This window comes from Equus caballus, chromosome X, assembly GCF_041296265.1.
Source record: "Equus caballus isolate H_3958 breed thoroughbred chromosome X, TB-T2T, whole genome shotgun sequence".
NCBI lineage: Eukaryota > Metazoa > Chordata > Mammalia > Perissodactyla > Equidae > Equus > Equus caballus.
Genome location: NC_091715.1, coordinates 71,713,131 through 71,785,219, shown reverse-complemented (window position 1 = coordinate 71,785,219; position 72,089 = coordinate 71,713,131). Strand labels below are relative to the sequence as shown.

General features: G+C 44.5%; 1 protein-coding gene across 3 annotated transcripts; it reads right to left on the bottom strand.

The window, feature by feature from the left end:
- Positions 1-24,910: 24,910 nt before the first annotated feature.
- Positions 24,911-38,689, bottom strand: PBDC1 (polysaccharide biosynthesis domain containing 1). Of its 3 annotated transcripts, XM_001501735.5 has the most exons (6): positions 34,970-38,689; positions 34,816-34,881; positions 33,498-33,557; positions 32,569-32,709; positions 31,496-31,607; positions 24,911-31,170 (listed from the first exon to the last, which is right to left on the bottom strand). In XM_001501735.5, exons 1-6 carry the CDS (start codon positions 34,997-34,999, stop codon positions 30,977-30,979), a joined length of 603 nt encoding a protein of 200 aa, XP_001501785.1. In that variant the 5' UTR covers positions 35,000-38,689; the 3' UTR covers positions 24,911-30,976. The 3 variants fall into 3 exon arrangements, with proteins under 3 accessions (XP_001501785.1, XP_070113444.1, XP_005614342.1); XM_070257343.1 differs by lacking the exon at positions 31,496-31,607; XM_005614285.4 differs by lacking the exon at positions 34,816-34,881 and having other exon boundaries at positions 34,948-35,093.
- Positions 38,690-72,089: the final 33,400 nt, after the last annotated feature.

Here is a 72,089-nt window from a genome sequence, read left to right as displayed (position 1 = left end):
ATAGAACAATAAACCCTAAAATTTGTATAGAACAACAAAAGACCCCAAATAACCAAAGCAATCTTAAGAAAAAAGAACAAAGCTGGAGGTATCACACTCCCTGATTTCAAAGTATACTGCAAAGCTATAGTAATCAAAACAGCATAGTACCAGCAGAAAAACAGACACAAAGATCACTGGAATGGAATTGAGAGCCCAGAAATAAAACCATACATCTATGGATAGGTAATCTTTGGCCCCAAGATGTACAATGGAGAAAAGACAGTCTCTTCAATAAATGATGCTGGGAAAACTGGACAGCCACATGCAAAAGAATGAAAGTAGACCACTATCTTATACTATATACAAAAATTAACTAGAAATAGAATAAACACTTGAAAGTAAGACCTGAAACCATAAAACTAGAAAACAACATAAGTACATTTTGACATCTGACTTAGCAATATCTTTTTGAATATGTCTCCTCAGGCAAGGGAAACAAAAGAAAAAATAAATGAATGGGACTATATCAAATTAAGAACCTCCACACAGCAAAGGAAACCATCAACAAAACAAAAAGACAATGTTGGGAGACGATACCTGCAAATTATATATCTGATAAGGAGTTAATATCTAAAATATATAAAGAATTTATACAACTCAATAACAAAGAAGCAAACAACCCCATTGAAAAATGGGCAGAGGGTCTGAACAAATGTTTTTCCAAAGAAGATATACATATGGCCAACAGGCACATGAAAAGCTGCTCAATGACATTACGTATTAGGAAAATGTAAATCCAAACCACAATGAAATATCATCTCACAACTCTCAGAATGGCCATAACTAACAAGAGAAGAAACAACAAGTGTTTCAGAGGATGTAGAGCAAAGGGAACCCTCATACACTGCTGGTGGGTATGCAAACTGGTGCAGCCACTATGGAAACAGTATGGAGACTCCTCAAAAAATTAAGAACAGAACTATCATATATCAAGCTATTTCACTTCTGGCTATTTATCTAAAGTATACAAAAACAGTAGTTGAAAAAGATTATATGCATTCCTATGTTCATTTCAGCATTATTTACAATAGCCACAATATGGAAACAACTTAAGTGCCTATTGACAGGAATAGATAAAGATGTAGTACATATATACAATGCAATACTACTGAATCATAAAAAAGATAAAATCTTGCCATTTGGGACAACATGGATGGACCTTCAGGGTATTATGCTAAGTGTGATAAGTGAGGCAGAGAGAGACAAATACCATATGACTTCACTCATATGTGCAAGATACACAAACACATAGATACAGAGAATAGATTGGTGGTTACCAGAGTGAAAGGGGGCTGAGGGTAGGGTAAAAGGGGTAAAGAGAGACATTTGCAAGGTAATGGATGTAAACTAACGTTTTGGTGGTGAAAATGATGTAGTGTATACAGAAGTCAAAATATAATGATGTACACTTGAATTCTATATAATGTTATAAACCAATGTTACCTCAATTTAAAAATAATGTTTTATAGATGAAAGCACTTCAGAATGGTAGAATAAGGATCTCAAAAATTTGCTTCTCTGTGAAATGACAACACTGGATAAAATTGTCAAGATCAACTTTTTCAGAACTCTGAAAATTAAGCAAAAATATTGCAATAATATGAAGAAAACTCCTTGAATAAAAACAGCTAAATCTTGGTCATGAAAGTGAGCTTTGTGGCATTTTTAGCTTTCCATATCCCTATCTCCCTCTCCACAGCTTGACAGTATCCTTGAAAACCAACAGTGTTACAAGTATAATAACTGTGAAAACCAGCAACCTAGCAGCCACAAGAAGAAGCAAAAAGCATTTGGAACTCCCCCAAAGCTTCTTTCCCATAGAATTGTCACTATTTGATCTGGCAGTTCTCTGAAAAGCTGAATTATCAGGAGTAGATGGAGTAGACTTTATTTGAAATTACTATCCTTAGGATGTGTGTCGAAAACAATCAATAAAATTATTCAATATTACAAGTGCCTGAGGTGAGGATTCCAGCTGGGGCTAACAACAGGTTGACCAAAAACCTTAAAATGAAAAGCTGGGAATGAAATATCTACAGGGTGTTCTGAAAAGCTCTGACACATTCCTGGGACTCTAGAGGGCCACATGCATATGCAGGGCTGTGTGTGAGCCAAGGAAAGACTGTAGAAGGCCCTCAGCACTCACCTCTGACTGATCTTGAGACTCTGCATAAACATGAAGTGAAAGTGTGATGGTTAATTTTATATGTCAACTTAACTGGAAGAAGTGTCCAGATTAAACATTATTTCTGGGTGTGCCTATGAGGGTGTTTCCAGATTACATTAGCATTTGAATTGGACTCAGTAAAGTAGATTTTCCTCCCCAGTGTGGGTTTGCATTGTTCAATCCATTGAGGGCCTGAATAGAACAAAAGGAGGAGGAAAAGGGAATTTGTCCCTTTTTCCCTGCCTCAATGCTTGAGCTGAGACATCCAATTTTATCTTCTCCTACCCTAAGACTGCGATTTACATAATTGGCTCCCCTGGTTCTCAGGCCTTCATACTTGGACTAAATTGCTCCACCAACTTTTCTGGATCTCAAGATTCCAGACAGCAGATCATGGGACTTCTCAGCCTCCACTCAGCCTCCATAATCATATAAGCCAACTCCTCATAATAAATATTTCTCTCTCTCTCTCTCTCTATATATATATATATGACATCATATATATATATAAGTTCTCTGGAGAACCCTGACTAATACAGTAGGTTAAGTCAGAGTTGTTGATTACCTGCTGAAGCATTAAAAATATGACTGAACACACACATAGAGCTCTTGAAATATTGACAGACATTTTGGTCCAAGGCATTTAAGTAAATTTCTATCCAAACTTTTACCTACCACAAAGCAAGTCAAACTGCACCAGACAGAAGATAGACTTTACAGAACAAATCCGTGAAATTCACTAAACAAACAAAAACAGCAGCAGTAACAACAATGATAAAGTAACAGCAAACTCTGGAGGTGGGGAGAGAGTCCCAGTTTCCATTGTTGCCACATCATATTATTTAGAATGTTCAGCTTTAAACAAAAAATTACATGTTATGCAAAGGAACTATAAAATATGGCCCTGACAAGAGATTTTCATATATTGAAGTATATGGGGTAACTATTTTGGTTCAAAACTGATTCGGCTTGAATTAAAGAGGATTAAAATGATATTAAAATGATATACTAAATAATATCAAATTAATACAAAAAATGTCAATAATTGAGCAACACAAGAACTTATGAAGATTTAAGACTTAGAAATAATGAGAAAAATTACAGATAGAAATCCTACCTAATAATTAATTACATTAAATGTAAATAAACTAAATACACCAATTAAAAGACTGATATTGGCAGAAGGAATAAAAAGATGATCCAACTATATTCTGTCTATAAATGAGACTCACTTGACATTCAAAGAAACAAATAGGTTGTAAGTAAAAGGTAGTACAATATATACCATCCAAGCAATACCAAAAGAGGTCTGGAGTGGCTATACGTGGCTATAAGAATATCAGACAAAATAAGTTTTCAGACAAAATCCACTACCAGAGACAAAGTAGAAAATTTTATAATGATGAAAGTGTCAATCAATCAGGAAGGCCTAAAGATTTTTTTAAAAGCCTTTTCATTTCATGTTTATTTTCAGTGCTTCAATATAAAACATTTTATGATTACTGATATGTGCAGAAACAGTCTTTTCAAACACCAAATACCAATGTTTTCTGATAATACCAATTTTCAAGAAACAAAATAACCAAATATAACACAATTTTGCAACATTTTTCAACACACCAAAACTTATGATTTGCAGCTAAAGAAGTATTCAGCAGGAAATTTATAGTTGTAAATACCTCTATTAAAAAAGAAAGAAAAATTTCAAACTAATAACCGACTTTTACACCTCAAGAAACTGAAGAAAGAAGAGCAAACGAAACCCAAACAAGCAGGAGGGAAGAGATAGTAAAGATTAGATGGAAGATAAGTAAAATAGAACCAGATACCAAAGCAGAGATCCAGGAAGCTCAGAGAATAGCTAGCAGGATAAATACCAAATAATTGCATCAAAGCATACCATATTTGAACTGCAGCTAAGCAATGAAAAAGAAAATCTTTAAATAAGTCAGAGAACAAAATGCCTTTTCACAGAGAAACAAGGATAAAAATTACAGTGGACTTCTTTTCAGTAACTTTGCAAGCAAGAAGAGAGTAGAGTTTATTGTTTAAGGTGTTGAAAGAAAAAAAGCCTACAACCTAAAATTATATATCTCAGATATTCTCAGACAAAAAAAGAAAAACTGAGGGAATTCTACCCTCAAAGAAACGTTAGAAGAAGTTCTTCAGGGAAAAGGAACATAATATAGGTCAGAAATTTAGTCTCCATAAAGGAAACATGTCAAAGAAGGAATAAATGAAGGTAAAATAAAATCTTTTATTTTTCTTATTCTCACTTAATCTAAAAGATAATTTTTCAAAAGTAATAATAGTAACAATGTATTGGGTGATTATGACATATGGATAAGTGAAATGAATGACAGCAATGTCACAGGAACATAAGGGACAACAAGGAGTAATTAGAAATACTTTATTATAAAGTATTTAGATTATACATTAAGTAGTATAGTCTTATTTGAGGTTACTTAAATTAGTTATAAATATATATTGCAAACTCTGTGAAAACCATAAAATATTTTTTAAAGAAGTGTAACTGATATACTAACAGAGGAGATAAAATGGGATCATAAGAAATACTTAATTAAAACCAGAGAAAGCAGAAAAGGAGCAGAAGGAAAAAAAAAACCAAGTGTAACAAATAGAAAATAGTTAAAAACATGGTAGATATTAATACAACTATATCAATAATAATTTTAATAATGAATGATCTAAATGCACTATTTTAAAGACAGAGTGCCAGAGTTGGTTAAAAAAAAAACAAAATCTAACTATATGTTGTCCACAAGAACCCAAATTTAAATATAAAGACAAAAGTAGGGTAAAAGTAGAACAATGATGAAGAATCTACCATGCTAGTACTAATTAAAGAAAATTGTAGTAGCCATATTAATTTTGCACAAAGCAGATTTCAAAAAAATAAAAATTACTGGGGATAAAGAGGGTTATTATAATGACAAAATGGTCAATTCTCCAAGAATACAAAACAATCTTCAACATGAATGCACCTAACAAGAGAGCATCACAATACATGAGCCAAAAAATGATAGAACTGCAAGGAGAAATAGACAAATCCACTATTATAGTTGGATACTTCTAAACCCATCTTTCAGTAGTTGGTTGATTGCTCAAGCCAGCAGAATATCGGTAAAGATATAGTTGACCTAGATAGCACTATCAATCAATATAGTCTAATTGAAATTTGCAGAATACTTCATCCAACAATAGCAGAATACTTTCTACTTAAACTCACATAGAATATACACCAAAGTATACCACACTCTTGGCCATAAAACACACCTCAAGAAATTCAAAATAATAGAAACCATACAATGTATGTTGACAGATACCAACGGAATTCAACTACAAATCAATAGCCAAATAATAACTGGAAAATCCCCAATTCTTTGGAGATTAAACAAAACACTTAAATAACACATTGGCCAAAGAGACTCAAAAGAAATTTAAAAATGATTTGAAACATAAAAATGAAAATATAAATTATAAAATACAATGAAAGCAGTGCTTAGAGGGAAATTTTTAGCGTTAAATGTATGTATTGAAAAGAAGAAAGGTCTCAAATCAATGACTTCATCTTCTACCTTGAAAAAGTAGATATTTCAACAAATCATGTTGGGAAAATTGGATATTTGTATACAAAAAGAAATGAATGTGGACCTTATACCACACACACAAAATGTGAGAGCTAAAGCTACAAATTTCTTAGAAGAAAACTTATGGGAGAGGCTGGCCCAGTGGCATAGTGGTTGGGTTCCTGCACTCCACTTCGGCAGCTCAGGGTTTGCCAGTTCAGGTCCTGGGCATGGACCTACACACTGCTTATCAAGCCATGCTGTGGCAAGCGTTCCACGTGTAAAGTAGAGGAAGATGGGCAGAGATGTTAGGTTAGGCCCAATCTTCCTCAAAAAAAAATAGACGAAAGCTTCACAAGATTGGATTTGGCAGTTCTTTTTTGGATATTACACCAAAAGCACAGGCAACAACAAAAAATAGGTAAATTAGACTTCATTGAAATTAAAAACTTTTGTTCATGAAAGGACACGATCAGCAGAGTCAAAAGGTAACACATGGAATGAGAGAAAATATTTGCAAATCATATATCCAATAAGGGATTAATGTCCAGAATACATAAAGAACTCCTACAATTCAGCAACAAAAAATAAACAACTTGATTTAAAAATGGGCAAAACACTTGAATAGATATTTCTCCAAAGATTTATAAATGGTCAATAAACACAATAAAAGATACTCAACATCACTTATCATTAGGGAAATGCAAATAAAAATGGCAATTAGATAGCACATCACACTCATTAAGATGCTTAGCATCAAAAAATCAGAAAATAACAGGTGCTGGCCCGGTGGCATAGCAGTTAAGTTCACATGCTCTGCTTCAGTGGTCCAGGGTTCACCAGTTCAGATCCCGGGCACGGACATACTCATGGCTTGTCAAGCCATGCTGTGGCAGGTGTCCCACATATAAAATAGAGGAAGATGGACACGGATGTCAGCTCAGGGCCAATCTTCCCCAGCAAAAAGAGGAGGATTGGTGACAGATGTTAGCTCAGGGCTAATCTTCCTCAAAAAAAATCAATGAAATCGATCAATCTCTATCCAGGTTAACAAAAAAATAGAGAGACAGACAGAGAATGTATACATTACCAATATAAAAAATGAATTATGAGTCATCACTACTAATTCCATAGACATTAAAAGGACAACAAAAGAAAACTATGAACAATTCTATGCCCACAAATTTGATAATTCATACTAAATAAAACAATTCCATGAAAGACACAAACTACAAAACTCACACTAGGGAAATAGATAATCTGAATAGGCCTATATCTATTAAAGAAATTGATTAAATCCTTCCAAAAAAAATGCATCATGCCCAGATGGTTTCACTTCCAAACATTTAAAGAATTTTTACAAACATCTAAGGAAGAAATGATACCAAGACCATACACTCACTTTCAGTAAATAGAAGGAAAGGAACTACTTCCTAACTCGTTATGTTATGTCCACACTACCCTAATACCAAAACTAGATAAAGACATTACAAGAAAGGAAACTACAGACAATTATCTCTCACAAACAAAGATGAAGATGCTCAGTGGAGTATTAGCAAATTATATCCAAAATTTACAAAAATTATACACCATAACCAAGTGGGGTTTATTCCAAGAATGTGAAGCTAGTTCCACATTTGAAAATCAATTCATCCACCACATCAACAGGCTAAAGAAGAAAAATCATGTGATTATAACAATTGATTCAGGGAAAGCATTTGACAAAACCCAAAGCCTATTCATGATAAAAACTCTCATCAAATTAAGAATAGAGGGGAACTTCAACTTAATAAAAAAACATTTACTGCAAAAAAAAAAGACAGCTAACCTCATACACAATGGTAAGAAAATAAATGCTTTCTTCCTAAGATTGGGAACAAGGCAGGATTGTCAACTCTCACCAATACTATTCAACATCATATTGGGAGTCCTAGGTAGCGCAATTAGAGAAAAAAAGGAAATAAAAGATTTTGTGCCCAGATTGGGAATTAAAAAATAAAACTGTCTGTTCAAAGAAGGCATAGTTATCTATGTAAAAAATCCCAATTGACAAAATCTCCTGGAACCAATAAGCCAGTATAACATAGTTGCAGGATACAAGGTTAACATTAAAAATTTCTTCTTATACACCAATGATTAACAATTGGAATTTGAAATTGAAAGTACAATACCATTTAGAACGGCACACAAAAATTAAATACTTAGCTATATATGTAAGAAAATATGCACAGAATCTATATGTGGAGAACCACAAAACTCTGATGAAAAAATATCAAAGAAGTTTCAAAAAAATGGAGGGATATTCCTTGTTCATGGATTGGAAAACTCAATATTGTTAGCATGTCAATTCTTCCCAATTTGATCCATAGATTCAATGCAATTCCAATAAAAATCCCAGCAAACAATTTTGCAGATATTGACAAATGGACTCTAATGTCTTTATGGAGCAGCAAAAGAGCAAGACTAACCAACATAAAACCAAAGAAAAAGAACAAAGTTGGAAGACTTACACTACCCAATTTCAAGACTTATTCTAAAGCTATCGTAATCATGATAGTGTGGTTTTGGAGAAATAATAGACACACAGATCAATGGAATAGGACAGAGTACCCAGAAATAGAGCTACACAAATAGAGTTAACTGATATTTAAGAGTGGGACAAAGTAAATTCAATGAAGAAAAATATTCTTTTTAACAAATATTTCTAGCACAATTGGAGATTCTTATTTCAAAAAATGAACCTAGGTGCAAAAATTAACTCAAAATGAATCACATACCTAAAAGTAAAAAACAATGTTATAAAATTTCTAGAATAAAACAAAGGAAAAAATCTTGGTGACCTTGGAGTTGGATGAGTACTCAGATACAATGCTAAAAGCACAATTGAGGACACAAAAAAATTGTTTCTAGACTTCATTGATATTAAAAACTTCTGCTTTGTGAAAGATACTGTTAAATGAATGAAAAGAAAAGCCACAGACTTGGTGAACATATTTTCAAAACACATATCTGATAAAGGATTTTATCCAAAGTATACAAAGAACTTTAAAACTCAAAAGTAAGAAAATAAACAACCCAACTAAAAAATGGACAAAAGATCTGAACAAATACCTCACTAAACAAGTTATATAGATGGAAAATATGGTCAACATTATTTTTCATTAGAGAATTGCAAATTAAAACGACAATGAGATATGATTGCATACCTATTAGAATGATAAAATCCAAAAATCTGATAATATCAAATGATGATGAAGATGCAGATTAATAGGAATTCTCATTCATTGCTGGTGGGAATGCAAAATGGTATGGTCATTTTGCAAGATGGTTTGGAAATTTCTTCCAAGATAAATGTACTATTATCATATGATCCAGTAATAATGCTCCTATTTATTTATCCAAGTGATTTAAAAATATGTCTACACAAAAACCTACACAAGAATGTTAAAAGTGCTTTAAAAGATAAGTACCGTATGATATCACTTATACGTGGAATCTAAAAAAGTTAAACCTATAAAAAACAGTAACAAGCTGTACACCTTAATCTTACACAATGTTACAGGTAAAATTTGTTTCATAAACAAAGTCTAGTTTGTCTGATGTAAGTATAGCTACCCCAACTTTCTTTTGGTTTCTATTTGTGTGGAATACTTTTTCTATCCATTCACTTTTAGTCTACATGTGTACTTACATCTGAAGTGAGTCTCTTATAAGCAACCTATAGGTGAGTCTTGTTATTTTATCTATTCATTCACTCTGTCTTTGGATTGGAGAACTTAATTCACTTACATTTAAAATAGTTATTCATAGGTATGTACTTTTTGCTATTTTGTTAATTATTTTCTGGCTGTTTTGTAGTTCCTCTGTTCCTTTCTTCTTCTCTTGCTCTCCTCCTTTTTTGATTTTATGATTCTCTGTAGTGGTATGCTTAGATTTCCTTCTCTTTATCTTTTGTGTATCTATTATAGGTTTTTGTTTTGTGCTTACCATTAGGTTTATATATAACAATCTATTTTAAGCTGATAACGACTTTAGTTTGAATATATTGTGAAGTTCTATACTTTTACTAACTTCCCCAAACTTTTATGTCTTATGTTATATTTTACATCTCTTATCTTCGTCTCTCTTAACTAATTATTGCAGTTATAGTTATTTTTGCTAATTTTGTCTTTTAACCTTCATAGTAGGTATATAAGTGATTAATTGACCACCTTTGCAACATTGGATTATTCCGAATTTTACTATATATTTACCTTTATCAGAGAGATTTATACTTTCATATCTTTTCCTGTTACTAATTAACAGCCTTTCATTTCAGCTTAAAGAAATTCCTTTAACATTTCTTGTAAGGCAGGTCTAGTGGTGATAAACTCCTTTAACTTTTGTTTGGAAAACTCTTTATCTTTGCTTCAATTCTGAATGACAACTTTGCTGAGTGGAGTATTCTTGGTTGGGAGTTTCTTTCTTTCAGCACTTTGACTATATCTTGCCACTCCCTTCTGGCCTGCAAATTTTCTGCTGAAAAATTCTGCTGATAGTCCTATAGGGGTTCCCTGTGTTTAACAAGTTGCTTTTCTCTTGCTGCTTTTAACATTCTCTCCTTGTCTTTTTCTTCTTCGACATTTTAATTATAACATGTCTTGGTGTGCATATCTTTGGGTTCACCTTATTAGAAACTCTCTGGGCTTCCTGTATCTGGATGTCTATTTCCTTGTCCAAATTAGGGAAATTTTCAACCATTACTTCTTCAAAGAAGTTTTTTGTCTCTTTCTCTCTCTCTTCTCATTCTGGTACCCCTATAATGCAAATATTGGTTCACTTAATGTTGTCCCATTAGTCCCTTGAGCTATCTTAACTCTTTTTTATTCTTTTTTCTTTTTACTGCTCTGATTGGGTGGTTCCACTGCCCTGTCTTTGAGTTCACTTATCCTTTCTTCTGCTTCATCTACTCTGATGTTGAAATCTGCTAGTGTATTTTTCAACTGAGTTATTATATTATTCAGCTCTGTGACTCATATTTGGTTCTTGCTTATATTTTTTATCTCTTTGTTTAAGTTCCCATTGTGTTCATCCATTTGTTTCCCCAAGTTCAGTGAGCATCTTTATGACCACTATTTTGAACTCTTGATCAGGTAAATCATTCTTTTCTGTCTCATTAAGGACTTTTTCTGAGGTTTTATCTTGTTCTTTCATTTGGAACATATTCCTTTATTTCCTAATTTTGCTTCACTCTCTATGTTGGTTTCTATGCATTAGATAAAACAGCCATCTCTCCTAGTCTTGAGGGAATGGCCAGGTGTAGGAGATGAACCTTATCTTTCAACCATGCACCACCTCTTGGTTGTCTCTCAAACCTTTGTAATTGTCTAAACAGCCTATTTTATTTTTAGTGTCTGCCAGTAGTTGAAGGTGTGCCAAAACTAGTCAGTATCCTAAACTGAAGGATCTCAGTTAGCACCTAGATTAAGGGTAATTGGAACCCATACCCTCAGGCAGTAGTTTTTAAAGTATGCAAATATATACAATCCTGTGGCACCACAAGCATTAGTCCTGGTGGCCAGCAGAGCCACGTGATTTAGAAGTGTTCCCTGGGTGACAATCACAAAAATTGCAGCACCAGACAAGTGTATAACTGCCTTTCTGGGAGATATCAGCTACCTTGGGCAAGATAGAGGGAGATATATAGATGACATCCACCTGCCTCTGTCCCTCAGTAGGCCCCTAGATGTGTGCCAAACCAGAAGATTGCCCCTCAGGCTGAGGCTCCAAGACAAGCAAATAGGCCTCTTTCACAGAAATACTGGGGATGTGTTTCAGTTTGCTGTCTGTGCATTCCCTTGGGGTTGGCAGCCAGCAAAAGACTGACTCTGCATTTGTTATAGTCCGTGGAACCAAGAAATTCAAGCCCTGCTGGCCACCAGTGCTAGGCAATCAAAGGGAATCCATGGGCAGCAGCCACAAAAACTGGGGTACCAGATGTAAAAATCAGGGCACCAGATAAGTGTACATGCTCCTCTCCAGGAGATACTTGCACTCCAGAGCACAGTAGAGGTAGAGCTTGAAGATAGCACCAACCCTGAGGTCTCTGGGGAGGATTAGAGTGGGTCCTTAGATATGTGTTTAATTAGAATCATACCCCTCAGGTTGCAGCTATATTTCTCAGTCACCCATTTTGTAAATTGTTCTTGCTAAGCTTAAAGCCTTGCAATAATGTTGCTATGCTCTCCTGCAACAGGTAGGTTGTATGTCTCTAGTAATTTATACCTTTCTTCTAGGTTATCTAATTTGTTTGCACATAATCGTTCATAGTGGTCTCTAACGATCTTATGTATTTCTGTAGTTTCAGTTGTAATGTCTCCTTTTTCATTTATGATTTTATTTGAGACTTTTCTCTTTTCTCAGTTAGTCTAGCCAAAGGTTTGCCAATTTTGCTTATCTTTTTGAAAAGCCAGCTGTTAGTTTTGTTGATTTGTTTCTATTGTTTTTCTGGTCTCCATTTCATTTCTTTCTGCTCTGATTTTTCTTATTTCCTTCCTTCTGCTAACTTTGAGCTTAGTTTGTTTTTCTTTTTCTAGTTCCTAAAGTGTAAAGTGAGCTTGTTTAATTAAGATCTATTTTCTCAATATATGCATTTATCACAATAAACATTCCTCTCAGAACTGCTTTTGCAGCATCCTATAGGTTTTGGTGTGTTGTGTTTCTATTTTCATTTGTTTTGAGATTTTTAAAATTTTCCTTTTGATTTCTTCTTTGATCCATTGGTTGAACAGTAGTGTGTTGTTTAGTTTCCACATGCTTGTAAGTTTTCTAGTTTTCCTCACATTGCTGATTTCTAGTTTCATAACATTGTGGTTGGAAGAGAAACTTATGATTTCAATCTTAAATTTTCTAAGACTTGTTTTGTGGCCTATCATATGATCCATCCTGAAGAATGTTCCATGTGCACTTGAGAAGAATGTGTATTCTGCTGTTGTTGGGTGAAATATTCTATACATGTCTATTAGGTCCATTTGATCTAAGGTATGGTTGAAGTCCAATGTCATCTTGCTGACTTTCTCTCTGGAAGATCTATCCATTGATAAAAGTGGGGTATTGAAATCTCCTACTATTATTGTATTTTTGTCTACTTAGCCTTTCAGATCTGTTAGTATTTGCTTAAATTTAGGTGCTCTAATGTTGGGTGTATATATATATTTACAATTGCTATATCTTCTTGATTAAATGACTCCTTTATCATTATATAGTGACTTTCTTTGTTTCTTTTTACCATTTTTGGCTTAAAGTATATTTTATCTGATGTAAGTATAGCACCCCATTTCATTTTGGTTTCCACTTACATAGAATATCTTTTTCCATCTCTTCACTTTGAGCCTTTGTGTGTCCTCTAAGCTGAAGTGAGTCACATGTAGGCAGCATAAAGTTGAGTCTTCATTTTTTTATCCATCCAGCCACTCTGTGACTTTTGATCAGTGCATTCAATCCATTTAAATTTAGAGTAATTATTGATATGTAAGGACTTACTAATGCTTTTTTGTTAATTTTCTCTGGTTGTTTTGTATTTTCATTTGTTCTTCTTCCCTCTGTTTCTTCCTACCTTTGTAAATCGGTGGTTATCATCTGGTATACTCTGTTTCCCCTTTCTTTGTCTTTGCGAATCTACTCTAGGTTTTTGCTTTGGGGTTACCTTGAAACTTACATAAAACATATTAGAGATACAGCAGTCCATTTTAAGGTAGTAGCAACTTAACTTCTATCACCTACAAAAGCTCTACCTTTTTACTCTCACTTTTATATGTTTTATTTCACAGTTAAACTCTTTTTATATTGTGTATTTGTTTAAAAATTATAGTAGTTGTAGTTAATTTGAATACTTTTTTACTTTAACCTTTATAGTAAAGTTAAGTATATAACACATCATCTTATTATAGAATTAGAGTTTTCTAAATCTGGCTTTATATTTACCTCTACCAGTGTGTTGTGTGTTTGCTATGTTCCCATGTTACTAATTACTGTCTTTTCATTTCTACTTGAAGAACTTCCTTCAGCATTTCTTACAAGGCAGGTCTAGCGGTGAAGTACTCCCTCAGCTTTTGTGTGGCAGGAAAAGTCTTTATTTCTCCTTCATATCTGAAGAATAACTTTGTCTGATAGAGTATTCTTGACTGGCATTTTGTTTGTCTTTCAGCACTTTGAATATGTCATTCCACTCTCTACCAGCTTGTAGGGTTTCTGCTCAGAAACATGCTGATAGCCTAATAGGGGTTCCTTTGTATATTGCAAACTTTTTTTCTCTTGTTGCTTTTAGGATTTTCTTTTTGTCTTTGATTTTTGACAGTTTCATTATAATGTGTCTTGGAGAAGGTTGTTTTTCATTGAGATAATGAAGTGATCTATTAGCATTGTAAATTTGGATATCCAAGTCTCTCCTCAAGTTGAAAAGGTCTCAGCTATTATTTTTTAAATAAATTCTCTGCCCTCTTTTCCCCCTCTTCTTCTTGAACACTGATTATTCTAATATTTGATTGCTTGATGGTGTTTCATAGATGACATATGTTTTCTTTGTTCTTTTTCATTCTTTTTTCTTTGTTCTCCTCTGATTGGTTTATTTCAAAGTTACTATCCTCTAACTCCTTGATTCTATCTTCTGTTTGGTCTATTCTGATTAGAGGCTCTCTATTGCATTTTCATTTCATTCATTGAATTTTTCAATTCTAAAATTTCTCTTTGGTTCTTTTTTATGATTTCTGTATCTTTCCTAATTTTCTCTTTTTTCATGTGTTATTTTCCCTATTTTTTAAATTTGTCTTTCTGTGTTGTCTTGTAGCTCATTGAGGTCTTTATCACTAGATCACAAAATTCCATGGCTTTGAGTTTTATTTCTGGAGGATTATTGTTATCTTTTGGTGATGACATATTTGCTTTATTCTTCATGTTCCTTGCAGTTTGCATTGCTGCTTTCACACTTCAGGTAGCAATCATCTCCTCAAATCTTTGCTAGTAGCCTTTAGGTGGGATATACTGTTTGTTGGTCCTTTTATATCTGGGACTTTTTCCAACCTTGTATGGATACACCTGCTCCACGCCTCTTGCTCCCTCTTGTGGCAGAATTCTTAAGCTTTTATTTCTTCTCTGGTTTTTACAACTCACCATGGTAGCAACTGGAAATTCCTCTTGTTTTCTAGAAAGTGATACTACAATTCAAGTTTGTGGTTTCTTCCTTGCCTACACACACTGGTCTGATTTTCTGAGCATACTCCATGTATTGGACCTCACCCTCACTGTCACACTCAGGAATGCACATAAGGAGCTGACTACAGAGTGGGTAGAGGTATGGATTTAACAATCAGGGCATTGGAGTGCCCACAGTTCAGGTAGAGGGAGCCTCAGGTGAGGTTCTCCCAGTGGCTCATGGGCAGGCTTCCTGCTGGAGTCCCAAATGCAGTCAGCTTGAAGCACATCCCTTTAATGGCCTCTGATATTCTTATCTGACTCTTTCCTAACCTCCTCCCTCCCCCCGATCATGGAGGTCAAGCTGCTGTGGACTCCCTGAAGATTTCACTGACTTTTGCCCCACAGGTTTTCACATTCACTGATTCCAGCCACCTGAGTCCATCCCTGGGCCCTGCTGCCCCACACCCCCAGTGGAGGTCAGGAACCACACCAACAGTTGGCCAGACCTCTGTGGCTGCATGAGTGCAAGATGCAAGCCTAGACCCATATTGTTGCTCATCACTGCTGTGTGTATGCTCAGGGCTAGCCCCTCCAGCTGTGCATTTGCATGCTGTCAGTCTGATATACATCACCAGACTCCACCACCATGCAAAGACCTGGGAAGAGACTGCAGCCACAGGGGAGCACACTGATAGCAAGGGCTCCTATAGCTGCTTATGGGCCTGGATTAGGTCCTGTCTTCTGTCACTGGCCTGCACAATTGTGCTTGCATGCAGCTAGCCCTTCCAGTTCTGTACCTGTATGCACCTGGCTTAACCCTTACAAAAGGTCTCCACTGCCATGCACCCATGGTGAGAATCAGCAGCCACAAAGAGCACACTGAGAGCCAGGGCCCCTAAACTGCTAGTGCACTTACAGTTTGCCATGGCCCTTGCTGCCTCCTCTGGCTCCCACTACTACATGTGTGTCTGCAACTGTTTCCTGCCACTACACAGGCACCTACAGCTGACCTCTGCAACTGAGTGTGTGCACAGACTGGCTCCAGCCACCACCACTACATGCCTTGGCCCATAGCCACAGGACCTAGAGGCACTGCTAAGGACCTCAATAGCCCTGTGTCCATTACAGACTCCCTGAAGCAGTCGCCAAAGACCACACAGTTATTGATACTCTAGACCACAGAGACTTGAGCCAAAGAGACATCATGTCCCCCCAGGCCAGGTGACCCCACACACTACTCCACTTGGTGACCTGTACCACTTGAGTCAGGGTCACAGCATGCTTAATCACGCTGCCACCTGCAAGTGAATGTCTTTATTTACTGAATTCAGTCCGTAAAGCCTAGAAGAGGTGACTATTTCTTTAAATGTGCAGACATTTAGGCAAGCCTACAGAGATCATGAAGAATCAGGGAAGCATGACTCTACTAAGGGAATACAGTAACAGTCCCCAAAGAAATGGAGATCCAGAAATTGCCTGACAAAGAATTCAAACTAATTGTCCTAAAGATGTTCAAAGAGCTACAAGGGAGCACAAAAAATATTTTACCACTATCAAGAAAACAATGAAAGAGCAAAATGAGAAGATCAACAAAGAGATAAGAAACACTAAAGAGAAACAGGAAATTTGGAACTGAAGAATACAATGACTGAATTGAAGAATTCAATAGAGAGCTTCAAGATCAGAATTGACCAAGAAGAAGAAAGAATCTAAGCTAAAAGACAGAGCAAGTGAAATTATCCAATCAGAGAAGCAAAAAAGAAAGAAGGGAAAAGAATAAAGAAAGCCTATGGAACTAATGGAACAACATTAACAAAAGATAAAGAGAACGTAATCCAAGCATACCACTACAGAAAACTATCAATTCACAAAAGAAGGCAGAAACAGAGAAAGAATGAAACAGGAAAACTACAGAAGAGTCAGAAAATAATAAATAAGATGGGATTGGAGTCTGACGCCGTGGCCAAGTGGTTAAGTTTGTGCATGCCGCTTTGGCAGCCCAGGGTTCACTGGTTCAGATCCTAGGTGTGGAGCTATGCATTGTTCATCAAGCCATGCTGTGGTGGCATCACACATAGAAGAACTAGAATTACCTACAACTAGGATATACAACTATGTACTGGGGCTTTGGGGAGGAAAAAGAAAAAAAAGAGGAAGTTTGGTAACAGATGTTAGCTCAGGGCCAATCTTCCTCACCAAAGAAGTAAAAAAATAAAAAATGTGGGATTAGTAAGTCCTCATTAAAAATAATTACACTAATGTAAATGGATCAAATGCACCAAACAAAAGGCATAGAGTGGTAGGATGGATATAAAAAAGAAGACCCAACTCTATGCTGCCTACAAGAGACTCACTTTGGCAATAAGGTCACACACAGGCTCAAAGTAAAAGGATGTAAAAAGATATTCTATGCGAGTGGAAATCAAAATAAAGTGGGGTAGCTATACTTATAGCAGATAAAATACACTTTAAACAAAAAACGGTATTGTGAGACAAAGGAGGTCATTATATAATGATAAAGGGGTCAAATCATCAGGAAGATACAACAATCATAAATATATAGGCACCCAATATTGGAGCATCTAAATTTATTAAGCAAATACTAACAGATCTGAAGGGTGAAATAGACAACAATACAATAATAGTAGGGGAATTCAATACCCCACTTTCAGCAATGGATAGATCATCCAGACAGAAAGTCAAGCAGGTAATGTTGGATTTCAACCATACCTTAGATCAAGTGGACCTAACAGATATTTATAGAACATTCCACCCAAAAATAGCAGAATACACACTCTTCTCAAGTACACGTGGAACATTCTCCAGGATAGATCATATGATAGGACACAAAACAAGTCTTAGCAAATTCAAGAAGTTTGAAATTATAACAAGTATCTCTTCCAACCACGATAATATGAAATTAGAGATCAACAATGAGAGGAAAGCTGGAAAATCAACAATTATGAGGAAATTAACGTGCTCCTGAACAACCAATGGGTCAAAGAAGAAATCAAAAGGGAAATTAAAAATTATTTCAAGATTGGGGCTGGCCCCGTGGCCGAGTGGTTAAGTTCGCGCGCTCCGCTGCAGGCGGCCCAGTGTTTCGTTGGTTCGAATCCTGGGCGCGGACATGGCACTGCTCATCAGACCACGCTGAGGCAGCGTCCCGCATGCCACAACTAGAAGAACCCACAATGAAGAATACACAACTATGTACCGGGGGGTGTTGGGGAGAAAAAGGAAAAAAAATAAAATCTTTAAAAAAAAAATTATTTCAAGATAAATTAAAATGAATACACAACATTCTAAACCTATTGGATGCTGCAAAAGTAGGTCTGAGAGGAAACTGTACAGCAATAAGTGCATATATCAAGAAAATGGAAAGGTCTCAAATAAGCAACCTCACTTTACACCTCAAGTAATCAGAAATAAAATAGTGACCAGAGGGGCTGGCCCAGTGGCATAGTGGTTAAGTTCATGGACTCCACTTTGGTGGACCAGAGTTCACGGGTCTGGATCCCAGGAACAGACCTACACCACTCATCAAGCTATGCTGTGGTGGTGTCCCATATACAAAATAGAGGAAGATTGGCACAGATGTTGGCGCAGGGACAATCTTCCTCAAACAAAAGAGGAAGATTGGCAATGGATGTTAGCTCAGGGCCAATCTTCCTCACAAAAACACAAACCCAAAACATTTGGGTCCAGCCCCATGGCCAAGTGGTTAAAGCTCTGTGTGCTCTGCTTCAGCAGCCTGTGTTCATGGGTTCAGATCCCGGGTACAGACCTACTCCATTTATCACCCATGCTGTGGAGGCATCCCACATACAAAGTAGAGGAGGATTGGCACAGATGTTAGCTCAGGGAAAATCTTCCTCTCTCTCTCTCTCTCTCTCTCTCACACACACACACACACACACACACACAAATCAGAGATTCTCTATTACTAAGGAAAAAGAGGAGAATGGATATTGTGCAATAATTAGCAATCTCTGACAAAATTACTGTCATCTACATCTTTATGGATAATTCCCCATTCCAGTTGTTCCCCTTAAATTATTCCTCCCCGCACTAGATTAGAATGGCAGAAGCATGTCATCAAAGGAAATAAACTGAGGCCAGAAACTCTAAGTACATTGTGTTTTTGGTTGAAAATAGATTTTCTGTGCTAAGTTTTCCCTGTCATTTCTTCTGAGATTCTTTTTGGGACATCATCAAATATATATATATGCACAGGCAATGGCCTAGGATCAAGAAGACCTAGCTTTTTTTTTTTTTTTGCCAAGGAAGATTTGCTCTGAGCTAACATCTGTACCAATCTTCCTCTATTTTTTTTTTTTATATATGGGTTGCCACCACAGCATGGCTGATAAGTGGTGTAGGTCCGTGCCTGGGATCCAAATCCGCGAACCTGGGCCACCAAAGCAGAGCATACTGAACCTAACCACTAGGCCATGGGGCCAGCCACAAGATCTGGCTGTTTTTACTTGCTTTTCTAACTATCTGTGTGACCTGTGTGATGTTAGGAAAGTGAACTATTTTGAGCCTCATATTTCTCACATACAAAATTGGAGGTGTGTCTTGTGCTCTCCTTATTTCAATCCACTTCATGGATGTTGTGAAGATTAAATGAAATAAAGAATGCAAAAGTCTTTGAGCTATAGAGTCCAAGTGTAAGAGATTAGAATAAGTACTTTTGGTCGCTATTAAACAGTATTCTACTTGTTTCTTTTGCAAAAGCTCCTGCATCAGTAAGATTATAGAGCTATACATGACACAAGAAGTACCTTGAAATGAATAAAGTCATCTTCACTTTGCAATTATTTCTAGCATCTTCAAGCAACCAAGGGCAAAGTGGTCATCTAAGTGAAATTTCCTGGTGCAGGATGGCCCTAAGAAGCATGTCTCTGCCATTAGCAATATTTCTTAAGAGTCTTGGCATTCTCAGTGTGGATGGACTGTCTAGGTGACAACTTGGATTGGAAATATTTATAACTAAACCATAAGATCATCTGAAAATCACAAGACATTTGTTGAAGTTGGCCACTGCAATTCCCTCTAATTTATCAAATACACAAACAGACATTGATTGCTATTGACAAAACATTTTGCAATTCAAGGTTTCTTAAACAGTCATATTTTGTATAGAATTAGAGGATAGTTTCAAAAATATGCCATTAGATTTGCCATGTTATGTCTTAACTGTGGTAAATGTAGTCATGTGTAATAAACGGTCTTCAGCTCAGCCTTTTGGCACAGAGTGCTATTCACATGACAATATCCTTTAGGCCCTGTGGATGCTGGTGACCTAGCACATCTTCATTAGTCTGGACTGGAAATGTATTGAACAGGTGTTTTCTCTGCAGATTTTCATCTGTCTCATTATAATCTGCTTCATTGATTTCATCAGCCACCAAAATAACAGTGCACAGTAAGCTTTCGGCTCAAATTTGAAAATTGTTGAAATTTGTATTTGTAGTTTCCATATGCTGTGTGTACTCAAGATGCCATATGATTAAGTTTGCTTCTGCTCAACTCAGGTCAATCTTTGCCTGAATGATCTAGTCTAGCCTATCAAAACTGCCAGTTGGTTGTTTCAGTTAATTTCAATATTATAAAACAAGCTCTTTAAACTAATTCATACTAGGTTCGAACGACTTTTAAGATATCCTTTATCTTCATAGATAATGCTTGCTAATTTGAGAAATGGCCTGACAACTGAACCATGGCCTAACATAGGTTATTCTACTGTGGATCTTATTCAAAGTATGGATTTACTTCATTTCTATCACTTACTCTACCTTCCCCAAAATGCAAGGCTTTACTGGTAAAGATTCTATTGATGAATACATCTGAAGTCAAGAGCCCAAAGACTTCTACTTTCTTATCTCTTTCCCTTGCATTTAAGAGTTCACTTTCTTGGGGCCGCCCTGTGGCCCAGTGGCTAAGTTCGCGCGCTCCGCTTCAGCAGCCCAGGGTTTCACTGGTTCAGATCCTGGGTGTGGACATGGCACTGCTCATCAGGCCACAATGAGGTGGCGTCCCACAAAGCACAACCAGAAGGACCTACAACTAGAGTATACAACTATGGACTTGGGGGCTTTGGGGAGAGGAATGAAAAAAAAAAAAAGATTGGCAATAGTTGTTAGCTCAGGTGCCAATCTTTAAAAGAAGAAAAAAAAGAGTTCACTTTCTTAAAAGGCCATAATGATGAGGGTGGATGCTAAGAGAAAGAATGTCAAGCCTTCTCCACCATCCAATCTCTAAAGGAATAGAAATGCATCTCTTTTTTATGCAGTGACTGCACATTGTTAAATTTGGTCCAATTAAATTACTCTAGTCCAGGATTATATAGCTGGTGTTTAAAATTTATGACTGATGATTTCAAATCTCACATTCTTTCGACTAAAGTATGGCCTAAACCCTAAGACTACTGGAAGAAAAAGTGGAAAGGGAGAGAACGAAGGAGAGAGGGAAAGGGAGGGAGAAAGAACAAGAGTCAATCAGACCATGAGGATTCCACATTATTCATACAGATTTCGTAAATCAACATTTTCAATTAGAGCAAAATGGTATGTTGCAATTCCAATGGAATCTTTATATTATTGAAAAACTATTGTCACTTGAGTTTAAACATTATACATATTTATATCTTTTAATGGAGATTTCTCTCAAGTGTTTTAAAATTACTCTTCTTAAAGCCTTATTGTATCTTACTGAAATGCTTAGTTTGATTTTGCACTGTAAATATAACTTATTCTATTTTTCAACTTATGCCATTTATTTGTATGAGGAAAGAAGTGGGGAAAAAAACCCAAGATACTTGTTTTTATTTCTTGATGAACAGATATATGTGATGTAGATAGGTAACATTGAATCTAAGCTCATTGCTTATATGACTAGCCAATCCCTTTCCAAAAAGAAAAAGTTTAAGGAGAGGAAGAGATGCTTTTAAGAATCTGAGAGGAACTTGAACCAGGATTTAAATACGGGTTCTGGCCTAGGTGTTTGCAGCATGTCACCTCAGATAAGTCATATAACCTCTCTGATCTCTAGTTTCTTCATATGTTTTTTTCTTTTCCTAGCTCAGAAGGTTATTTGTAAATTTAACTTATTATGGGCACATATGACCATGCTTCAAAAACTATAAAGAATCTTACAAGGAAAAGCAAAGTAATATTACTATTGAGGTTAGAGGTGAGAAGGTAAAAAATGAGCTTGGACTAAGAAAATAAAAACCTGCACCGCCATTCATCACGCTGGCATAACCACACACGGATAAAGCCAGCTGAACAGTTGACAGGAAACAATTATTTCTCCCAAGGACACACTGCAGCTGAAAAGTTTCATAACAACTCCCTTCTTGAGTAACTACAGCTTTCTTATTCACTGACAACTTTGTCCTCTAAAAATCACAGACTATCAGAAAATTTTCTGTTGGAAATTGTACCAGAAAGAATAAAACATTCAGCTTTTGCCTGGGGAATATAAGTCACTTTGACCCAGAGAAGCAGCTTTGAAATACAAACGAAGTGCAGAGATTCAGATAAGGAGTTTCTGGACAAAATATTACACATCTATCTTACCTTAGTAGTTTCCAAGAAAACAAAACTATTGGTCAACTTCTGCATTCCAGGATCTGATGTTGACCCCTTTACACACACCCTACTTTGCTTTAAAGCTAACAAGACATGGCTTCATTTAAATTTAATTTAAATTTCAACTAAACTTCTTCTTTCCCCCAAATCTTATAATAACTCCATCTTTTCCTTTGGAGAGATGCGCCATGATTCTCCTGACGTGCAATCTCCCTCACGGCAATGGTTCAATGATCTTAACTTTGTCAGACTACAGGTTTGTCCCTGATGCTCTTATGGTGATTGGGCTGAGGCAGAGGGAAAACAGATGATGACACAAGTAGAGAAACAAATGACCCTGTACTTGTCAAACAAATGACTGCTTACATCCTCAAGATCTCCTTATAGTCCAAGATGTACTCCAAGCTGAAGCTTTAGTCTTCACATTATTGTTGCAGGCCATAAAAAGGCGGAATGACAGAGAGGAGAAGAGGAGCAGAAGGGACCTCCAGCAGATGAATTAGCTTCCTTTAAGCAACTTTCCTATAAGATCCACAAAACAAACTTCAGATTACATCCTATTAGACAGAACTTAGTCATACGGCTAAACCTAGCTCAAAGACGGGTTAGCAACTATGACCTTTTAACCCAATCATCAATATGTTCAGCTACAATTTGGAGTTATTTAAAAGAAGGGGAAAGTCGATGTTGGGTAGGCAACTAGCAGTCTCAGCCATATGCAGGACCACTGTAGATAGTTGTGCAGGTTTATTCAGTGCATGACTCCATTAACATAAACCAAAATGTGAACGGCATCCTTTGGAGTTAGTTGTTCGATGTGGTGGCCTCAGCTACAGAGCAGTATACTACTTGAAAGCCATATGAATGAGAAGTAAGTGAAAGGAGAAGAGGAAGACGCGAGACATTGCCAAGATTTTAAGCCAGAATGATGGAAAAAATTATGATAAAAAAATGTGTATACAGAAGGAGGCGCAGGTTAGGGAAGAGAGAAGAGTAATATGATTGGTTTGAGATAGCATATATACAAGTCAAATGCCTCATGTGCTGCAGGCCTTTAAAAAAACCTGGAGCCTTAATGATAGCCATATTCCACTTTATAAAGGTGATCTCATATACCTAGTGTTATGACTGCAAACGCCTGTAGAAAAGTAGGCATTTGCCCAGTGGATCTTGTTCGTGAATTAGCTTAACTCCTACTACCCAGTGTGGAAAGGCCTTCAAAATGTAAAATTATTTGGACCATCATTTTTCTTTTCTAACATATCCCTGTCTGGATGGAGAGAACAACAACGGAAAACTTTTGGATCTTACTTCAACCTGATTGTTCAGTGTCTCGATTGTGATCCCAGTGTATTGGAATTATGCCTGATATATAGTAGGTATTTCCTTTGCTCATCTATTAAAAAATATTAAGACTCCACTATATGCCAGCCAGACATTGATCTAGGTGCTAGGCATACAACAGCAAACAAAACAGACAATGTTCCTGCCCTCCAGGGTGAGGGTGGAGGGGACAGTGATGAGTTATAATGAAAAATACAAGGTAAGGGGATAGAGAGTGCCAAGGGAGGTGTTATTTTAAATAAAGAGGTCAGGTAAGACCTCTCTATTAAGGTGATATTTGAGTAGATATCTTTGAGAAATGAATTAGTATCATATGGATATCTGTGGGAAAAGCTTACCGAGCAGAGGGAATATCAAGTCTAAAGGCCCTGAGGCTGAAGGCAGGAGCAACAGAGTAATGAGTCACAGAAAAAGGTGGCAGGGATCTTGAAGAGAATGATTACCCTTTAAGTCATGGTAAAGACAATATGTAAAGGTGTTTAGGAAAAGAATGAATACAGAAACAAATGAATGAACGAATGATAAAGTGAACTCCAGGATCAGATGAAATATTTCAAACTTGTTTGAGTAAATTATAACTTTGTTGGTAATGGCATTGCTAGAACATTTCCTTGAAGAAAAACAGCTATTTTCTTTTATTATATACATAATCCAAATAATTCTATAATGATTCCATGTTAATCCATTCTCTCTCTTACACTGTGCTGGACTAATTTAGAATAAATTTAAGACTATCAAGTTTCAGAGCTGAGGTCCAAGTCCATTCTATGTGAATCTGTAAGGTTTACTGTGTGGCATATAACACTTCCCCACCTAAAGGCTGAACCAACCTGTCACTTGTACAGTTTCTCATCTAACCTAGAGCAAGTTTAATGTCCTAAACTCATTGCAGATTATAAAGAAATGAATAGCCTTTCTGTGTCCAGAATAGATGGATTTCTTTTTAACTAACAATAAATAATGCATAGATTATATTGTCTAAATGAAGAACACAATAGTAAGTGACATGTTTTTATTCCAACACAATGCATTTTAATCACTTAAAAGAAGTAATGAAGAGTCCAAAGGAGAAGCTTGTTATTTCAGACCATATTGACACAGTGTCCAAGAACATGAATTCAAGAAGTCAACTGTACAGTTAGGAATTCACTGAGCACCAGGGTCACAGAATGGAAATCTCCTTCTAGAATTTGAGAAATGAATAAACTGAAGTTAATGAATATGTGCAGGAGACACCAATAACTATTTACCTGCTGTGACAGAGACTGGCTGGGTAGTCCAATAAAAGCTTTGGCTCCTCATCTTCCTGGGCACACACATAGATTAAATTTTCCACCCTCTTTTGCAATTCGGTGTAAGAGCACTGAGTTCTATTTGACGGGCTATCAGTAGAAGATGTGTATCAGTTCTAGGACAGGCCAATGAAAATCAATAAACAATCTTTCATGGGCTTCCCCTTCCCTGGCAACGTAGTTGGCAGTAAGTAATAAGTAATTAAAAATTTCTCTGTGGGTTCTGATTTCCATATTTTTAAAAGATGAGCATAGATTTGTTTTTTAATCACAAAAAGGCACTAAAAGTTCTACCATAAATTTCCTTAGCAAACTTTATCAATGTCCTTGTATATGTTTAAGTTCTGTCTTCCCCACTAGATTGTTAACATACACGGTGTGTAGTATCCACTCCATAAATATATTTAAGTAAATGAATGAATGCAAGAATCAGGTCGAAACAATCCATCCAGAATAAATGCTTAATATTGAATTTACTCAATATGGCACATCGTTTAATCTTCCTTAAACAGTTTTCACTATATCACTAGCCAGAAATTAAAATAAACTTCCAGTATCTTGCCACTACCAACTAAATTAGATCTAAAATCCTTAGCCTGGGATTCAAAGCCTCTCCAAGCCTAAATTTCCTAATGTGTAAAATGGGATTAATAATGCCTACATGTTAGGGATAAGATGGACGTAGGGCATCTAACTCAGCATCTAGGGCTCATTATTGGTGCCCACACTGTGAATCAAATACATATTTTCAACCTCATCCAATTCTCCTGTATACATACATCCTATTACTCATACTTCAGTCAACCTACACTAATCACTATTCCTTAAATATACTCTAAAGGACTATTTCCTGAGTCTCTATCATTTGAATATACAGTCGCGAAGTCTGCTACAATTGAACATCAGCTGAAAATATTATTTGTGATTATTTACTATTGTGATTATATAAGAAAATTCCCATTTTTTAGAGATGCACACTGAAATAAATAAAAGTGAAATGATATGATGTTTGAGATTTGTTTTAAAATGCTTCAATAAAGAAAGGATAAATGAAGCAAATGCGTCAAAATCTTGATAGCTATTTAATCTGGGTAACAGGTATATAGGGGTTCATTATTATTTCTACCTTTGTCTATGTTTAAAGTTTTCATAATAAAAAAAGACAATTTAAAATAAATGTACCATTGGTGAGTGTGAGCTCGGCAGGTGAGCAAGTGTCCTTAGAGTTCATGATCTCATCCAGGATTAAGAGGCAATAAACTTATTCCGATGGGTGGCGGGGCACGAGGGAGAATTCCCTTGTTTATCTTCCCTAAACCAAAGGATGGCAGGTAAGCCTCAGTGACTTTGGGGGAGAAAAATGACCTTAAGATTGACAAACTTTTTAGAAGTCTTAGTTTTTTTAGTAAAAAGCCAAGAACATGTGCATTTTAAATTATTGTGATTTCAATTTTTAAACATTATCTAAATTTTCAAAATTGTGTAAGTTTGGCAAGATATACTTCAATGTAAATAGAAAGGATGTCATAAGAATCCTAAATCAAAGGTCCATCCTCTCTAAGTTAAGGCAGTTTTATTTCCTTTATTCTCTTTACAATGTAAAGATCAATTAGTAATAGATATTAGAGCTTTCAATGATTTAGCCTAAAAAAACTTTTATGCAAGTTTCAGGAAGATAGAGTAAAGCCTTAAAAATAAAAAATAAATAATAAAAAACACTTGAGGAAAATGTGTCAGCCAAATCTCAGTTCATAAGAAAGGTTAAGAAACTAAAATATAACTTTAAAACTCAAGACAGTGATATCCTATAGTGATTATACTGCAATGCTTTTTAAACAAGTATCAGTCGCATATGCAACAAGGAATCTCTTGCAGACACAGAAGGAAAAAGACAAAGAAAAATTGAAAATATTCTGAGGAGCTTAAACTAGCTCAGTGCATCACTCCACAATAGAATGCTCTTACTTACGATTATTAAATACTTTGATTCCTCATCCAAATTATTTGTCTCTATTCTAGCAAGAAGCTGATTCTACAGTAGGAATGTGGATTTTGGAAAAACAATGAGATTCATAATCAAAAGATGTGGATCTCCATCCCAATACCACCATGTATGTGATGGAGGGCAAACTACTTTATGACTTAAGTCTCTGTTTTTCAATTTATAATATGATAACATAAATACTGACTTCAAGAAAGTGGAATTTATGTTGAGGAATTCAGAGAAACCCTGAGTAGAGCAGGGAAAATCTAAAGCTAGCCAGTTATATATGGTCATTATGAGAGCAGTACAATTCAGGAGACCAACAACATGTAGATATTTATAATGTTTCCATAATTCTAGAGATAAAAACATGTAGGCATGGAGAAATGACCATTCACATAACATACATTCATGCCTTAATTCTGAATGATCAGTTAAGATATCGACTATCTGAATAAAGAATATATGAGAGCAACTGTGGTGTACCAATGTGGGGTAGTGAGAATCGCCCATACTGAGTGCAAGCAAAAAATGTTGTATTATCTGTAGAAAACCCAAAAACAGTAATGAAACCAAAAAACACCTGGTCTGCTTTAATTATCACCATGCTGCGGCAATTTTAAACAATGTCAGTGATAAAATATGCCTCTCCAGAAAAACCTTTTCTTGGTCTAAGGTCTAGTCAATTGATAAAGTTACTGTTAAGTTTTATTAATATATATGTAAGCTTCAAATGAGCACATATTCATTAATAAGCACTGTATTGTACATATAGAGAACTCTCCGTTATATGAATGACACCTGACACACACAGACCCAGCTAACAAGCTCCTTCGAAGAGTAAGTTCAAAATGGTTTAGAATCACTGAAGCCCATTTTAGGTGCAATTCATGTCTCCAATCATCTGGTACAATATATCCTTGTTTAAACTATAGTTTCAAAATAAATCATGACAGTGCAGTGAATGTCTCCACTTTTGGAGCAGGGCTCAGTATGCTTTCTTCTTTAGTTTCCTATTGCTGCTGTAACAAACTAACACAAACTTAGTGGCTTAAAACTTCAGAATGGCGGCAGTTTGCCTTTATGTAAATGCAAAAATTAGTCTGTGCCCTTTCCCTGCCTCCAAAAGATGTCATGGAGATCAACAACTGGAATGGTACCATATTCTGAATAAATCATACATGTTTACATACTATGTCAAGCCTGGCCTGATATCATCCCCCAAATAATTCAGAGCAAGGGCCCAAATCTCAAACTTCCTGGCCTCTAACTAACTACAATGTTACCACCTATCAATAGGATCACCCCCACCTTCCAGTTTCCAATAATATGTTCCTTACTTCCTTTTGAGCCCTCAGGAGCAGCATCCTTAAAGTCCATATTTCCACTGACAGTTTGTTCAAGGCAATTTAGGCTTTCTCTATCATGCTCCTCAAAGTCCTTCCAGTCTCCACTCACTGCCTGATTCCAAAGCCACTCCCACATTTTAGGTACTTGTTACAGCAGCATTCCACTTCCAGTACCAAAGTCTGTAGCAGTTTTCTACTGCTCTGTAACAAATTACCACATATTTAGTGGCTTAAGACAACACCCATTATTATCTCAGTCCTCCGGGTCAGGAGTCCAAATATGGCTTAACCGGGTCCTCTGCTCACGGTCTCACAAGGCTAAAATCACAGTATTAGCCAGGACTGCAATCTTATCTGAGGCTTGAGGCCTCTTGCAAGCTCACTGGTTATTGGCAAAATTCAGTTCCTTCTAATTGCAGGAGCGAAATCTCCATTTTCTTGCTGGCTGTCAGCCTGGGAGTACTCTCAGCTCCCACAGGCCACCCTCAGGTCTTTGCCACATGGCCCCCTTCTCTCTCAACATGGATGTTTACTTCTTCAAAGCCATCAGGAAAACATCTGCTGCTGCTTCTTGCCTCGTTTAAGGATTCACCTGATTAGGCCAGACCCACTCAGGATAATCTCCTTTTTGATTAACTCAAAATCAAATGGTTAGTAACTTAAACACAGGAATGAAATCCCCTCATATTCACAAGTCTTTACCACACTAACATGAGAGAATTATACAGAGCATGTATGCTAGGAGTGGGAATCTCGGGGCCATCTTAAGAATTCTGCCCATTCTTTCCCCTTTAACCTTGGATGATGCCATGGATTCCTGGCCTTACAGTGCATCTGTGTTATTATTCCCCTTCCTTTTCTGTTTTTATCCCCCAGTCCTTGGACAGATGCCTCTTGCTTTAAAGCAGTCTGACTTTCAAAGGTATGTTTCTTATTCTCTGTAAAATCAGAGAGAAGTCTTAAGTCAGTTTTCTTGCTGAGAAACCTGGAAAAGGCCACCACAAGCACAACTGCACGTGGCCAGCAATCTTTCTTCTTCCCCAGTCCCTCTAGCAATGTGTATGGACATGTTTGCAGATATTTAAGAATGGGTGAACTAGAGAAAATTAATACAGTAAAGGAAGTTCTTAATTTTAAAAAGTCTGCCTAGTATGAAGTATTTAACACTCTCTTATCCCTTTAAACATACATTTTTATAAAATGAAAACTCTTACAAATGTTTTAAATATTTTTAAGAACTGGCAAAGGAGAATTCAGAGAAACCTACTGTCTTTTGTGCACAATTGTTGCTGCTAGCTGTGTGCATCTCTAGTTCAGCACTTGCCTAGGAGACAACTCATCAATTAAGTTTCATTTTTATTTTTCTCCTATGTCCACTGGGGAAAAAAAGCCTCATTTCCCCCTCCTTCTCTGCTCTGCTAAATTCTTTCTTGCATGATCCTACTGTAGTTAGACATTTAAGAGTACTTACTGTATGCACTATCAATACTGTGACTTCTAACTAGTTTTAGCAATCAAGGTCAGTATGTCTACGGGGACATGCACAAACTTTTATAGATATGTGAAGATAACTGAAACATGCACTCTTAAAAGTCATTAGATGAAAAGGAACTCCCCCTCAACCATATAAAATCAACTGGCCTATTTTTGGGGTATGACAAAATATCATTTAAAAATATGTTCATTTTCTGTTAATGTATAAATGTATGCTATTGTTCATAGCATTATAAAAGGGAAGCCAGCCTACCAGGCTTTATATTTAATTATTAATTCCTGCTAGCTTGGCTACCAGAAGAGATGCAGGTACTGAAGCAGGTCCAGTCTCCGGCTCCTCTAATGTAAACTGGGCTGTGTTCACTAGTCTGACAGGTTCAGGCTGCTGCTATTATCCCCACAGAGCATTTATCAAATCTTTTGCCAGATATATCACAGAAAATCAGAAAGCTATAGTCACTCAAATGGCAAGAGTCAACTCTTAAACCATGTACAACTTAACAGGTTTGAGGGAAATTCACTACAGGAAACAGTGAGAAGCATTAAGAAACAGGCATAAATCATTTTATATAAGACATGGTGAAAAGATTATATACCTGAAAAAAAAAGTAAAGTGTCAAATAATTTTAAATACTTTTTCAAAGTCAATCACAGATATCTAGCCATAAGAACCACGAGAAATTTATTTACAAAATCTCTTACTCAACTGGTGGTGAGAACCAAGAAACTATATACCAGGAAATAATTAACTAAGACACCATTAATAGTCTTCAAGCTAGTTCATGCAAGAGAACAACCAGAGCAACTCCTGATTATGAGGCTAGAAAGATGTCCTTCAATTGCACAAGGACATACATTTAACCACAAGGGGTCTTTGCAAGTAGCATCATGGTACTTGTAGGCTCAGTTGAGTCACGGCTTCTAGTATGTTGTTCCCTGTCTACCTTACATAGCTGTTTCCCCACTTTTGTTGATTTCTTTGTTGGCTTCTTTCTCTGTTTCTCCTCCACTGTCAGCTCCTTTCTCTCCTCCATTATTGGCTCCCTTCTCTTCTTTGTCCTTAACACTGGTATAAACTGCTTTGTTACAGCCTTCCCGGTTTCGAGCAATTTCAATGGCAAAAAATTGTATCCTGGGAGCTGAAAGGTGAATAGAATTGATTATTGTCCTAGTCACAGTTACTTCGCTAAACCTACTGAAAATCTATTGACAAAGCAGAACTAACATGCAGAGCACTCCAGTCTAGTCACAAGCTTCAGAGACGTGGAATTCTCATCCGATATTAAATGAGACTGAAAATACGGAGCTATCTTATCTCAGTTACTCAAGAAACAGTAACATAATTTGTAAAGATATAACAAATAAGATGATCCTCAAACTAACTATCCATGTTACTGATTCATTAATAAAACCACATCCCTCACTCTCCTTATAAAGAAACAATTCCAGAGGCAAGAAACTCACCAAAGATAGTGTTTTCCTCAGTGTAGCCCTGAGAACAATCCAGTCTCAGCAAAGTACCATAGTTGAAGTCTTCTACAATCCCGTCAAACTTCAAGCAGAATGGTCTCCACTTCTACAAAGGCAAAAAAGATGCCTTAGCTGACAAATGCAGGAAGCTGGTACAGTCAGGCCAGGAGAGGGGCTTCCACTCTCCCAGTAAGGAAAACCACCATAGTAAAAGAGACTAGGATTGAGCTGATTGCTAGTGTCACTAGCAGCAAGTTTTTGTGCTATCAATTGCGTCCTCAGACTGGTATTTCCCAACATAAATAATATTTTAACCTGACAAGATACTTAAATCCTTGGCTACAGAATTAAAATTTGATTTCTTGAAAAAATTCGGTTTTATTTTTAAGTTATTGGCTAGCTCAGACCAAAATGGTTATTCATCCCCGCTGACACACAAATGCGACAAAGAAGGCAGGAACTAGGCCCAAAGTCAAAGCTAAGTTTTAAGAAAGAAGTCCATCAGTAGAGGCAATTTTCCAAAGATCAGTAACAGACTGCTAAGAGTTACAAGTTTACATTCTTCATAAGCCAAGGCCTACTCTCAGGGAGAAACTGTGCCCAACTCTAAGAGTTTTAGTTCTCTGTAAAAGCACAAGACAATCAAGCAAGAAATGCGAAACTCAAGTTTTCCAGTTATCTATGGCCTGTGATAACGTGAACCTAAATCCAGAGAATGCAAACACCTCCCTGTACCTTATTCACCAATCCTCCATCCAAGACTTCTGGCTAAACTACTCATGCAAGTAAATGTATTCCTCCTGGCCTGAAAGGGCTGGGTGGGCAGGGATAAATGTCCAAGGCAAAAAGGAGAAAAAAATAGATTTAATGGACATGAAAAATCCATAAACCAGAAAAACATTTATTTCATAACTTACTTATTAGTTGATTATAACTACATAAAAGCCCTGGTTCTTTATGTATTTTCCTTACAGCAAAGCAAAAAGAGTTTAAATGTATAAAAATGTATTCACAATCACTAATTGTTCGTCAGATACTAGGAAATATTTAAGAGAGAGAATTCTTACCTCTTTAGCTGATTCTGATTTGAGCTCTTCTGGGTCCAATACATCTATCCTGAGTTTCTCAAAATTTTCCCGAAACTCAGAATAGATTTGGTCATCCACTTTGGTGAGTTTCAGGAACTGTGGGTCAACTGATGAAATCAGCTGCCAGACAATAAGACAACATACAGATGTTAGTGTCTAATTTACTACACTCCTATCCTCTCTTCTCCAGAAAACCCCTATGGTTCTCAGGGCAGAAGAATTCATTAGGAAGTACAGACAGCCTAGATCTCAGATGAAATCACGACATAGTTTTAAAGGGTCATAGGGGCTAGCCTAGTGGTGCAGTGGTTAAGTTCACACGTTCTGCTTTGGCTGCCTAGGGTTCCCCGGTTTGGATCCCGGGTACGGACATGTCACTGCTTGTCAAGCCATGCTGTGGTAGGCGTCCCACATATAAAGTAGAGGAAGATGGGCACAGATGTTAACTCAGGGCCAGTCTTCCTCAGCAAAAAGAGGACTGGTGGCAGACGGTAGCTCAGGGCTAATCTTCCTCAATAAATAAATAAATAAATAAATAAATAAATAAATAAAATGAAAATAAAGGGCCATAATATACTACAATTCCTTCCACCTATTCAAACTCTTTTGGTCCCAGTACTGCCTGGCTATTGCCCTCTGTGGACTGTTCATTCAGTCAACTATGGGCCAGGCACCTTTTTGCCAGTTAGCAACAGAACACTGGGCAAAGAGGCACAACTCGTCATTGTCAAAACAAAATTCACTTCTACTTCCCTCCTGTGCTGCCCCCACCCCGGGTAAGATCTTACAGTAATAAAAACTACCTCTAAAACACAACTGTCTAACTTGCTAAGAATAGTGATTAGCAGAGCACCATATATTACAATTACATGTTTAATTCTGCTTCATTCTGAAGACAGACAACTCACCTTGTAGTAGACTTCAGCATGCTGCATTGCTCTCATGGCCCAAGCCATCTCAATATCAGGCTGCAAAGGAGTGAAGAAGGCCAGGTCAGCAATCTCCCAATCCCGCTACTAGAGAACAAATTAAGGAAGTCTGTGGATGTCTAGTTAATGCTCAAGAGGGGTACCAAATTTGGTGTTACTGTCAAAGGGTAAAAATTGGACTAATGGATTTGGACAATATAATAATTATTTTGTCCTATGACAACCAAAAGAGGCTCCAGCCTAATAAACAGAATGAGCCACTGGCTATCTTTTCCCAGCAGCTAGCGAAAGCGTGGGAGAGTACATAAAGCAGTAGATAAATTGCCTTCTCAGGACTAAGTTAAATCATTGTCAAACTGAAATAATATACCCACATACACCGAGTTGTTGAAAGGACAAAATAAGATAATGGAAATAAAATTACTCTTCACTTTTAAGAGGGTAGCATATCTTACTCATCTTTTGTTTTTATCAGATAGCCAATTATCCACCCTAAAACACTTAGAAATGAATCAATTCCTTGAAGTAGGCTAGGTTATAAATAAGCTTTACCAAGCCCCCACCACCTGTTCCACTGGAATCTCCCACTCCAAATAAAGAGATCTACTTCACTGATACCAGAAAAAGCCATTTGCATTTGTACCTCCATGCCTTAGGCCACGCCCTTTTCCTCAATGCCAATCCGTGTCCTTTGTCCACCAACACTCTGAGGATCCAGTTTGAGATTCACTTCCTCAGTGAAGTCTTCCTCTACTGTCTTGGTTCTTAGGAATTTCTTCCTCAACTAAAATCCTTTGGATCTTATGTCCTGATCCACTCACCTAGCATACATCACATTCTTATTTGATTTGTTATTACTGTTTTCATGTCCCTGTGTCTTGTATCTCAAAATACATCACGTGCTTTCTAGTTAAGGATCTAAACGAGACACAGTATAAGCCAATGCAACTTTCCTGCACAATGGAATCACTCAGGGACCTTTAAAAAATACTGATTCCTGATTCTCACCTCCCAGATATTCTGATTTAATTGGTATGGATTACGAACTAGGCATCGGGATATTTAAAAGCTTCCCAGGTGATTCTTAAGTGCAGCAAAGTTTGTAAACTACTTCCCCTGGCATTGTTCCCGCCTTTGCGGACCAAAAACGTTAGAATGAACTGAAAGGCGCAGTTTCTGGTGGACGTGGAGAGGATCCACAGAAGATATCAGGAGGGGGGATTACAATTTCATGACAGGCCCTGCAGACATCCCAGGCTAACTGAGTGAGTGGGAGCTGCGGACGAGTCATACTTACATCGTTGCTGTAAGATTCGGCTGGGAGAGAAAGAGCATGTGCCACTGACACCAGCTCCCCGGAAACCTGGAAAAGGAAAAAGAGAGGGGAGGGAGAGTTCAAGGATCAGCCCCGCACAGCTTCCCCACTCACCGACCGCACAACAGCGGCTCACCGGCTCCTCCGTTCCACTAGATGCCTCCATGTTGCAGCCCACAAAGCGTGGCTCCAATTTCCCGGAAATGACTTCTGAGCGCCCGTTCCGCGGATCTTGGCGAGGGACGCGCCCATTCACGTGCGCCTGCGCGCACCCTCCCTTGCCTGTAGGCGCCTGTCGTTGGCCCCTCCTCACTCGCTCTGCGCAGAAGCAAAGGTGTTGCCTAGTTGCATAGCCTGAGCAGCTTCAGGAATCTGGAGTGGTTAAGTGGTCAGTGATATCGGAGGTGATCATAGGAAAAGCCTGAGTTAAAGTAACGCAGCTTTCGCAACAGCGCACTCTCCATTTGTGCACGCGGGCACACACACGCACACACAGACTCCCAATACCCCAAAACAAGTAGTGAATCGCAAACAGGCATGCAGCTAGGCAGGGGAGTGGAGTGATGAAGAATTCAGTCCCTGCCCTAGAAGAACTATTTACAATGAGGGAGCAGACAAAGTGGGGATCACATGGTAGCATATCATATATTGTAGGAACACAAACAGGGGATACCCTAAGGCAGTCACAAAAGGCAAGGAGCCAAAGCAGGCAGGGAAGGACACTCCAGGCAGAGGGAAGCGCGTGTACAAAGGCATTCAAGAATTAGACATCATGGTACCTTGCCAGAAATTTCAAACACACAGCTGGAGCAAGAGTGTACTCATCTATGATTTGGGGACAGCAGAGGCTTTGCAGGCTGACTATTAGGAAGCTGAGACTTTACCCTCAAAGCAATGGTAAGCTACTGAAGGCCTTTATCAAACTTGTTTTAAGAAGATCACTGAAACACAATGTGGAAGATAAATTTGAGGAAGGCAAAACTGGAGGCAGAGAGACCAACTTGAAGACACCAAGCCAAGGCACTGACAGTTGAGATGGACGTTGAGAACTAATAAGGGAAATAGAATCAATAGGACTTTTTGACTATTGCCTATGGAGGATAAAGAAGAATTAGATTCCAGTATGACAACCAGGTTTCAGAATAGGATCGGGGCATGAATGTCGTTGAGCTAGAAAACACAGGAGGAGGGATGATGAGCATAACTTGAGGAATTGAGTTTGGATCGATGACAAAACATCCAGGGCATTATGGGAAGACAGAGAAGGGTCCTAAGCTATCCTTGGCATGGTGGAATCTGCACAACTCCTAAAGTAAACACACCTTAGGCTAAGGTTGGAAGCTTCTGATGCATTAAGTTCCCAGGAAAATACTGGGAATTGTGATGTAATATTGCTCACGAGAAAGAGTAGGGAAATGATCATTCTGTTAACTGCTGAGTCTGGATCACATGGGACTCGGATTGTCCCATACCAATCAGCCAGTCAATGTGTGTGTGTGTGTGTGTGTGTGTCCGTGTGTACGCGCATATATGTTTAAGAGAGAAGATGCCTCCCCAGGCACACCAGGGGCAGTTCAAGGGGTCTGAAGTCAGGCCAGATTTAAAATTGCTTCCTGCTTGGAAATTACCAACCTTACTCTCCTGTTCAGTCTCAGGGCCATGACAGTTTATGGTTAAAGTATGTCATCTTTTTTTTCAGAGGCACCTGAGTTTTATTATCTGTGTGACCTTAGGCAGGTTTCCAAAGTTCACTGAGCCTTGGTTTCCTCACTTCAAAAGTGGAGGTTATAGTCACACTTGCCTCCCCCGCTTGTTTTAGTGATGGAATTATATAACAAGTGAACGAATGAGCTCTTAGCGCAGGGCCTGGAGCCCGGTGAGTGCTCAGTAAATTCCACATCACTCAGAACGCCATGGACTTTCCGGACGCAGCTCACACTGACGCTCTGAGATTATTTTCTGCAGAGGTTCCTTTGTGCCACATCTGCTAAGGGACAGGGAAGCCTGGGGCAAGCGGAGAGGGAAAATAGGCATAAGGTAGCCCTGGTACTTGTGGATCCAGCGGCAACTTCCTGGTGCAGCGGTGAGCTAGGGTTGTCACGTTGGTTGGGCATAGACCCCAGTCGTGCCTGTCTTGCTGCAGTGTGTCATAAGCTTTCCTCAAGGGACGCTCTGAATGCTCCACTAAGCAAGCACCACACCAGGTTATAGCCAAGGCTTTGGGCTGTAGAGGCAGCAGCCCTGGGTTTCAAGAAGAAAAGTGAACTGAGCCCAGGGCTGGTCTCTCTATATAGTCACTCTTCTTCCCTTCTTTCCTTCGTCTGGACTTACTCACTCTCTCTCTCTCCTCTCCCTCTCTTCCTTCCTTCCTGCTTTGCCTTCTTATACTCACCGAGCAATTTTTCATAGAAACATAAAACAGCTTTTAGTGTTATTAACTCTTGATAATCCAAGCCCCATCTGGTGACACAGGGGCATCCTTTCTTCTGCCCACAGGCTCACGAGTTGCACTGATCGCCTGCCGTCAGAGGGAGCCGTTTGGGCTGTGCCGAGTGACTTGCACTGCCTCGTCGCTCTTATGGAAACAGCACGTTCAGTTTTTCCTCTCAGCCCCTCATTGGATTCATAGTTGATCCCATGGGAACTGGGCCGGGGGACAAACCTGAGTGAAGGATGTAGTCTCATCCTCAGAATCACCACTTCCTTCCAACAGCCGCAGTGCTGTGAGTGCGCCAAGCTGGGATTCCTGTCTCTTTCTTCCTTAGGATGTCATTTCTTAGTATTCTTTTCAGTCCCTGAATCAAATAGTCCCGGGATAGGAAAGAAATGGCACGCCCCCGTGACTAAAGTTTTGTATTCCCTAGCTAATATGAGGTTAAAGCATCTTTTTCCATGAAGGATGGGGTATGAGGGTAGGGGGCAGGGGAGCCATTTCTGCAGGTCACCACACATGCTCAGCAATGCCTGGAATGCAGCCAGGGACACCATTTAATCTCATGGTAGTAGGATACATGCTGCATTATCTTACTGCCATAGGAAAGGGACTACTGGCAAGTAAATTAAGAATGAAGAGTCATTATCCATTGGTTGTGGAATTATGGGTGATTTTCTATTCATTCTGGTAACTTTCCCCTTCTTTCCAAGTTTTCTCTGGCAAAGATGTCAGGTCCATATGGTGGGTTAAATACAATACCAAGCTCTGGAATCTGGAAGGAAGGGCTGGCAGTGCTGGTCAGAGAGAGAGAGAGAGAAACCTTCTGGGCCTTGACCCTGAACCATCAAGTAAAAATTCACAACACTCAAACTATTTGTGCCCCATTGGCTTCACTGTGCACCTCCAAACTGATGAAATCTCATATCATGGATACCAGGGACCTGGATTTCCAAGGATCCACTCGTCATAATGTTTTGGCCTGACCAGGGCATTTTTCAGGTGATTCTGAGGGATCAGTCGTCTAGGCAGGACACTTCCAGGTGGAGAAGGCTTGGGGATGCCACAGTGCCCTTGAAAGTCTAGCCTTTCCTGGATTTCACACTCCCCTTCCCCATCCTGGGTTAGCAGTGCAGGCTATGGAAGATAATCCAGTTAGGGTGGAGACAGTCATACTGGACAGTGTGGAGGAGGGAGCCTTGGAAGTTCCGTGGATTCACCTGGGTAGGGAAAACCAGAGATAGATGGCCTCAAGGATGATGACTGTTGATTCCTAGAAAGGCCGCAGTAAATAGGCTCACAGCTGCTTTTGCTGGCAGGCAATATGGATGCACTAGGATGCAAGGCAGCCCTGTCACCGGTGGTATATCGCCAATGTCACAGTGTCAGTGGGGCTGGTGACTGGATTTCTTCTCAGAAGGTGAGCTGTAGAACAAGAGTCTAGCGTCAGTGAGACAGGTACACCAGGGATGTTATTGATAGAAAGTGTAGCAATATACATAATATTTGTGCATGGTCCAGGACTGTGCTGTCAGTGTATGTGGTCCAGAGGGGGGGTGAGGCTTATCAGTGGCAGAAGATTTATGTTTCACAAATAGCCATAAAAAGGATCAGCCCCACCTTCCAAAGCCTGAAACAACTGAGTGCCTCCATGCCAAGGGCTAGCCCTACTCAGCTGCACTCCTAAGAGAACTAACATCAGCCTTGTTGGCCTCAGGCCTATCACAACTGTAAGCCCCTGAGCCTAGCAACCAGCTACACTGGGTACCGACCCAATTAAGAGGACAATTGCAATAAGAGTGTGCTAATAGGTGGGACCAAGATGGCAGAGTGAGTGGTCTTCTTTGTTTCTCCCCCGTCGAATCTACAACTAATTGGACATTCACAGATTAACAAAGAATATCCAGATAGCATCTCAAGACGCCTAAGAGTCTCATGCTACTATACATCGGAAGGTGGACGGACTTCCCTCTGGGAGGAGGTGGAAATAGGTGAAAACTCTTCCACCCCTGACCCCCAACCCCCGGACAGCCTGGTTCCTGCAGGAGGCTCTCTTCCAGCAGACTCCCCCATAGCATCGCCACACACCAAGGGTGGGAGTGTGCACTCACCAGCAGAGCAATGGTGGAAACAGGTGACAAAAGCCCTACTCAAGCCCCCCCACGATTACACCTAAGCCCAGGGGGAATCCCCAGGGTCCCGCACCCACTGGCAGGGAAGGCCTCCGCTCGCAATTAGCAGGGAGGCCCCACCCAGAATCCAGAACAAAGGGACGCTCCCGGTGGGTGGATTCCCCGGCATGGCACCAGACCGCAAGCTGCTGCTGGGCCCATGGTCTCTGGCGCACGGGTCAGTGCAGGGGGTGCCCAGACTTCCTGTGGACGTGCTTGGGGACACAGTTGGAGGTCCAGTGCCCAGCTCTGCAGCCTTGGGGGAGGCTCCGGGGTCCTGCACCTCCCCAGCAGGGAAAGCCTCTGCTCGCCATTAGCAGGGAGACCCGCCTGGAATCCAGAACAAAGGGAAGTTCCCAGCGGGTGGATTCCCCGGCATGGCACCAGACTGCAAGCTGCTGCTGGGCCCACAGTCTCCGGCACACGGGTCGGTGCAGGGGGTGCCCAGACTTCTCATGGACATGCTTGGGGACAGGGTATGAGCTCCAGCGCCTGGCTCTGCGGCTCGGGGGGAGGCTTTGGGGTCCCGCACCCCCCTGGCAGGGAAAGCCTCTGCTTGCCATTAGCTGGGATGCCACGCCCAGAATCCAGGACAAAGGGAAGCTCCCGGCAGGCCGATTCCCCAGCATGGCACCAGACCACAAGCTGCTGCTGGGCCCATGGTCTCCGGTGCACGGGTTGGTGCAGGGGGTGCCCAGACTTCCCGTGGACGTGCTTGGGGACTGGGTGGAGCTCCAACACCCAGCTATGTGGCTTGGGGGGACGCTCCAGGGTCCCGCACCCCCCCAGCAGGTAGGGCCTCTGCTCGCCATTGGCAGGGAGGCCCCGCCCAGCATTCAGAACATCAGGAAGCTCCCTAGAGCAGAATTCCCCACAAGGCAGCAGCTTACAAGCCACCGCCAGGCCCACGGACTCTGGCCGTGTCCCAGACGAGGCAAGGGGCTCGCAGAGATCCCGTGAGAGTGGAGTGGGGCAGAGTGGAGCTCTGGTGAAATGGCTACGTAGCCCAGGGGGGAACTCCAGGTTCCTACAGCAGCCTCAGTGAAAGCCTCTGCACAGCACTAGTGGAGAGGTCCCGAGTGGCAATCGCAAGGCAGGAAGGCCCTGGGGCAAAAGTAGCACAGCTAGGTGAGCTAACGACAGACTGCAGAAGATACCCATAGCTCTGCTGGGACCTATAGTGGACAAGTGTGATCTTGTGGGCTCTGTTAGGGACAAAGCAGCAATTATAGGTGATCCTGCTCCTGGCTGCTGGGAAAGCCCACAACACCACTGCAGACCACAAAGAGGGAGCGCGTCTAAGTGGGCTGCAACAGTAGGCACCAGCAGCCTGAGGCCCCCTTGTGATTGCCCCCACAACTGACAAGGGACCCCACAGGACCACTGTGACTACGAGGAGGGGTCCAGATCCAGTCAGTAACAGCTGACAGGGTTCCTGGTTGGTGCAGTCTAAACAGCTACCCCCCCACACCAGTCACAACAAGTGGAAGCAGCAACTAAACTCTATCTCTATGCAGAGGCACAAATCCATGCCATCAAGCAGTATCAAAAAATATATTAAATCTCCAGAACAGAAGGAAAATAAGCAACCAGAAAACAATCCCAAAGACAATGAAATCTATAACGTCTCCAGAACAGAAGTAAAATGATAAGCAACCAGAAAACAATCCCAAAGACAATGAAATCTACACCACATTAACACCAATGGACAGATCACCCAGACAGAAAATCGACAAGGAAATTATAGAATTAAATGAAAAATTAGATCAGATGGACCTAATAGATATATATAGGACACTTCATCCCAAAACAGCAGGTTACTCATTCTTCTCAAGCGCACATGGAACATTCTCAAGGATAGACCATATCTTGGGAAACAAAACAAGCATCAATAAGTTCAAGAGGGTTGAAATAATATCAAGCATCTTTTCTGATCATAATGCTATGAAACTAGAAATCAACTACAAGAATAAAGCTGGGAAAGGGCCAAAAATGTGGAGACTAAACAACATGCTACTGAACAAACAAGGGATTATTGAAGAAATTAAAGAAGAAATCAAATATTATCTGGAGACAAATGAAAATAAAAACACACCATACCAAATGATTTGGGATGCAGCAAAGGCAGTCCTAAGGGGGAAATTCATTGCAATACAGGCTCACCTCAATAAGCAAGAAAAATCTTACATAAACAACCTCAAACAACACCTAACAGAATTAGAAAAAGGAGAACAAACAAAGCCCAAAGTCAGTAGAAGGAGGGAAATAATAAAAATTAGAGCAGAAATAAATGATATTGAAACAAAAAACACAGTAGAAAGGATCAATGAAACAAAGAGTTGGTTCTTCGAAAAAATTAACAAAATCGACAAACCTTTAGCCAGACTCACTAAAAAAAAAAGAGAGAAGTCTCAAATAAATAAAATTAGAAACAAGAGAGGAGAAATCACAACAGATACTGAAGAAAAACAAAGGATCATAAGAGAATACTATGAAAAAATATATGCCAACAAATTGAAAAACGTAGAAGAAATGGATAAATTCCTAGACTCATACAACCTACCCAAACTGAATCAGGAAGAAATAGAGAATCTGAATAGACCAATCACAAGTAAAGAAATAGAAACAGTAATCAAAAACCTCCCCAAAAATAAGAGTCCAGGACCAGACGGCTTCTCTGGAGAATTCTACCAAACATTCAAAGAAGATTTAATACCTATCCTTCTCAAACTGTTCCAGAAAATAGAGGAAGATGGAGCACTCCCTAATACATTCTATGAAGCCAACATCACCCTGATCCCCAAACCTGACAAGGACAACACAAAGAAGGAAAACTACAGGCCAACATCACTGATGAACATAGATGCAAAAATCCTCAACAAAATTCTGGCAAACCGAATACAGCAATACATCAAAAAGATTATACACCATGATCAAGTGGTATTTATACCAGGGACACAGGGATGGTTCAACATCCACAAGTCAATCAACGTGATTCACTACATTAACAAAATGAGAAACAAAAACCACATGATCATCTCAATAGATGCAAAGAAAGCATTCGACAAGATCCAACATCCATTTATGATAAAAACCCTCAATAAATTAGGTATAGAAGGAAAGTACCTCAACATAATAAAGGCCATATATGACAAACTCACAGCCAACACCATACTCAACGGACAAAAACTGAAAGCAATCCCTCTCAGAACAGGAACAAGACAAGGGTGCCCACTTTCACTACTCTTATTCAATATAGTACTGGATGTTTTGGCCAGAGTAATTCGGCAGGAAAAAGAAATAAAAGGAATCCAAATAGGCAACAAAGAAGTAAAACTCTCACTGTTTGCAGACGACATGATCTTATATATAGAAAACCCCAAAGAATCCGTAGAAAAACTATTAGAAACAATCAACAAGTACAGCAAAGTTGCAGGGTATAAAATCAACATACATAAATCAGTAGCATTTCTATATGCTAACAATGAACTAACAGAAAAAGATCTCAAGAACTCAATCCCATTCACGATCACAACAAAAAGAATAAAATACCTTGGGACAAATTTAACCAAGGAAGTGAAAGATCTATACAACGAAAACTACAAGACCTTCTTGAAAGAAATTAACGACGACATAAAGAGATGGAAAGACATTCCATGCACGTGGATTGGAAGAATAAACATAGTTAAAATGTCCATACTACCTAAAGCAATCTACAGAGTCAACGCTATCCCAATCAGAATTCCAATGTCATTCTTTACAGAAATTGAACAAAGAATCCTAAAATTCATATGGGGCAACAAAAGGCCCCGAATTGCTAAAGCAATCCTGAGAAAGAAGAACAAAGCTGGAGGCATCACAATCCCTGACTTCAAAACATACTACAAAGCTACAGTAATCAAAACAGCATTGTACTGGTACAAAAACAGGTGCACAGATCAATGGAACAGAATTGAAAGCCCAGAAATAAAACCACACATCTATGGACAGCTAATCTTTGACAAAGGAGCTGAGGGCCTACAATGGAGGAAAGAAAGTCTCTTCAACAAATGGTGCTGGGAAAACTGGACAGCCACATGTAAAAGAATGAAAATCAACCATTCTTTTTCACCATTTACTAAAATAAACTCAAAATGGATCAAAGACCTAAAGATTAGGCCTGAAACAATAATCTTCTAGAAGAGAATATCAGCAGTACACTCTTTGACATCAGCTTCAAAAGAATCTTTTCGGACACCATAACCCCTCACATGAGGGAAACAATAGAAAGAATAAACAAATGGGATTTCATCAGACTAAGGAGCTTCTTCAAGGCAAGGGAAAACAGGATAGAAACAAAAAAAACAGCCCACTAATTGGGAAAAAATATTCACAAGTTATTTATCCGACAAAGGGTTAATCTCCATAATATACAAAGAACCCACACAACTCAACAATAAAAAATCAAACAACCCAATTACAAAATGGGCAGGGGACATGAACAGACATTTCTCCAAAGAAGATATATGGATGGCCAATAGACACATGAAAAGATGCTCATCATCACTAACCATCAGGGAAATGCAAATCAAAACTACACTAAGATCTCACCTTACACCTGTTAGAATGGCAAAAATATCCAAAACCAAGAGTGACAAATGTTGGAGAGGCTGTGGAGAAAAGGGAACCCTCATACACTGTTGGTGGGAATGCAAACTGGTGCAGCCACTATCAAAAACAGTATGGAGATTCCTCAGAAAGTTAAGAATAGAAATACCTTATGACCCAGCCATCCCACTACTGGGTAGCTATCATAAGAACCTGAAATCAGCAATTCCAAAAGTTCCATGAACCCCTGTGCTCATCGCAGCATTATTCAGAATAGCCAAGTCATGGAACCAACCTAAGTGCCCAGCAACTGATGTTTGGATAAAGAAGATGTGGTATATATATACAATGGAATACTAATCAGCCATATAAAGGACAAAGTCATCCCATTCACAACACCATGGGTAGACCTTGAGGGTATTATGTTGAGTGAAACAAGCCAGACAGAGAAAGACGAGCTCTGTATGACTCCACTCACAGGTGGTAGTTGACATATGGACAAAGAGAACTTATCGGTGGTTGCCAGAGGAAAGGGGGGTGGGCGGAGGGCACTAGGGGTGAATAGTGTACCTACAACGTGACTAACAAGGATGTACAACTATAATTTCACAAGGATGTTAACTTTCATAACCTTAATTTAAAAATCATTAAAAAAAAAAAAAAAAAGAGCTCCCAGGACTTCCTGACAGGTTGAAAATGATAGGGGAGCCAAAGAGAAGGGTGAAGGATGCCCCTACAGTCTGTGGCACAAACAGCTGGAAGGACAGAGTTGCCCTTCCCCTGCGGTGGGAAATAGTGCCGGTGAAGGGGGTTTGTAGGGGCGCATGGGGGATTTCAGCCTTGGGCTTGTTCATTCGGGCTGACTCTTAGGCAGTTTTCTCGGCGAATGAGAAAGGGAGGTCATCCGCTAAGAGTGAGGATGGGAGAGGCAGTGTTGGAGGCTGCAAGAGAGAAAATAAGTGTTGAAACGGAAGGGTGGGCAGCCGTGGGGGCATGAGAGAAATGAGTCGTTTGAGGATTTGGACTAAGAATCTGGTGGAAAGCTGTTTCCGTTTCAGTGGAGACCCTGGGTGTGCCAAGATCTGACAAGGTTCATTCTTGCCGATCCAGTCCGAAAACGGTAGCTTTTGCTGGCCCTGCAGCCTGCGAATCCAGGTGTGCTCTTGCTGGAGAGGGTGGCATGGATAGGTCTGAGGGAGGATATAAGTCATCTGTGTTGACAGTTACTCACTTCTTCAGTCATGCTGAAGAAGCACAGATAGGCCTAAGACCTGACAGGATAGACCCCAAGTCACCTGGACTTCTGCCGTTTGCAAAACTGCGCTTTGAGTTTGGCTTAGAGAGCAAGAAGTGGCACAATTAGGCAATTTGACCCAAATGTGAAAGTGAGACACACGTCAGAGAGGACATTCGGAGGATGAAAAAGGAAAGCAGGAAGCCCCAGCACCTTCTCCCCAATGGGAGAGAAGTAAGGGCTGGCTTAGGAACAAGTTTCAAAGCCCTGCAGGCCCGCTCGGTCCCGACTGCTGTATGGCTATTTACAGCTGCTACGAGGTGCTTCATTCAAGATCCCGATGCCCGGATCGAGGGACTAAGAGCCACGCTATATCTAGGAGAGGGGAGACATCTCTGAGTATTGCCGGTCTAAGCACGGCCCGGAGTGGGAACTTAATCCTTTCCCTACACTGGGACTGCTTCTTCTTCTAAGCCCGACAAACACAGAAATTCTCGTGTGTGTGTGTGTGTGTGTGTGTTTGTGTGTGTGTGTGTTTGTGTGTGTGTGTGTTTGTGTGTGTGTCTGTGTCTGTCTATATACATCTACATATGCATATGGATCTAAATAGGTAGGGATTTTCCTCGCACATGGGGCCTCCCTCAACTCTTCTTGCCTCTGGGTTCCCTGATAGCAAATGAGATGCAGAGGAGCGTGGAAGTACTGGCCGAAAGAAACTGAAACTTGGGCCTGTGAGCAAACGGCACACACAGCGTATCCAACAAAGGCAAACTCAAGGGAGGCGATAAGGCCTTTTGAGTCACTGGCTACCCGATTTCCCAAGCAATTCGAAGTGGTGGCTGCAAGGTAGCCTGGAAAAGTGCCTCCCCACGCCTCCTCCACCACCCAGCTAAACTGAAGCCAGGCAGCGGGGTCCACGGGTGCAGGGGCAGCCTTCCCCACTCATTCCCCAATGGGTAGGAGATTCTGCGTAGGGTCACATTCCTACTGTCCAGTCTGCCCTCTGCCTCTATGTAGTACACCAGGCAATGTCTTCCTTCATTCCTCCACCAGATGGGGATACTCTGCCTCCCTGTTACCTGAATTCCATTTGCCAGGGAGGCTGGACATCCCCCGACACTTCTGAGTCCTCCCCTTAGAGCTCCTGGCATCGCACGGAGAATTAGTTACACACATGCTCCTGCCTCTCTGCACTGCCTGAGCCCCAGCCGTGGCCCCCGCTGAGTTTCCTGGAGGTTCTCTCTTCCTTGAGCTCCCTACAGCCCCGTCAGCGTTCCCATCAGCCCTCCAGAGATCCATGTCAAAGCAAAGGCCAAACATCCCTCAGCACAGCAGAGATCCAGGTAGCCGCTGAACCTCAGTGAGGATGCTTTTAATGCCTGCAGGTGAGTGGGGGGCATCCTGGTGGTGCTGATTACAAGAGCCTTCGTTTGGGATACTGGTTGCCCCACATAGTCCACAGAGGCCTTCAAGTGCTGGGACGCACGAACTGAAGACTTCAGAAGCCCTTGCGCCTGGAGGGCTGGGGATTTGAGGAGCAGCACCTCACACTCCTGTGCTGTCTGGCTCAAAAGAAGAATATGCTGCAGGTACACCACCTCCTCTGGCTGTCCACGTCCCTCGTCACCTTCTCCATGAAGTTCAGAAAGATCAAACAGGCCCCGGAGATGCCTGGGCACCCTCTCCGTTCAACAAAGCCCCCTAAGCCTGCCCCAGTCCCTGGACAGAGGCGATCTGTTTTCTCCTCACCTTCATTTGCCATCCATGTAAGGAACACACCCCAGACATCTTACCGAGTGCACAGGTAGCTTCCTGGCAAGCAGTCCTACACGTCCAAGAAACCAGCAATGGGTGCTGTTTACGAGTAGCCTCGCCATCGGGCACAGCCGGTATTTGACTAATACACAATTTTTTCTTTAAAGATTGTATTTTTTTTTTCCTTTTCCTCCCCCATGTCCCCCGTTACACAGTTGTATATTCTTCCTTGTGGGTCCTTCTAGTTGTGGTATGTGGGACGCTGCCTCAGCTTGGCTTGATGAGCAGTGCCGTGTCCGCGCCCAGGATTCGAACCAACGAAACACTGGGCCGCCTGCAGCAGAGCAGGCAAACTTAACCACTTGGCCCCGGGACCAGCCCCGACTAATACACATTTTCGAGCCACACACACACCACCCCCCCCCCCCACCACCACCACCACATTGGTAGAGGCACATCAAACTTATGGATTGCTAGTTTGGTAGCATGATCACCCGGGTAAGTCGCGCAGAACGAAGCCATCTCCTCCCACATTTCAGAAAATTGTTTCAAGTTATTGAAGGTGATCATCTGCTGCTGCTCCCCTTGGTCCTGTAGCACGTCTCATTCAGGCAGGAAACACTCTGTGACTGTCCCTCAGCTCTCCTTCCACTCGAGAGAGAGAGAGCCTCCAAGTTCAATCCGTCTAGACGCAGCCTTAGAGGAATGCCGCTCAAGAGGAGGGGATGGGTCTGACCCCTGATTTCTTTCTTCGTCACCGTCATATCCGGGCAAGTAGTTGAGAAGGACGAACGGAACGACGGCAACTGAGAATTCTAGAGCCTGTCAGCTCCCCGAAATTGGGCCTTTAAAGAGACTACAAGGGCACCTAATCGATGGCTCTGCTCACCTAAGACACATAGAAGTGCGGGACAGCCTAGAGCCTTGGTGCTCCCAGTATGGGCCGCGGACCAGCCGTGAAGCCAACTCTGCATGTGGTCTGTGAGCACTCTGAGGTGTGAAAAGGTTGCCTCTGCTGGTTGGTTAAGAGCTAGAGCAACGACTAAAGCAGTGGTTCTCGAACTTGAGTGTGCCTCAGAATGACCTGGAAGGTGTTTTCAACCACAGGTGGCTGGGCGCCGACCCCAGAGTTTTTGAGTCGGTAGGTCTAGGGTAGGGCCCGAGGACTGGCGTTTCCAACAAGGTGCCGGGTTCCCGGGGGATGCTCATGCTGTCGCTCTGGGGACCACACTTTCAGAAAGCCTGGACTAGAGACGAAGCCGGCTTGAAAGCTTGGCTGTACTCGTGTAATCTCAGGTAAGTCGCTTAAACTCAGCCTTAGATTCCTCGTGTGGAAAACGGAAATAGAGGACCGGCGTTCCCATGTTACTGTGAAGATGAAATGAGGGCAGAAGGCCCTTGGCACAGGCCCCGGCACGTGACAACCTCCGAATGGATGTCGGCAATTATTGTGTATTTTTTAATTATCAGTATTACTGAGGATCAAAAGATACCACGGCAGGCGTTTCGTCCTCCTCTAACTTCCCTTGTCCCCTGTCTCTACAGGGATTTCTGTCCCCACAATAGGGTAGCTAAATTCATACGCAGAGTATGCGTAATCCTAAATCTCAGTGCTCAGAACACAGAGGAGGAATCCTGTCACGGCCTGTACTGGGAGAAAAGGCAGGTGCTGATCGTAGAAAGAACTGAAGCTCGTGGTCACCTGCAAGCCACCATCCAACACGCCAGGGCAAAGACTTGCTGCTCCCTGGCCTGGCCTGAACCAGCAGGTGCCCTCCACATTCCCACTCAACACAAGTAGGTGGGTGCCCTCTAACAGGGCGTCAGGCACTCTTTTGAGTATCTGTCTTACACCACAGCCACCAGTGCCATCCTCTCTTGCCCTCCTCTCCCCCTACCCCGACCCCTCACCTCCTCAGGCCGGTCACTTTGCTTTGTCTGGTTCCGGTTCTTTGGCCTCAGATCTGATTTCCTCAGGTCGAGGCCCTCAGGATATCAGTTTGGACAAACTCTGGATCTCATTTCTGAAGGCCTGTTTTTCTAATTTCCCTGCCCCGTGCCCCTCACACCTGCCAAAGGAGAACCGCGGCTAGGGATGGGTCTGTAGCGTTTCCGCTGCCCTCCTTCCTCCAGACCCGGGACAACTGAGGAGATCCTATTGCTGTCCACCACAGAAGATGGCCTCCATTCATTCCATTTCTGATGCCGTTGTCAACATGGCTTCACCTTCCTGCTGAAGCGCAGGATTCCTCAAAATATCACAGTCCTGGTCACTTGTGTCAAGTGGACGAGGCCTCCAGAACTACGGAGGACCTACTGTACCGTGGGCCCAGTCCAAACTCTTCTCTGGAGTTAAAACCCCACTGGCGTTCCACTGAGAGCACGGCAGGTCTGTGACAGCGTCCTCCATCACGGCCAAGCCAAGCCCCGTCGTGACCTCCTCGGGAAGGAGAAAATCCTACGACCCATGGAGAAAGGAGACCAGAAGGCCACGCAGGCAGGCCACAGAGAAGAAGGCAGCCAGGCTTCCCCACCCTCTGGACTCTTTGGGCCTCAGTGGGAATAGGCCTTGAACCTAAGCGCTCAAGGCCCTAAGCTACCAGCTTTGGTCGTCGTGGTCCAAGCTCTAGCGCCAGCACTTCCTGGTCCTGATCCACTAGGCCCCTCTGTCGCCATTTCCTTTTCCCATGCTAGTCTTGAGAGTGTCAGAGCTCCTGCAGGGAATGAGGCAGCAAACCTATCTGTATTTTGTGTTCACCTAAGCCTCTGGATTCACAAGGCAGGGAACCCCGTGAAACCGGGAAGAGGCTTTTACCCTCATCAACGTCCTCCAAGCCTTACAGGACCACTCCGAATGTCCTCACTCGTCCTTTCCTCGAAGGAGCCCGATCTGACGACCCAGTGAAAACGGGCACACATCCGCCGCCTTTCTTTCTGCCCTATCAGCCCGTTTTATGTTCTTACTGTCGGTGATCACGATCTGAAATTACCTCGGTAGTGTATTTGTCCATTTTCTGTCCCCACCCACTAGAAGGAAGGGTCCCTGAGCACAGGGCCCTTGTGTGCCCAAGTGTCCTGGGTCCCCAGGGTCTGAAACCCTGTCTGGTGATGCGGGGACAGCGAGCTGAAGGGTCGAAAGAAAGATTTCTTGGACTCTCAAGGGCTGGCAGTAGCGCTCTTTTGTCTAGAGAATAGTGTGGAATAGTGTCCCATGGGCATGGGACCCATGGGCAGTAAAGAGCTGCTGCTGCTTCTGCTGCTGCGTGGGGACAGGACCCATGGGCAGTCAGAGCTTCAGCTGCAATGTGTTGAGGGTTAGGGCTAAATTTATAAGGCATGGGGACGCGACTTATTCGCACTGGAAAAAGAAAAGGTGATGTAAAATGTCATTAAATGGTTTCAGTGCGGATGGGCTCTGGTTATTGTGTGCTCCTGTAACTTTAGATATGAATCTGGCCATAGAGATCGGCATGTAGGCCAGGATGCCCTGGGCTTCTCTCCCCGGGGCAGCCTTACTCCACACCGTAAAATCCATCAGGTCATAGAGATCGGCATGTAGGACAGGTCACCTTGGGCTTCTCCACCTGGGGCAGCCTTGATCCACATCATCTGCTACCTAATGGGTGCTCAGCGACGGACTGCTTTATGAACGGACGGATGTATGGATGGCTGGATGCAGGACGCCCTTCAAAGGGGTTCCGAGGCTACCGGGCTTCCTCCTTCTCCCACTCAAGCACCCAGGCCCAGATCCCCAACGGACAGGAACCTCAGAAACTTCCCGCCAAATAGCTTGAAGGCACGCAAGACCCAGCGGGCAGGGGATTTCCGGACAGCACGAACGCGCATGTCCGGACAGGCCCCAGCCGGTCCATCTTCGCCTTACTCGTCTGGACGCCATTTAGGATGGGTCCGGGGCCTGAACGGCTTCCTCCTCGCTCTCAGCCGTCCCGGCAGTGTCCGCTAGCACGGAGAACAGGAGAAGCCGTCCACAAGTTAAACTCCGGCCACGGGCCCGAAAGGACCGTCCGAATTCCCTACAACCCTGACGCCCAAGGCCACACTTCCCGTCGGCCCTGGCGCTCCCGCCCCGGGACGGCCGCGCTCCAACAGCCGGAGCCTCCGGCTGCCTGCCGTTGCTCCGGCTTCGGGGCCGGGCCTTCTGGAGGCGCGCTCCCGCCTCGCGAGGGTCAGTCGGCTTCCGGGCCAGCCCCGCCGGCCGCTCGGCGGGCTTCCGGCTCGCGCCGCTGGGGCTTTCCCCTTCGCGTTCATCTCGCTCCGGTCCCCTAGTGGACTCCTCCGGGTCTAAGAGCAGAGACCGGGCCGCCAAGACAGCGTCCTCCCGGCCGCTGTTCGTCGCTCAGGGAAACTCTGGCCGCTTGATGGCAGCATCGCTCCACAGGCCCGCGCCGCTCCGCTCTTCCCCCGCCCTTTGTGCTTGCAAAAACCCAGCGCTCCGCCGACTTCCTCCTCCCCGGAGGCTGGCAGGGCTGTGGAGCGCGGCCTTGTGGCCCCCGCTGCTGCTTCTCTGGAATCTCTCTGCCGATCTGAAGGACAGAGGACAGACACTCAAAGATATTCCGAATCGGAGTTGCTTTGATTTCCAGCCTGCTTAGAAACTTCCTCGCGTGTGTCTTCTTGGTTGCTTGGTGGTTTCTAGCTATGGTGCCAAGTCCCCTGTAGGGCTTATTTTAGCTTTCTCTTTTTCTTGTTCCTTAAGTGAATCTCAAGAGGCTGAGTGTGTAAATGGGGAGAACTCATAAGATAGAAAAACACGAAGGTAAATATGACACCCCCCCCCCCCCCCCCCCCAGTACTCGGAAACCACCACTCCTCTTTGTGTGGCGCTTCCTACCTGTGCTACCTGGTAGCATTTTTATGCAGGAGTTTCCCGTGCATGAATGGGAAGCTGTTCACGAGCCGCCTCTGAAAGAATTTCATCTTCTGCTGCGTTATCCAGCTCCTAGGGTCTAGACCACCTTGGGCCCTGATATTTGTGAAGTCTCCAAAGACAAACGCTTGAAGCTTTCTCCTCTTTCCTCGTGATTTCCTTAGGGGAAAATTCCTAAAAGTGTAAGCCAACTTTGTTTCTTCTCTCCTGTATTTCATCCTCCACTTGCCCATCCTGGGTTAGCAGTGCAGGCTGTGGGAGATAATGCAGGTAGGGTGGGGACAGTCAGACTGGACGGTGTGGAGGAGGGAGCCTTGGAAGTTCCGTGGATTCACCTGGGTAGGGAAAACCAGAGAGAGACGGCCTCAAGGATGATGACTGTTGTTTTCTAGAAAGGCCCCAGTAAATAGGCTCACAGCTGCTTGTGCTGGCAGGCAATAAGGATGCACTAGGATGGAAGGCAGCCCTGTCAGCATTGGCCCATCGCCAATGTCACAGTGTCAGCGGTGGCTGGTGATTGGATTTCTTCTCAGAGGGGGAGCCCTAGAACAAGAGTCTAGCGTCGTCGGTGTCGGTGAGACAGGTACACCAGCGATGCTACTGGTAGAAAGTGTAGCAGTATACATAGTATCTGTGCATATGATTGACAGATATGCTGTATTCAAATGTTGCCAGGCACGAGGGGTAAGCTGACTGAGAGAGCCGTCCTATTTCTCCGTCACAAGCTGGGTTAAAAAAATCTCTGGCTGTGGTCCTGTAGCACGCGGCTGAGGCACCCCAGAAACAGTAGATTTGATTAAAGGGGTGAGCCGATTCCCAGTTTGACTAGGGCAGAGTGAGTGAAGGGGAGTGAGAACGGGGATGGCGTAGGAGAGGAAGCCGGAGACTTCACCGGGAAGTCAATCCAGTAGAGTTTGCACAGGCCATAACTGGCCTTTTACTCTGACTGAGCTCACAAGCCATGAGAGGCCTTGGAGCCGAGGAATCACACAGCTTACCAAATACAAAAGAAAATCAGAGTTTTGAGGAAAACATCGAGTGAGGAAATCAAGGCCAAATTAAAGTGAGGAAGTCTAATCAGACGACGGATTTGGGCGCAAGGCTCATGCCACAGGGTTCTATCCCTTCCCTGCCAGTTGGCCACAGGCGTGGATCTAAGTTTTCCAGCTGCCAAAATGGAAAGAGGGAAAGGTGATCCCCGGCAGCAGTCACAGTAGCCCTGAGATGGAACCTGACTAACTGCACAGAAGGAGCAACCATGCTTTTCCCTGAGGTGAGCCTCTCCCAGGAGTTATCCGAGGGAGGTTAGAGTGTGGCCAGGGAACTTCCTCTTCACCGTTGTCCTAACACCAGCTACGACGTAGATCTTCCTGGAGATGTTATCTGCCACATCCTCTGTGTGAGCACAGTTAAGCAAAAGAAATTTCTTTCCTGACCCTCACCACCACCACCACCACCACCACATGGTTTGTGAGGACTGTTCACGTATTTATGGGTGTCTCAGTGTGTTTTCTTTGTGGGTCTGTCTTGCTGTGTGGTGTGCTATTTACTGTCTGTTCTTGTCCCTTAGGCTTAACACCCTCTGTGTGTTATAGGTGTTGGAAACGTTTTACTTTGTCTAGGGATTTCTTCGATGACGGTACAACCCTAAGGGGAAATTGAGAGAAATATAATTGTGTGGGGGACATGGACGTCTCCCTCTCATTCTTCAACGAATCCAAAGAAAAACCAGAGAAAAGATGGAGGATGTTGGTAACAGATCTTTATTCATTCAACAAACATTCAGTGAGCACCTACTACGTGCCAGTCACCTTTGGGATAAATTAGGGAACAACCGAGCACACATACTAGACAACAACAAAAACCCTGGCTTTGAGGAGCTTGCCTTCTAGTGGGCAGAGACAAGCAAACAATTATAATAAGGAAATAAATTACATAACGTGTTGACAGAACAACGTGCATTCAAGACAGAACAGAAGAAGACCGGGTAAATGGGAAGTGTGTGTGTGTGTGTGTGTGTGTGTGTGTGTGTGAGTGAGTGAAGGGGGTGAGGTGGTGACACTTGAAATAATAAGTGTAGGAGCGAGCCATATTGAAAGGTGACATTTATTCGAAGTCATGAAAGAGATGACGGAGGTAGCCATGCAGACATCTGGGGAAAGAATGCTCCAGGCTGAAAGAACAGAAGGTGCCAAAGCCCTCACTTTGGGAGCAGGAAGGAGGTCACCGTAGGCAAAGGGGAGTGAGAAAGGAGGAGGGTCCTAGGAGATCAGGGAAGAGAGGGAACTAGTGGCCACGTCACAGATGGCCTTGTCGGCGATCACAAGGACTCCTAGTTTACCCTGAAGAGCAACGAACGCTGTTGGTTTGGAGCAGAGGCATCACGTGATCCGATTGTAGGTTTCGGTGGCATTATTCTGGCTGCCGGATTGATTATCAGCGGGCCGGTTTGGTGCGGCTGCTGGGGAGAGTGAAGCAGGGAACCAAGTCAGGAAACAATTCCAATCATGTAGGGCAAAGACTGATGGTGGCTTGGAACAGGATGGGAGCAGTGGAGGTGGTGGGAAGTGGCCAGATTCTGGACATATTTGGTCAAAAGAGCTCCCAGGACTGCCTGACAGGTTGAAAATGAGAGGGGAGTCACAGAGCCGGGTGAAGGATGCCCCTCCAGTCTGTGGCACAAACAGCTGGAAGGACAGAGTTGCCATTCCCCTGCGGTGGGAAATAGTGCCGGTGAAGGGGGTTTGTAGGGGCGCATGGGGGATTTCAGCCTTGGGCTTGTTCATTCGGGCTGACTCTCAGGCAGTTTTCTCGGCGAATGAGAAAGGGAGGTCATCCGCTAAGAGTGAGGATGGGAGAGGCAGTGTTGGAGGCTGCAAGAGAGAAAATAAGTGTTGAAACGGAAGGGTGGGCAGCCGTGGGGGCATGAGAGAAATGAGTCGTTTGAGGATTTGGACTAAGAATCTGGTGGAAAGCTGTTTCCGTTTCAGTGGAGACCCTGGGTGTGCCAAGATCTGACAAGGTTCATTCTTGCCGATCCAGTCCGAAAACGGTAGCTTTTGCTGGCCCTGCAGCCTGCGAATCCAGGTGTGCTCTTGCTGGAGAGGGTGGCATGGATAGGTCTGAGGGAGGATATAAGTCATCTGTGTTGACAGTTACTCACTTCTTCAGTCATGCTGAAGAAGCACAGATAGGCCTAAGGCCTGACAGGATAGACCCCAAGTCACCTGGACTTCTGCCGTTTGCAAAACTGCGCTTTGAGTTTGGCTTAGAGAGCAAGAAGTGGCACAATTAGGCAATTTGACCCAAATGTGAAAGTGAGACACACGTCGGAGAGGACATTCCGAGGATGAAAAAGGAAAGCAGGAAGCCCCAGCACCTTCTCCCCAATGGGAGAGAAGTGAGGGCTGGCTTAGGAACAAGTTTCAAAGCCCTGCAGGCCCGCTCGGTCCCGACTGCTGTATGGCTATTTACAGCTGCTACGAGGTGCTTCATTCAAGACCCCGATGCCCGGATCGAGGGACTAAGAGCCACGCTATATCTAGGAGAGGGGAGACGTCTCTGAGTATTGCCGGTCTAAGCACGGCCCGGAGTGGGAACTTAATCCTTTCCCTACACTGGGACTGCTTCTTCTTCTAAGCCCGACAAACACAGAAATTCTCGTGTGTGTGTGTGTGTGTGTGTGTTTGTGTGTGTGTGTGTTTGTGTGTGTGTCTGTGTCTGTCTATATACATCTACATATGCATATGGATCTAAATAGGTAGGGATTTTCCTCGCACATGGGGCCTCCCTCAACTCTTCTTGCCTCTGGGTTCCCTGATAGCAAATGAGATGCAGAGGAGCGTGGAAGTACTGGCCGAAAGAAACTGAAACTTGGGCCTGTGAGCAAACGGCACACACAGCGTATCCAACAAAGGCAAACTCAAGGGAGGCGATAAGGCCTTTTGAGTCACTGGCTACCCGATTTCCCAAGCAATTCGAAGTGGTGGCTGCAAGGTAGCCTGGAAAAGTGCCTCCCCACGCCTCCTCCACCACCCAGCTAAACTGAAGCCAGGCAGCGGGGTCCACGGGTGCAGGGGCAGCCTTCCCCACTCATTCCCCAATGGGTAGGAGATTCTGCGTAGGGTCACATTCCTACTGTCCAGTCTGCCCTCTGCCTCTATGTAGTACACCAGGCAATGTCTTCCTTCATTCCTCCACCAGATGGGGATACTCTGCCTCCCTGTTACCTGAATTCCATTTGCCAGGGAGGCTGGACATCCCCCGACACTTCTGAGTCCTCCCCTTAGAGCTCCTGGCATCGCACGGAGAATTAGTTACACACATGCTCCTGCCTCTCTGCACTGCCTGAGCCCCAGCCGTGGCCCCCGCTGAGTTTCCTGGAGGTTCTCTCTTCCTTGAGCTCCCTACAGCCCCGTCAGCGTTCCCATCAGCCCTCCAGAGATCCATGTCAAAGCAAAGGCCAAACATCCCTCAGCACAGCAGAGATCCAGGTAGCCGCTGAACCTCAGTGAGGATGCTTTTAATGCCTGCAGGTGAGTGGGGGGCATCCTGGTGGTGCTGATTACAAGAGCCTTCGTTTGGGATACTGGTTGCCCCACATAGTCCACAGAGGCCTTCAAGTGCTGGGACGCACGAACTGAAGACTTCAGAAGCCCTTGCGCCTGGAGGGCTGGGGATTTGAGGAGCAGCACCTCACACTCCTGTGCTGTCTGGCTCAAAAGAAGAATATGCTGCAGGTACACCACCTCCTCTGGCTGTCCACGTCCCTCGTCACCTTCTCCATGAAGTTCAGAAAGATCAAACAGGCCCCGGAGATGCCTGGGCACCCTCTCCGTTCAACAAAGCCCCCTAAGCCTGCCCCAGTCCCTGGACAGAGGCGATCTGTTTTCTCCTCACCTTCATTTGCCATCCATGTAAGGAACACACCCCAGACATCTTACCGAGTGCACAGGTAGCTTCCTGGCAAGCAGTCCTACACGTCCAAGAAACCAGCAATGGGTGCTGTTTACGAGTAGCCTCGCCATCGGGCACAGCCGGTATTTGACTAATACACAATTTTTTCTTTAAAGATTGTATTTTTTTTTTCCTTTTCCTCCCCCATGTCCCCCGTTACACAGTTGTATATTCTTCCTTGTGGGTCCTTCTAGTTGTGGTATGTGGGACGCTGCCTCAGCTTGGCTTGATGAGCAGTGCCGTGTCCGCGCCCAGGATTCGAACCAACGAAACACTGGGCCGCCTGCAGCAGAGCAGGCAAACTTAACCACTTGGCCCCGGGACCAGCCCCGACTAATACACATTTTCGAGCCACACACACACCACCCCCGCCCCCCACCACCACCACCACATTGGTAGAGGCACATCAAACTTATGGATTGCTAGTTTGGTAGCATGATCACCCGGGTAAGTCGCGCAGAACGAAGCCATCTCCTCCCACATTTCAGAAAATTGTTTCAAGTTATTGAAGGTGATCATCTGCTGCTGCTCCCCTTGGTCCTGTAGCACGTCTCATTCAGGCAGGAAACACTCTGTGACTGTCCCTCAGCTCTCCTTCCACTCGAGAGAGAGAGAGCCTCCAAGTTCAATCCGTCTAGACGCAGCCTTAGAGGAATGCCGCTCAAGAGGAGGGGATGGGTCTGACCCCTGATTTCTTTCTTCGTCACCGTCATATCCGCGCAAGTAGTTGAGAAGGACGAACGGAACGACGGCAACTGAGAATTCTAGAGCCTGTCAGCTCCCCGAAATTGGGCCTTTAAAGAGACTACAAGGGCACCTAATCGATGGCTCTGCTCACCTAAGACACATAGAAGTGCGGGACAGCCTAGAGCCTTGGTGCTCCCAGTATGGGCCGCGGACCAGCCGTGAAGCCAACTCTGCATGTGGTCTGTGAGCACTCTGAGGTGTGGAAAGGTTGCCTCTGCTGGTTGGTTAAGAGCTAGAGCAACGACTAAAGCAGTGGTTCTCGAACTTGAGTGTGCCTCAGAATGACCTGGAAGGTGTTTTCAACCACAGGTGGCTGGGCGCCGACCCCAGAGTTTTTGAGTCGGTAGGTCTAGGGTAGGGCCCGAGGACTGGCGTTTCCAACAAGGTGCCGGGTTCCCGGGGGATGCTCATGCTGTCGCTCTGGGGACCACACTTTCAGAAAGCCTGGACTAGAGACGAAGCCGGCTTGAAAGCTTGGCTGTACTCGTGTAATCTCAGGTAAGTCGCTTAAACTCAGCCTTAGATTCCTCGTGTGGAAAACGGAAATAGAGGACCGGCGTTCCCATGTTACTGTGAAGATGAAATGAGGGCAGAAGGCCCTTGGCACAGGCCCCGGCACGTGGCAACCTCCGAATGGATGTCGGCAATTATTGTGTATTTTTTAATTATCAGTATTACTGAGGATCAAAAGATACCACGGCAGGCGTTTCGTCCTCCTCTAACTTCCCTTGTCCCCTGTCTCTACAGGGATTTCTGTCCCCACAATAGGGTAGCTAAATTCATACGCAGAGTATGCGTAATCCTAAATCTCAGTGCTCAGAACACAGAGGAGGAATCCTGTCACGGCCTGTACTGGGAGAAAAGGCAGGTGCTGATCGTAGAAAGAACTGAAGCTCGTGGTCACCTGCAAGCCACCATCCAACACGCCAGGGCAAAGACTTGCTGCTCCCTGGCCTGGCCTGAACCAGCAGGTGCCCTCCACATTCCCACTCAACACAAGTAGGTGGGTGCCCTCTAACAGGGCGTCAGGCACTCTTTTGAGTATCTGTCTTACACCACAGCCACCAGTGCCATCCTCTCTTGCCCTCCTCTCCCCCTACCCCGACCCCTCACCTCCTCAGGCCGGTCACTTTGCTTTGTCTGGTTCCGGTTCTTTGGCCTCAGATCTGATTTCCTCAGGTCGAGGCCCTCAGGATATCAGTTTGGACAAACTCTGGATCTCATTTCTGAAGGCCTGTTTTTCTAATTTCCCTGCCCCGTGCCCCTCACACCTGCCAAAGGAGAACCGCGGCTAGGGATGGGTCTGTAGCGTTTCCGCTGCCCTCCTTCCTCCAGACCCGGGACAACTGAGGAGATCCTATTGCTGTCCACCACAGAAGATGGCCTCCATTCATTCCATTTCTGATGCCGTTGTCAACATGGCTTCACCTTCCTGCTGAAGCGCAGGATTCCTCAAAATATCACAGTCCTGGTCACTTGTGTCAAGTGGACGAGGCCTCCAGAACTACGGAGGACCTACTGTACCGTGGGCCCAGTCCAAACTCTTCTCTGGAGTTAAAACCCCACTGGCGTTCCACTGAGAGCACGGCAGGTCTGTGACAGCGTCCTCCATCACGGCCAAGCCAAGCCCCGTCGTGACCTCCTCGGGAAGGAGAAAATCCTACGACCCATGGAGAAAGGAGACCAGAAGGCCACGCAGGCAGGCCACAGAGAAGAAGGCAGCCAGGCTTCCCCACCCTCTGGACTCTTTGGGCCTCAGTGGGAATAGGCCTTGAACCTAAGCGCTCAAGGCCCTAAGCTACCAGCTTTGGTCGTCGTGGTCCAAGCTCTAGCGCCAGCACTTCCTGGTCCTGATCCACTAGGCCCCTCTGTCGCCATTTCCTTTTCCCATGCTAGTCTTGAGAGTGTCAGAGCTCCTGCAGGGAATGAGGCAGCAAACCTATCTGTATTTTGTGTTCACCTAAGCCTCTGGATTCACAAGGCAGGGAACCCCGTGAAACCGGGAAGAGGCTTTTACCCACATCAACGTCCTCCAAGCCTTACAGGACCACTCCGAATGTCCTCACTCGTCCTTTCCTCGAAGGAGCCCGATCTGACGACCCAGTGAAAACGGGCACACATCCGCCGCCTTTCTTTCTGCCCTATCAGCCCGTTTTATGTTCTTACTGTCGGTGATCACGATCTGAAATTACCTCGGTAGTGTATTTGTCCATTTTCTGTCCCCACCCACTAGAAGGAAGGGTCCCTGAGCACAGGGCCCTTGTGTGCCCAAGTGTCCTGGGTCCCCAGGGTCTGAAACCCTGTCTGGTGATGCGGGGACAGCGAGCTGAAGGGTCGAAAGAAAGATTTCTTGGACTCTCAAGGGCTGGCAGTAGCGCTCTTTTGTCTAGAGAATAGTGTGGAATAGTGTCCCATGGGCATGGGACCCATGGGCAGTAAAGAGCTGCTGCTGCTTCTGCTGCTGCGTGGGGACAGGACCCATGGGCAGTCAGAGCTTCAAGCTGCAATGTGTTGAGGGTTAGGGCTAAATTTATAAGGCATGGGGACGCGACTTATTCGCACTGGAAAAAGAAAAGGTGATGTAAAATGTCATTAAATGGTTTCAGTGCGGATGGGCTCTGGTTATTGTGTGCTCCTGTAACTTTAGATATGAATCTGGCCATAGAGATCGGCATGTAGGCCAGGATGCCCTGGGCTTCTCTCCCCGGGGCAGCCTTACTCCACACCGTAAAATCCATCAGGTCATAGAGATCGGCATGTAGGACAGGTCACCTTGGGCTTCTCCACCTGGGGCAGCCTTGATCCACATCATCTGCTACCTAATGGGTGCTCAGCGACGGACTGCTTTATGAACGGACGGATGTATGGATGGCTGGATGCAGGACGCCCTTCAAAGGGGTTCCGAGGCTACCGGGCTTCCTCCTTCTCCCACTCAAGCACCCAGGCCCAGATCCCCAAAGGACAGGAACCTCAGAAACTTCCCGCCAAATAGCTTGAAGGCACGCAAGACCCAGCGGGCAGGGGATTTCCGGACAGCACGAACGCGCATGTCCGGACAGGCCCCAGCCGGTCCATCTTCGCCTTACTCGTCTGGACGCCATTTAGGATGGGTCCGGGGCCTGAACGGCTTCCTCCTCGCTCTCAGCCGTCCCGGCAGTGTCCGCTAGCACGGAGAACAGGAGAAGCCGTCCACAAGTTAAACTCCGGCCACGGGCCCGAAAGGACCGTCCGAATTCCCTACAACCCTGACGCCCAAGGCCACACTTCCCGTCGGCCCTGGCGCTCCCGCCCCGGGACGGCCGCGCTCCAACAGCCGGAGCCTCCGGCTGCCTGCCGTTGCTCCGGCTTCGGGGCCGGGCCTTCTGGAGGCGCGCTCCCGCCTCGCGAGGGTCAGTCGGCTTCCGGGCCAGCCCCGCCGGCCGCTCGGCGGGCTTCCGGCTCGCGCCGCTGGGGCTTTCCCCTTCGCGTTCATCTCGCTCCGGTCCCCTAGTGGACTCCTCCGGGTCTAAGAGCAGAGACCGGGCCGCCAAGACAGCGTCCTCCCGGCCGCTGTTCGTCGCTCAGGGAAACTCTGGCCGCTTGATGGCAGCATCGCTCCACAGGCCCGCGCCGCTCCGCTCTTCCCCCGCCCTTTGTGCTTGCAAAAACCCAGCGCTCCGCCGACTTCCTCCTCCCCGGAGGCTGGCAGGGCTGTGGAGCGCGGCCTTGTGGCCCCCGCTGCTGCTTCTCTGGAATCTCTCTGCCGATCTGAAGGACAGAGGACAGACACTCAAAGATATTCCGAATCGGAGTTGCTTTGATTTCCAGCCTGCTTAGAAACTTCCTCGCGTGTGTCTTCTTGGTTGCTTGGTGGTTTCTAGCTATGGTGCCAAGTCCCCTGTAGGGCTTATTTTAGCTTTCTCTTTTTCTTGTTCCTTAAGTGAATCTCAAGAGGCTGAGTGTGTAAATGGGGAGAACTCATAAGATAGAAAAACACGAAGGTAAATATGACACCCCCCCCCCCCCCCCCCCAGTACTCGGAAACCACCACTCCTCTTTGTGTGGCGCTTCCTACCTGTGCTACCTGGTAGCATTTTTATGCAGGAGTTTCCCGTGCATGAATGGGAAGCTGTTCACGAGCCGCCTCTGAAAGAATTTCATCTTCTGCTGCGTTATCCAGCTCCTAGGGTCTAGACCACCTTGGGCCCTGATATTTGTGAAGTCTCCAAAGACAAACGCTTGAAGCTTTCTCCTCTTTCCTCGTGATTTCCTTAGGGGAAAATTCCTAAAAGTGTAAGCCAACTTTGTTTCTTCTCTCCTGTATTTCATCCTCCACTTGCCCATCCTGGGTTAGCAGTGCAGGCTGTGGGAGATAATGCAGGTAGGGTGGGGACAGTCAGACTGGACGGTGTGGAGGAGGGAGCCTTGGAAGTTCCGTGGATTCACCTGGGTAGGGAAAACCAGAGAGAGACGGCCTCAAGGATGATGACTGTTGTTTTCTAGAAAGGCCCCAGTAAATAGGCTCACAGCTGCTTGTGCTGGCAGGCAATAAGGATGCACTAGGATGGAAGGCAGCCCTGTCAGCATTGGCCCATCGCCAATGTCACAGTGTCAGCGGTGGCTGGTGATTGGATTTCTTCTCAGAGGGGGAGCCCTAGAACAAGAGTCTAGCGTCGTCGGTGAGACAGGTACACCAGCGATGCTACTGGTAGAAAGTGTAGCAGTATACATAGTATCTGTGCATATGATTGACAGATATGCTGTATTCAAATGTTGCCAGGCACGAGGGGTAAGCTGACTGAGAGAGCCGTCCTATTTCTCCGTCACAAGCTGGGTTAAAAAAATCTCTGGCTGTGGTCCTGTAGCACGCGGCTGAGGCACCCCAGAAACAGTAGATTTGATTAAAGGGGTGAGCCGATTCCCAGTTTGACTAGGGCAGAGTGAGTGAAGGGGAGTGAGAACGGGGATGGCGTAGGAGAGGAAGCCGGAGACTTCACCGGGAAGTCAATCCAGTAGAGTTTGCACAGGCCATAACTGGCCTTTTACTCTGACTGAGCTCACAAGCCATGAGAGGCCTTGGAGCCGAGGAATCACACAGCTTACCAAATACAAAAGAAAATCAGAGTTTTGAGGAAAACATCGAGTGAGGAAATCAAGGCCAAATTAAAGTGAGGAAGTCTAATCAGACGACGGATTTGGGCGCAAGGCTCATGCCACAGGGTTCTATCCCTTCCCTGCCAGTTGGCCACAGGCGTGGATCTAAGTTTTCCAGCTGCCAAAATGGAAAGAGGGAAAGGTGATCCCCGGCAGCAGTCACAGTAGCCCTGAGATGGAACCTGACTAACTGCACAGAAGGAGCAACCATGCTTTTCCCTGAGGTGAGCCTCTCCCAGGAGTTATCCGAGGGAGGTTAGAGTGTGGCCAGGGAACTTCCTCTTCACCGTTGTCCTAACACCAGCTACGACGTAGATCTTCCTGGAGATGTTATCTGCCACATCCTCTGTGTGAGCACAGTTAAGCAAAAGAAATTTCTTTCCTGACCCTCACCACCACCACCACCACCACCACATGGTTTGTGAGGACTGTTCACGTATTTATGGGTGTCTCAGTGTGTTTTCTTTGTGGGTCTGTCTTGCTGTGTGGTGTGCTATTTACTGTCTGTTCTTGTCCCTTAGGCTTAACACCCTCTGTGTGTTATAGGTGTTGGAAACGTTTTACTTTGTCTAGGGATTTCTTCGATGACGGTACAACCCTAAGGGGAAATTGAGAGAAATATAATTGTGTGGGGGACATGGACGTCTCCCTCTCATTCTTCAACGAATCCAAAGAAAAACCAGAGAAAAGATGGAGGATGTTGGTAACAGATCTTTATTCATTCAACAAACATTCAGTGAGCACCTACTACGTGCCAGTCACCTTTGGGATAAATTAGGGAACAACCGAGCACACATACTAGACAACAACAAAAACCCTGGCTTTGAGGAGCTTGCCTTCTAGTGGGCAGAGACAAGCAAACAATTATAATAAGGAAATAAATTACATAACGTGTTGACAGAACAACGTGCATTCAAGACAGAACAGAAGAAGACCGGGTAAATGGGAAGTGTGTGTGTGTGTGTGTGTGTGTGTGTGTGTGTGAGTGAGTGAAGGGGGTGAGGTGGTGACACTTGAAATAATAAGTGTAGGAGCGAGCCATATTGAAAGGTGACATTTATTCGAAGTCATGAAAGAGATGACGGAGGTAGCCATGCAGACATCTGGGGAAAGAATGCTCCAGGCTGAAAGAACAGAAGGTGCCAAAGCCCTCACTTTGGGAGCAGGAAGGAGGTCACCGTAGGCAAAGGGGAGTGAGAAAGGAGGAGGGTCCTAGGAGATCAGGGAAGAGAGGGAACTAGTGGCCACGTCACAGATGGCCTTGTCGGCGATCACAAGGACTCCTAGTTTACCCTGAAGAGCAACGAACGCTGTTGGTTTGGAGCAGAGGCATCACGTGATCCGATTGTAGGTTTCGGTGGCATTATTCTGGCTGCCGGATTGATTATCAGCGGGCCGGTTTGGTGCGGCTGCTGGGGAGAGTGAAGCAGGGAACCAAGTCAGGAAACAATTCCAATCATGTAGGGCAAAGACTGATGGTGGCTTGGAACAGGATGGGAGCAGTGGAGGTGGTGGGAAGTGGCCAGATTCTGGACATATTTGGTCAAAAGAGCTCCCAGGACTGCCTGACAGGTTGAAAATGAGAGGGGAGTCACAGAGCCGGGTGAAGGATGCCCCTCCAGTCTGTGGCACAAACAGCTGGAAGGACAGAGTTGCCATTCCCCTGCGGTGGGAAATAGTGCCGGTGAAGGGGGTTTGTAGGGGCGCATGGGGGATTTCAGCCTTGGGCTTGTTCATTCGGGCTGACTCTCAGGCAGTTTTCTCGGCGAATGAGAAAGGGAGGTCATCCGCTAAGAGTGAGGATGGGAGAGGCAGTGTTGGAGGCTGCAAGAGAGAAAATAAGTGTTGAAACGGAAGGGTGGGCAGCCGTGGGGGCATGAGAGAAATGAGTCGTTTGAGGATTTGGACTAAGAATCTGGTGGAAAGCTGTTTCCGTTTCAGTGGAGACCCTGGGTGTGCCAAGATCTGACAAGGTTCATTCTTGCCGATCCAGTCCGAAAACGGTAGCTTTTGCTGGCCCTGCAGCCTGCGAATCCAGGTGTGCTCTTGCTGGAGAGGGTGGCATGGATAGGTCTGAGGGAGGATATAAGTCATCTGTGTTGACAGTTACTCACTTCTTCAGTCATGCTGAAGAAGCACAGATAGGCCTAAGGCCTGACAGGATAGACCCCAAGTCACCTGGACTTCTGCCGTTTGCAAAACTGCGCTTTGAGTTTGGCTTAGAGAGCAAGAAGTGGCACAATTAGGCAATTTGACCCAAATGTGAAAGTGAGACACACGTCAGAGAGGACATTCCGAGGATGAAAAAGGAAAGCAGGAAGCCCCAGCACCTTCTCCCCAATGGGAGAGAAGTGAGGGCTGGCTTAGGAACAAGTTTCAAAGCCCTGCAGGCCCGCTCGGTCCCGACTGCTGTATGGCTATTTACAGCTGCTACGAGGTGCTTCATTCAAGACCCCGATGCCCGGATCGAGGGACTAAGAGCCACGCTATATCTAGGAGAGGGGAGACGTCTCTGAGTATTGCCGGTCTAAGCACGGCCCGGAGTGGGAACTTAATCCTTTCCCTACACTGGGACTGCTTCTTCTTCTAAGCCCGACAAACACAGAAATTCTCGTGTGTGTGTGTGTGTGTGTGTGTTTGTGTGTGTGTGTGTTTGTGTGTGTGTCTGTGTCTGTCTATATACATCTACATATGCATATGGATCTAAATAGGTAGGGATTTTCCTCGCACATGGGGCCTCCCTCAACTCTTCTTGCCTCTGGGTTCCCTGATAGCAAATGAGATGCAGAGGAGCGTGGAAGTACTGGCCGAAAGAAACTGAAACTTGGGCCTGTGAGCAAACGGCACACACAGCGTATCCAACAAAGGCAAACTCAAGGGAGGCGATAAGGCCTTTTGAGTCACTGGCTACCCGATTTCCCAAGCAATTCGAAGTGGTGGCTGCAAGGTAGCCTGGAAAAGTGCCTCCCCACGCCTCCTCCACCACCCAGCTAAACTGAAGCCAGGCAGCGGGGTCCACGGGTGCAGGGGCAGCCTTCCCCACTCATTCCCCAATGGGTAGGAGATTCTGCGTAGGGTCACATTCCTACTGTCCAGTCTGCCCTCTGCCTCTATGTAGTACACCAGGCAATGTCTTCCTTCATTCCTCCACCAGATGGGGATACTCTGCCTCCCTGTTACCTGAATTCCATTTGCCAGGGAGGCTGGACATCCCCCGACACTTCTGAGTCCTCCCCTTAGAGCTCCTGGCATCGCACGGAGAATTAGTTACACACATGCTCCTGCCTCTCTGCACTGCCTGAGCCCCAGCCGTGGCCCCCGCTGAGTTTCCTGGAGGTTCTCTCTTCCTTGAGCTCCCTACAGCCCCGTCAGCGTTCCCATCAGCCCTCCAGAGATCCATGTCAAAGCAAAGGCCAAACATCCCTCAGCACAGCAGAGATCCAGGTAGCCGCTGAACCTCAGTGAGGATGCTTTTAATGCCTGCAGGTGAGTGGGGGGCATCCTGGTGGTGCTGATTACAAGAGCCTTCGTTTGGGATACTGGTTGCCCCACATAGTCCACAGAGGCCTTCAAGTGCTGGGACGCACGAACTGAAGACTTCAGAAGCCCTTGCGCCTGGAGGGCTGGGGATTTGAGGAGCAGCACCTCACACTCCTGTGCTGTCTGGCTCAAAAGAAGAATATGCTGCAGGTACACCACCTCCTCTGGCTGTCCACGTCCCTCGTCACCTTCTCCATGAAGTTCAGAAAGATCAAACAGGCCCCGGAGATGCCTGGGCACCCTCTCCGTTCAACAAAGCCCCCTAAGCCTGCCCCAGTCCCTGGACAGAGGCGATCTGTTTTCTCCTCACCTTCATTTGCCATCCATGTAAGGAACACACCCCAGACATCTTACCGAGTGCACAGGTAGCTTCCTGGCAAGCAGTCCTACACGTCCAAGAAACCAGCAATGGGTGCTGTTTACGAGTAGCCTCGCCATCGGGCACAGCCGGTATTTGACTAATACACAATTTTTTCTTTAAAGATTGTATTTTTTTTTTCCTTTTCCTCCCCCATGTCCCCCGTTACACAGTTGTATATTCTTCCTTGTGGGTCCTTCTAGTTGTGGTATGTGGGACGCTGCCTCAGCTTGGCTTGATGAGCAGTGCCGTGTCCGCGCCCAGGATTCGAACCAACGAAACACTGGGCCGCCTGCAGCAGAGCAGGCAAACTTAACCACTTGGCCCCGGGACCAGCCCCGACTAATACACATTTTCGAGCCACACACACACCACCCCCGCCCCCCACCACCACCACCACATTGGTAGAGGCACATCAAACTTATGGATTGCTAGTTTGGTAGCATGATCACCCGGGTAAGTCGCGCAGAACGAAGCCATCTCCTCCCACATTTCAGAAAATTGTTTCAAGTTATTGAAGGTGATCATCTGCTGCTGCTCCCCTTGGTCCTGTAGCACGTCTCATTCAGGCAGGAAACACTCTGTGACTGTCCCTCAGCTCTCCTTCCACTCGAGAGAGAGAGAGCCTCCAAGTTCAATCCGTCTAGACGCAGCCTTAGAGGAATGCCGCTCAAGAGGAGGGGATGGGTCTGACCCCTGATTTCTTTCTTCGTCACCGTCATATCCGCGCAAGTAGTTGAGAAGGACGAACGGAACGACGGCAACTGAGAATTCTAGAGCCTGTCAGCTCCCCGAAATTGGGCCTTTAAAGAGACTACAAGGGCACCTAATCGATGGCTCTGCTCACCTAAGACACATAGAAGTGCGGGACAGCCTAGAGCCTTGGTGCTCCCAGTATGGGCCGCGGACCAGCCGTGAAGCCAACTCTGCATGTGGTCTGTGAGCACTCTGAGGTGTGGAAAGGTTGCCTCTGCTGGTTGGTTAAGAGCTAGAGCAACGACTAAAGCAGTGGTTCTCGAACTTGAGTGTGCCTCAGAATGACCTGGAAGGTGTTTTCAACCACAGGTGGCTGGGCGCCGACCCCAGAGTTTTTGAGTCGGTAGGTCTAGGGTAGGGCCCGAGGACTGGCGTTTCCAACAAGGTGCCGGGTTCCCGGGGGATGCTCATGCTGTCGCTCTGGGGACCACACTTTCAGAAAGCCTGGACTAGAGACGAAGCCGGCTTGAAAGCTTGGCTGTACTCGTGTAATCTCAGGTAAGTCGCTTAAACTCAGCCTTAGATTCCTCGTGTGGAAAACGGAAATAGAGGACCGGCGTTCCCATGTTACTGTGAAGATGAAATGAGGGCAGAAGGCCCTTGGCACAGGCCCCGGCACGTGGCAACCTCCGAATGGATGTCGGCAATTATTGTGTATTTTTTAATTATCAGTATTACTGAGGATCAAAAGATACCACGGCAGGCGTTTCGTCCTCCTCTAACTTCCCTTGTCCCCTGTCTCTACAGGGATTTCTGTCCCCACAATAGGGTAGCTAAATTCATACGCAGAGTATGCGTAATCCTAAATCTCAGTGCTCAGAACACAGAGGAGGAATCCTGTCACGGCCTGTACTGGGAGAAAAGGCAGGTGCTGATCGTAGAAAGAACTGAAGCTCGTGGTCACCTGCAAGCCACCATCCAACACGCCAGGGCAAAGACTTGCTGCTCCCTGGCCTGGCCTGAACCAGCAGGTGCCCTCCACATTCCCACTCAACACAAGTAGGTGGGTGCCCTCTAACAGGGCGTCAGGCACTCTTTTGAGTATCTGTCTTACACCACAGCCACCAGTGCCATCCTCTCTTGCCCTCCTCTCCCCCTACCCCGACCCCTCACCTCCTCAGGCCGGTCACTTTGCTTTGTCTGGTTCCGGTTCTTTGGCCTCAGATCTGATTTCCTCAGGTCGAGGCCCTCAGGATATCAGTTTGGACAAACTCTGGATCTCATTTCTGAAGGCCTGTTTTTCTAATTTCCCTGCCCCGTGCCCCTCACACCTGCCAAAGGAGAACCGCGGCTAGGGATGGGTCTGTAGCGTTTCCGCTGCCCTCCTTCCTCCAGACCCGGGACAACTGAGGAGATCCTATTGCTGTCCACCACAGAAGATGGCCTCCATTCATTCCATTTCTGATGCCGTTGTCAACATGGCTTCACCTTCCTGCTGAAGCGCAGGATTCCTCAAAATATCACAGTCCTGGTCACTTGTGTCAAGTGGACGAGGCCTCCAGAACTACGGAGGACCTACTGTACCGTGGGCCCAGTCCAAACTCTTCTCTGGAGTTAAAACCCCACTGGCGTTCCACTGAGAGCACGGCAGGTCTGTGACAGCGTCCTCCATCACGGCCAAGCCAAGCCCCGTCGTGACCTCCTCGGGAAGGAGAAAATCCTACGACCCATGGAGAAAGGAGACCAGAAGGCCACGCAGGCAGGCCACAGAGAAGAAGGCAGCCAGGCTTCCCCACCCTCTGGACTCTTTGGGCCTCAGTGGGAATAGGCCTTGAACCTAAGCGCTCAAGGCCCTAAGCTACCAGCTTTGGTCGTCGTGGTCCAAGCTCTAGCGCCAGCACTTCCTGGTCCTGATCCACTAGGCCCCTCTGTCGCCATTTCCTTTTCCCATGCTAGTCTTGAGAGTGTCAGAGCTCCTGCAGGGAATGAGGCAGCAAACCTATCTGTATTTTGTGTTCACCTAAGCCTCTGGATTCACAAGGCAGGGAACCCCGTGAAACCGGGAAGAGGCTTTTACCCACATCAACGTCCTCCAAGCCTTACAGGACCACTCCGAATGTCCTCACTCGTCCTTTCCTCGAAGGAGCCCGATCTGACGACCCAGTGAAAACGGGCACACATCCGCCGCCTTTCTTTCTGCCCTATCAGCCCGTTTTATGTTCTTACTGTCGGTGATCACGATCTGAAATTACCTCGGTAGTGTATTTGTCCATTTTCTGTCCCCACCCACTAGAAGGAAGGGTCCCTGAGCACAGGGCCCTTGTGTGCCCAAGTGTCCTGGGTCCCCAGGGTCTGAAACCCTGTCTGGTGATGCGGGGACAGCGAGCTGAAGGGTCGAAAGAAAGATTTCTTGGACTCTCAAGGGCTGGCAGTAGCGCTCTTTTGTCTAGAGAATAGTGTGGAATAGTGTCCCATGGGCATGGGACCCATGGGCAGTAAAGAGCTGCTGCTGCTTCTGCTGCTGCGTGGGGACAGGACCCATGGGCAGTCAGAGCTTCAAGCTGCAATGTGTTGAGGGTTAGGGCTAAATTTATAAGGCATGGGGACGCGACTTATTCGCACTGGAAAAAGAAAAGGTGATGTAAAATGTCATTAAATGGTTTCAGTGCGGATGGGCTCTGGTTATTGTGTGCTCCTGTAACTTTAGATATGAATCTGGCCATAGAGATCGGCATGTAGGCCAGGATGCCCTGGGCTTCTCTCCCCGGGGCAGCCTTACTCCACACCGTAAAATCCATCAGGTCATAGAGATCGGCATGTAGGACAGGTCACCTTGGGCTTCTCCACCTGGGGCAGCCTTGATCCACATCATCTGCTACCTAATGGGTGCTCAGCGACGGACTGCTTTATGAACGGACGGATGTATGGATGGCTGGATGAAGGACGCCCATCAAAGGGGTTCCGAGGCGACCGGGCTTCCTCCTTCTCCCACTCAAGCACCCAGGCCCAGATCCCCAAAGGACAGGAACCTCAGAAACTTCCCGCCAAATAGCTTGAAGGCACGCAAGACCCAGCGGGCAGGGGATTTCCGGACAGCACGAACGCGCATGTCCGGACAGGCCCCAGCCGGTCCATCTTCGCCTTACTCGTCTGGACGCCATTTAGGATGGGTCCGGGGCCTGAACGGCTTCCTCCTCGCTCTCAGCCGTCCCGGCAGTGTCCGCTAGCACGGAGAACAGGAGAAGCCGTCCACAAGTTAAACTCCGGCCACGGGCCCGAAAGGACCGTCCGAATTCCCTACAACCCTGACGCCCAAGGCCACACTTCCCGTCGGCCCTGGCGCTCCCGCCCCGGGACGGCCGCGCTCCAACAGCCGGAGCCTCCGGCTGCCTGCCGTTGCTCCGGCTTCGGGGCCGGGCCTTCTGGAGGCGCGCTCCCGCCTCGCGAGGGTCAGTCGGCTTCCGGGCCAGCCCCGCCGGCCGCTCGGCGGGCTTCCGGCTCGCGCCGCTGGGGCTTTCCCCTTCGCGTTCATCTCGCTCCGGTCCCCTAGTGGACTCCTCCGGGTCTAAGAGCAGAGACCGGGCCGCCAAGACAGCGTCCTCCCGGCCGCTGTTCGTCGCTCAGGGAAACTCTGGCCGCTTGATGGCAGCATCGCTCCACAGGCCCGCGCCGCTCCGCTCTTCCCCCGCCCTTTGTGCTTGCAAAAACCCAGCGCTCCGCCGCCTTCCTCTTCCCCGGAGGCTGGCAGGGCTGTGGAGCGCGCCCTTGTGGCCCCCGCTGCTGCTTCTCTGGAATCTCTCTGCCGATCTGAAGGACAGAGGACAGACACTCAAAGATATTCCGAATCGGAGTTGCTTTGATTTCCAGCCTGCTTAGAAACTTCCTCGCGTGTGTCTTCTTGGTTGCTTGGTGGTTTCTAGCTATGGTGCCAAGTCCCCTGTAGGGCTTATTTTAGCTTTCTCTTTTTCTTGTTCCTTAAGTGAATCTCAAGAGGCTGAGTGTGTAAATGGGGAGAACTCATAAGATAGAAAAACACGAAGGTAAATATGACACCCCCCCCCCCCCCCCCCCCCCAGTACTCGGAAACCACCACTCCTCTTTGTGTGGCGCTTCCTACCTGTGCTACCTGGTAGCATTTTTATGCAGGAGTTTCCCGTGCATGAATGGGAAGCTGTTCACGAGCCGCCTCTGAAAGAATTTCATCTTCTGCTGCGTTATCCAGCTCCTAGGGTCTAGACCACCTTGGGCCCTGATATTTGTGAAGTCTCCAAAGACAAACGCTTGAAGCTTTCTCCTCTTTCCTCGTGATTTCCTTAGGGGAAAATTCCTAAAAGTGTAAGCCAACTTTGTTTCTTCTCTCCTGTATTTCATCCTCCACTTGCCCATCCTGGGTTAGCAGTGCAGGCTGTGGGAGATAATGCAGGTAGGGTGGGGACAGTCAGACTGGACGGTGTGGAGGAGGGAGCCTTGGAAGTTCCGTGGATTCACCTGGGTAGGGAAAACCAGAGAGAGACGGCCTCAAGGATGATGACTGTTGTTTTCTAGAAAGGCCCCAGTAAATAGGCTCACAGCTGCTTGTGCTGGCAGGCAATAAGGATGCACTAGGATGGAAGGCAGCCCTGTCAGCATTGGCCCATCGCCAATGTCACAGTGTCAGCGGTGGCTGGTGATTGGATTTCTTCTCAGAGGGGGAGCCCTAGAACAAGAGTCTAGCGTCGTCGGTGTCGGTGAGACAGGTACACCAGCGATGCTACTGGTAG

Coding starts and splice junctions, on each gene's coding strand:
- PBDC1 (XM_001501735.5), bottom strand. CDS start 34,999: ATGGAGGCATCTAGTGGAACGGAGGAGCCG. Junction 32,710..33,497: donor ATGCTGAAGTCTACTACAAG/GTGAGTTGTCTG, acceptor ATTGTCTGGCAG/CTGATTTCATCAGTTGACCC. Junction 31,608..32,568: donor AATCAGAATCAGCTAAAGAG/GTAAGAATTCTC, acceptor TTGCCTTTGTAG/AAGTGGAGACCATTCTGCTT.